The 55,595-nt window shown below is 46.7% G+C and overlaps 1 protein-coding gene across 3 annotated transcripts; it reads right to left on the reverse strand.

Annotated features, from left to right (window-relative positions):
- Positions 1-10,546: 10,546 nt before the first annotated feature.
- Positions 10,547-41,376, reverse strand: SPINT1 (serine peptidase inhibitor, Kunitz type 1). Of its 3 annotated transcripts, XM_007055781.4 has the most exons (11): positions 40,673-41,376; positions 40,007-40,473; positions 24,881-25,032; positions 23,238-23,373; positions 21,682-21,852; positions 20,965-20,991; positions 18,311-18,436; positions 17,327-17,377; positions 15,324-15,494; positions 14,293-14,349; positions 10,547-13,065 (listed from the first exon to the last, which is right to left on the reverse strand). In XM_007055781.4, exons 2-11 carry the CDS (start codon positions 40,428-40,430, stop codon positions 12,869-12,871), a joined length of 1,512 nt encoding a protein of 503 aa, XP_007055843.2. In that variant the 5' UTR covers positions 40,431-40,473; positions 40,673-41,376; the 3' UTR covers positions 10,547-12,868. The 3 variants fall into 3 exon arrangements, with proteins under 3 accessions (XP_007055843.2, XP_027673948.2, XP_027673949.1); XM_027818147.3 differs by lacking the exon at positions 17,327-17,377 and having other exon boundaries at positions 40,673-41,133; XM_027818148.3 differs by lacking the exon at positions 18,311-18,436 and having other exon boundaries at positions 40,673-41,131.
- Positions 41,377-55,595: the final 14,219 nt, after the last annotated feature.

The raw sequence follows: 55,595 nt of genomic DNA on the forward strand, positions 1-55,595 counted from the left end.
TCCATTTAGAAGGAGGGGTAGGAACCCAGAGAGGGACAAAGGATTCCTGCCTTGTGCAAAAGATATATCAGGGGGTGGAACAGAACAAAGAGGGCTGCAGTCATGAGAAATCCCCTACCTACGACCTGAGCTGGAACAAGGACTGTACCAAGGGAAAGGATTGTGCCCAGACTAGGAAGGCGTCCAGTCTGTGATAGAAGCTTCTTGAAACATCTCTGAGGGTGAGATTTTATCTGTATTCAGTTTTCTTACTGTACTAGGCTTAAACTTGCCTGTTTTATTTTATTTTGCTTGGTAATTCACTTTGTTCTGTCTGTTATTACTTGGAACCACTTAAATCCTACTTTTTGCAATGGATCTTGGAAGGCTCCAATCCACATAAGAAGTGTTCCTGGAGACATTCAGGATAGCATGTGGGCAATGGCTGCTGCCTGTAAAAACTGAGTCATTCATGGACATGTGTCTTGCCCATGTGACTCCAAAACTCCATCTTGGAGCTGGACTTTGCATAGGAGAGAACAGGGGGTCTCCACCCACAAGAGAAAGTCTATTTAAGCCCATGGGAGACCCCTCCATTTTGTCTTCAGCTGGCTCAAGAGATAGCAGCTCCACCCCAAACGATACCTGACAGAAACTGGGACAAAGGACAGTAACTACAGGGGGTGTGAGTGACTGCTGGACCCAGACTAGAGGAAGACTAGTCTGTAAAAGGAAGCTTACTGTAACACCTCTGAGGGTGAGATTTTATCTGTATTCAGTTTTCTTACTGTATTAGGCTTAGACTTGAGTGTTTTACTTTATTTTGCTCGGTAATTCACTTTGTTCTGTCTGTTACTACTTGGAACCACTTAAATCCTCCTTTCAGTATTTAATAAAATCATTTTTTACATATTATTTAACCCAGAGTATGTATTAATACGGGGGGTAAACAGCTGTGCATATCTTTCTATCAATGTTATAGAGGGTGAACAATTTATGAGTTTACCCTGTGTAAGCTTTATACAGGGTAAAATGGATTTATTTGGGGTTTGAACCCCAAACTGGGAGTTGGGTATCTGAGTGCTGGAGACAGGAACACTTCTTAAGCTGTTTTCAGTTAAGCCAGCAGCTTATGAGGGACATGCTTCAGACCTGTGTCTATGTTTGTAGCAGGCTAGCGTGTCTGGCACAACCAGGCAGGGTTCTGAAGTCCCAAGCTGGCAGGGAAAACGGGCTCAGAGGTAGTCTCAGCACATCAGTTGGCAGTTCCCAAGGGGAGTTCTGTGATCCAACCCATCACAAAATTGTTAAACAATCCGTTTATGAGCACCTGGAGGACAATAGGTGATACGGAGAGCCCCATGTTTTTTGCAAATCTGAAATAACACAAAATAAAATGGAAAAACAACATATAAAATGAAAAACTCCCCCCTCAGTGGCAGTTCCCACCCCCGCAAGGCTAGGCCTGGCTGGCTTCCTGCTCTGGGCGTTGTGACCTGGTGTACAGAGTCACAGAACCACTCAGGTTGGCACAGCTGCCTCTGTATCATGAATATAGAGGGACAGCTTGGTCAAGGATGAGTGACATTGACACCCTGAGTGCCAGGACACGATGCCTGGAGTGGGAAGCTGGGCCCAGCCCTGCAGGACAGGAGTTATCACTATGTGGTGAGCACAGGGAGGGATCATTCTGCAACCCCCCCACCCTGAGAGCATCCCACCTCTGTGGGGGCAGGACTTGACACACATACACCCTCCCCCAGCCTGGATAAAATGAAATAACACAAAATTCCCCAAAAATAAAATGGAAAATTAAAAAAGAATTTCACAGGGCTCTAGTGATAAATAGTCAACTTGGCTTCGGCAAGAACAAATCATGTAAAACCAACCTAATTTCCTTTTTTGACAGGAAGAAAAGGAGTACTTGTGGCACCTTAGAGACTAAGGTGCCACAAGTACTCCTTTTCTTTTTGCGAATACAGACTAACATGGCTGTTACTCTGAAACCTTTTTTGACAGGGTTACTGGCCTTGTGCATGAGGAGAAACAGTAGATGTGATATATCTCAGTTTTTGTAAGGCTTTTGACATACTCCCATGTGAGATCTCATAAGCAAAGTGGGGCAGCGTGGTCTAGATGAAATTACCATTGAGCACTGGTGCATCTCAATGTCTCCTGTTCTCTGCCTGTGGCACATAACAGTCTAGTCTCCTGTAGGTCTCATTTCTGTTGTTGGGTTTACTGGGCGGGTACTGGGTGATGTTGGTGGCCTGTGATATACAGGGGTCTGACTAGAATGAACTAGTGATCCCTTCTGGCCTTAAATTTTATGACTTAGTTTGTGCCTCAGTTCCCATTAGTAAGATGGGATAATAGCACTTCCCTACATCACGGTGGTGTTGTGAGGATAAATACATGAAATAGGGTGATGTGCTCAAATACTATTGTGAGGGGGGCCATATAAGCACCTTGGGTACATAGAAGGATGCAATAAGGGGGGTGGGATGGAATGAGAGGCTGTTGCTCCTTGAGCCTGAAGAGAGAAAAGGCTCTAGCATGTTAATTTCAGTACAGTACTGATCTTCATTAAGCCAGAAGTCGCTGGGTGGGGAAGTGAGTTTCCATAGGGGTAGAATTGGTGTAATGAATGGTTGGCTGTAAATGTGTACACACACAAATGACAGAACAACTTACTGTAAAGAGCAGAATTTCTGGTTTGGGGAGTTCAGAAAGCTCCAATTCTCAGGCTAACAGAATAAAAGTTTGTCTTCAAAAGTGTTTGCAGGCATTTTTCAACAGACCAGAGCGTCTGGTCACTCCTTGGGCGTGTCAGAGCTGAGAACAAAGACGCAGACACCTTGTCTACATAGAGATTTGTGAAAATATCCCTATCATATGTGGCTTCACCAGCAATGGGGGGATGAGGAGGGGAGGGAAAGAAAGAGCACCAGTGTCCAATATTTGCTGGCATTTTAAATATCATTTTGTCTAGACTTGCTGTGAGCAACTTAAGCAAAACGGTAGTAAAACTGCCAGTGGCTACTCAACACCAACACTCCCAGTCTCACTAGCATCAGTGCTCCAGCAACAAGGGGAGGTTTTTCATGAAAACCACATCGTGGATACAGACAGAAATGGGCAAAGGCATTTCTGAGTGCCAATCAGTGACAGAGGCTCACAGGGACTCCAGTCACACCTAGGCTGGCTTATGAACAAGGAAACCCAGAGTCATATTGCACCAAGTCATACCCATAGTCAACCAACTCCTTCCTTGTAAAAAGATACTCCAATACCTTATATGGGCCACATTACAATAGTGATACTGTACTGCAGAATACTGTAACTTCTTTTTAATAAGGCTCTAATACCCACAGGGAAAACCCACCCTATATTATATCTATGTAATGACACTCAGATCTATTCCTGATGAACAGGGGTCAGTATAAGGCTTGTCTTCATAGGGAAATTGACCAGAATAGCCCCATCTTGACACTTTTTCTGGAATAAGGGTGTCCACACAAGAAGCTATTCCAGAATAGCTCTAGCATTTTAAATTCACACCATACCTTATTCTGGAATAACTTCCGCATGTAGACAAGCCCTAAAACAAAGGTCCAAGAAATAAGGGGTTTAGGGTGAAAACTGTAGCATCAAACCACTCCTTGAGCATAATTAAACCCAGGTCTTAAGTCACTGACACCCAATTATTAAGCCATGCCCCATATAGTAACTTCACAGATACACCTCATTTAAACACCACAATACTGAGTTACAGAGAGGTGGAAGAGAGAAGAGCAAAGTAATGGGAGGGGGTCTGCCAGATGAGCACCACACCCTGAAGAGGACTTGTCCAAATAACTGAGTCCTCTACCTTTTGCCCAGACTCATGAGTGTGCATTCTACATCTTACCACAGCTGAGACTCAAACAGGATCCTGATGATTCATAGCTGGACATATTGGCAAGTGAAAGCACACCAGTGTCCTCTAGTGGTTGGAATCAGAAATACATAAATGTGGCATAGGCCCTATACTGCTTACCAGTAACAAAGATTCTTCTTTAGTTACAGTGATGGATGCCTGTGCTTTTGAAATACATTATTGGGGAGTTCCAAGTGTTCATGGAATTGATACAATAAGGAGTGAATTTAAGAGGTGAGCCAAAAAGAAGCCTCTCCTTGGCTAAGCCAGCAATAGCTGGGCCAAACTGGAAGTTGTTTTGCTTTCCTTAGAAAAGAGTGCAGAGAAAACTAATAGAGAGCTACCTTCATTACAGTGCCCAAGAAGTTAGCTCCCCATCCCACACTGGGTATATCTACACTGCAGTGCAAGCCCAGGGTTCAAACTCAGGTTCAAGCCTAACCCCTCTTCCATTTACACACAAATCTTGAAAACCCAAGGCTTAAACACAGAGTCCCAGGACCTCATGGGGGCGGAAGGTCTGAGCTTGAGTCAAGCTGGAAACCAGGGTTCATTGTTTTGCCATGTAGACGCAGCCCCACTGAACGCATGCTCTGGGAGTCTGTCAAAAGTATTCCACAGTCCCACCGGCTGACTTTCATTGTCCTCTGGACAGTCACATTTGATAGACATTCATTTTTTCCCACACTGAACCATGGAAAGGGCGAGAGTAGCCACCTTTGGGAGGGTGCCAGGAAGCCTGGAATATGGGTGGTTGGACTCAGGCCCATATAATGCAGTGTAGGTGCTAGTGCCCCAGGTTTAAACAATTCCTAACCTAAGATTACAAATGAGTGTAGATGCTTAAACACTACGTTAATGACCCCAAGGTCTGCTGACTCAAGTTCTATTAACACTGGACTTACATTGCAGTGTAGACATACCCACAAACCATTTTTCAAAGCAAAATGGCCCTTTCCATCTTCTCCCACAGCATTGAGAGAAGAGGGGCTTTCTTTTGCTTTTATTTCAAGGTGACCTCAAAACAAGTGATAAACCTGGGTTTGTGCCCTTTTTTGCTTCTCTACATTGGCTAAAGAAGGCCTGAAAATGCACACCTTACAATTCAGGTCTTCTCTATTCTGTCACAAACTGACAGGATTATGACATCACACACACTCCGCTGCTTTAGTTGACACCTATTTAACTGCAACACTGTGACAGATTTAACACCTATTTCCCTTCAGCCAAGGGCTAAAAATTTTCTCAGCTCAGATCTGAGTCATCCAAGGAGTCCTTCATCAGGAACAGGCAAAATGGGCTTTTGCATTCTTAAAATTCCTAAAGGTAAAAACACGAGCAGAGTTTACACACACACAACTTTCAGGCCTTCTACAAAGAGCCAAAATGGGCAAAAATCTATTCCCCCCCCCCCCCCCCCGCCCCATACTGGTCAGCTTACAGTCTCACTAAACTGGCATCCAACTTGAAATGACTTTTCATTTAAACAATGAGATGGCTGAAAACCTAGTGTTACCATTACTTTAAAGTACCACATCAGACTAGCTCTTTGCCCACAGAGATAATAGTCCATCTATTGAAGTGTTGTTATGGCCATGTTGTTCCCAAGATACTAGAGAGACAAGCTGGGCGAGGCAGTATCTTTTATCTTTCAAAAGCTTGTCTCTGTCACCAACAGACCTTGGTCCAATAAAAGACATTACCTCACCTACCTGGTCTCTCTCATATCCCACCTTGTCAAGGTGGAGCCATCCCATTGTCATGAGATGGCTTGCTGGTTTATTTATTTACATAACATAGTCATTGTGCCATAGGGAACCCAGTCAGACCTGATGTCATGTAAGTGTGAGCTAATGCTTCCTGGCTTAGGCACTGGGCCTTGTGCAGAGAACATGTGTTCCTCCTCAAGCAAATTGTGACTTAACACACCCTCCCCAAGTGGGAGTGGGACTTCACTGTCGCTCCCAGCAGGGTGGCCCCTGCAGGGCAGAGTTAGACTGCTTTGGTGGAGCAGTGTAAGCAAGGAGTTTCAATTCCTCTCATTCCATGAAGGCAGGATGCTGCTAGGAAAGGGTTGAAGTCCATTAATGGAGCAGGGTGGAGAAGTCCAGGGTTGACCGAACAAACAATTTTTCCTCACCCCAGCAGGGTGGTGAGATCATATTTATAAAACCCTGTTACATAAAAGACACATTTCAGAGTAACAGCCATGTTAGTCTGTATTCGCAAAAAGAAAAGGAGTACTTGTGGCACCTTAGAGACTAACCAATTTATTTGAGCGTAAGCTTTCGTGAGCTACAGCTCACTTCATCGGACGCATACTAAAAAGATCTTCTACACTTTCCACAGTATGCATCCGATGAAGTGAGCTGTAGCTCATGAAAGCTTATGCTCTAATAAATTGGTTAGTCTCTAAGGTGCCACAAGTACTCCTTTTCTTTTATAAAGGACACAATGGTTTCTTTAAGACCAACTGGTGCCCTGACCCTGCCTAGGGCAATGGTGACAATCTCAACCCACAATACATACAGGCCTTCATTAGCCAGCAAGGACAGAAGGCCAAGGACGTGCTCTACCACCCCCTCCAGAACCATAGTAAGCATCACAGGCTGCAACTCAGCAGAGAGGATTCCTTAAGACACTGTTCTCTTTCCACAGCAGTATTAACACAGCTCAGGCTGAATAGGAGCAAATCTGTCTAAAAAGTAACATGAGAGAGACAAGGTGGGTGAGGTAGTATCTTTTATTGGACTAACTTCTGTTGGTGAGAGAATCAGGGCCTGCAGTGGAACCAGTCTCCAGGCAACCTAGTAAGTGCAGCTGGCCTGCAATATGGGAAGAGTCAGCAGACCGGCTCTCAAGCCCAGCAGCAGCAGGCAGTTCAAGTGGCTGCTTCTCAAAACATCTGCCCAATGTCCATGGCTGCAATAACTCCTGCCCCTGCTTGTTCCCAACCCCTGCCCCGTCTCACTCCTGGTAACCCAGTTCCGACTCTTGGTTCTGACACTGGCCTCTGACACCAGCTCTGCCCAGTAGGGATGACCGCCCACATTCCAGTCACTGACAGACGCTTCCTATGTTGACGGAAGGGGTTTTCCATGGATGTAGATAATCCACCTCCCCAAGCAGCAGTAATGAGGTGAACACCGGGGTTAGGTTGGCTTAACTAGGGTGCATGGGTGCCAGGTTTGTATAATTTTTGGTGGTGCCCAGAACAGGTCTAAGCAGAGATAGGCACCACCTCTGAATGGGCGGCTCTGAAAATATAAGCCCAAACATTGGTGGAGCCAGGTCCGCCTTCCTGAATATAGGTGGAGCATAGGCCTATATAACTCGCTGCCTATGGGGGTGCTCAGGGATGTGAATTTTCCACACATCTGAGCAACGTAGCTAGATCAGGGGTTCTCAAACTGTGGGTCAGGACCCCAAAGTGGGTTGTGACCCCACCAAGGCTGGTGTTGGCCCTGGGCCTCAGCAAGTCTGAAGCCCAAGCCCAAACCCCACCGCTCAGGGCTAAGATTATATGCCCCCTGCCCAGGGCAGAAGCCTGGGGTGGTGGGGCTCGGGCAGGCTCTGTCTTCAGTGCCCCCTCCTGGGGTCATGTAGTAGTTTTTGTTGTCAGAAGGGGGTCACGATGCAACGAAGTTTGAGAACCGCTGAGCTACATTAATCTATGCTTAAAATTTAGACCAAGACTCAGCAACTCCTGCCAAGTATTAGAAGCCAGGAAGCCTGTGTTCACAGACAGTAATTACACGAGAGCCACTGGTGACACCACATGGCCAAACTGGGAACTGCAATTTTCTGAAGTGTTTTATACCCTACAGGCACCACTCCGAGAAACCGGTGCCTGGACCAGGAACAGGGCCTGCCCCTTTCTGAATCCTCACGGAGGGGGCTGGTTTTCCCATGCTGAGCGCCCGCAGCTCCAGCTGAAATAATGGGAACTGCAGGTGCTGAGCTCTGCTCGCTCATGTAGCTTGCGTGCTCAGTGTGCCGCAATTATTTTGTGGCCCTTCCCCCTCCCACAATATGCCCCCACTCTCACCTCCTAGCTGCTGGGAGGAAAGGGAAAGGATGTCCAGGAGAAAGCACTTTTATGAGTGCGTGAGGGTCTGCCTTAACTTGCAGCCTCCGCGAAGGCCACCTCAGGGGCCCCCAGACAGGCAGATTTGTTTTAATTGAAAGAAGCCTGTTAAATCTAGGCATCCTTTGCTTTAGGAAGAGCCCCCAGGAGAAGCTGCTTTGCTTGCCTATAATGCAGGTTCTCACAGTGGATTAGCTGCTTGCTAGTCTGACTAGCAACTCTGATGTACTGCAAGAGCTCAAATGGTTTGCGAGCAAACCAGCTTCTCCTGAGAGGTCTTCATAAAGCAAAGGCTGCCTAGATTTACCACAAAAGGACATTATGCGCCCAAGAGCAGGACATGGCAAAGCCAGAGGCAGCGTTAGCATTGGGGGGTAGGCCTGCAAATCACTTTTGGCTGCTGCCACCTACCCCTTTCCCACAAAACCAACTGCTTACCACCGGAGTGCACAATTTCCCACCTCCATGCCCAGGTCCGACCTGAGCCTTTGGAGAAGGGTTAGCGAGACTATTTGGAGGGCTCCTCCCAGAGTGATCCATTTTATAAAGGCAGTGTAGATGTAGCTGTGTGAGTCCCAGGGTATGAGAGACACAAGGTGGGTGAGGTAATATATTTTATTGGACCAACTTCTGTTGATGAGAGAGACACGTTTCCAGCCACACAGAGCTCTTCTTTCTGCTGAAGAGCTCTGTGGAGCTTGAAAGTTTCGTCTCTCTCACCAACAGTTATGCGACCCCCGAGCATGCTCAAATAAATTGGTTAGTGTCTAAGGTGCCACAAGTACTCCTTTTCTTTTTGCAAATACAGACTAACACGGCTGCTACTCTGAAACCAAACATTAACTAGGAACCACAATGTGGCTGGTACATTTTGTTATCCCCACTCTACACGCTGGGGGAGGGAATAATCCCAGCACTGAGATTGACTGCCCCTGTCGCCTAGGTCAGCATTCACTCATGACAAATTTCTGCCCCCCCCATCCAAAGCCAGCAACTAGGGCTCCGTGGGATTGCCAGTAATCACAAGGACTCCCCAGCATAGGTGGATGGTTTTGGTTTGCCATGCTTTTTTTTATGCTACTGCATCTCTTATTAAAACATGAATCTCAAGGGAGGGAGAGAAATGAAAAGGATCAGTTTCTCCTAGAGGAAAGGAATTGAAGGAGGGTAACAGTGCACTTGGCTGGGCTGCCTTCCAGCTTCCTCCTGGCACGGCTCTGCTTCCCAAATGACAAAGGAAGGAAGAAGACAGGAGCACAGCTGTCCTGGGAGGCAGAACCCAGCCATTGACCTGTGAGGAGCAAGCCCTACTGAGAAAGCCAGCGCTTTGACCGGTGACTATTACTGTTCCCCAAGCTGCAGGTGTGAGTGAGGTAGGTACAGGCGCAATGTATTGGCAAAGTATAGGCCCCACCAAAAAGAGGAGTTGTTTAGGGTGGTCTGGGGCGGGCGGGGCGGGGGGGAGATGAACAGTAGGAAAAATAGGTTGAAACTGAACAAAGAAGAATTGGAGAGACAAGGTGGATGAGGTAATAAAGGGACTGAGAGACTTTTTCCATTGGACCATATTAACTGGAACCATAAACTCGCTGAACATTAAATCTCATCAAATGAGGGTAAATCCATCCTCTTCATCCACACTCATTATATTCCACACCTGAACATAGCCATTATATGAGCAACATACCCTCATATCTCAATGTCTGTACTTTGACCAGTTAACCTTTTACCCCCAGTTGGGGATATTGAAGATTATGTACTCCTTACGGCATCCGATCCTAAACCGAACGTTGCACCCCTTGATAATCTGTACGTTATTCCCTGATAACAAGACACTTCTATGCTTTAACTCTGTACCGTTTTCTTTTTATTTTATCATCTTAATAAAATTCTTAAATCTGTTGGCAAGAGAGAGAAGTTTCAGCTTACACAGAGCTCTTAGAAGTGGAGCAGACTAGCAGGAAACATTTGGTAATTAGTGCAGTCTACTGAACTGCGCCATGCAAAACACATTTCCTGGCTGTGGAGTTACTTAACCTTTAGAGCCTAAGGAGATCAGTGTGTGAGGAGGTGGGGGAGGGTTATCCTGGTTTTCACACACATCCATCAGGGATATAAGCAAAATTTCCATGACAGTGGCTGACTGATCAGCAGCCCCAAGGTAGAGAAAGAACTACACATGGGAAAAGAAGAGCTTGTTTGTGTTTGGTTTCAAAGACCCAAAACCAGTCTGACTAGCTGAAAGCCCAGTTTCAGGCTACGCCCTTCCCTTCCTCCCTGTGTGTTAATGGGAAGTGATCTCATTCCCAGAATGCCTCAGACTTAGTCATTATCTATGTAATCAAGCATTTCTGCTGCATTCATCACTATAGTATTTTGTGCTTAACAACTCCCCCCACCCCAACAGTGTGGGCTCATTCCCTCTCCCTGAGGCAGATACCACAGAGCCACTTCAGCCCTATCCCCCAAGCCACTACAACCTGAGCGGGGATGCTGGTGCTGAGGGAAGACTCCTCACTGACAGGAGGACAACATTCCTCAGACACTTCTCTCAAGCCAGATAAAGACGAACAACATTTTATTAAAATCTGCATTTACAGAGGGAGCAAAATCATGAGTTAAGGATTCTTACACAGGCCTGGGGGGTTGTAGAAAAGCACAGGAGGCTGGGTGTGGAGGAGATGATGCAAGGCAGACCAGAAAAACATGAGAGCCTGGCAATGGGCAGGTGCTCAGGCAGGTGTCTACATGCCCTTTGCTATCCCTTCAGGGGGCAATTGTGAGTATCAAGCCTGCAATTGGAGCACCAGCAGCTTGGGGGCAGTCATCATCCTCCCAAGAGAGAGAGAGTTCTGCTGGACTCACACCCAAGGAGTCTGAGCGTCACTCCATTCAAGAAGAGATTATAATCACTTCATAACCTTCCCCAGGACGTCCACTAGTGCCAGCCCACCACAGCCACAACCCTCTGGGGACGCGTCCCACACACTTGTGTCCAAACGTTAAAAAAAAAAAAAAAAAAAAAAAGGATCTGTACATACATTTAACATTTTAAAAAGTCATAAAAGAAAATGATCCAGGTTATCACTTCATAGTGGATATTTCCAAAGCAGCGGACATGGGGAGTCCAGGCTCTAATCCCAGTATTAACCAGTATTGCTTCAGAAGCATTTCACAGACAACTCCTCACCCAACTAGAAAGAGTTGGGTTCCATTCTAAAAGCAAGAGTAGCCCGGACTATTAGGTGCAGGGCTGGGGTGAGAGGCCCCATCACTGTCATTGAGAGAAGCAGGAGTGCAGAGTAAAGGGCTTAGTCTCTGCCTGGAGTTGGGACTTTGTACTTATCTACTCAACAAGAACGTGAGTACAGGAACTAGTGTCTGGGTAAGTTCTCAGAGCCTCACGTAGCTGGTGCTAGACTTCAATGCTAGCAGCTGGGCTCATTTTGTTCCAGTCAAAATAGGGATGGGAGAAAAAGTGGCTGAGTAAGAGAACCAGGGAGGTTCACTTTCCTCTGCACAGCCCCGAATCGGGGCTCTCTCAGGTATGTTGATCAGCAGAGGGGCACTCTGGCACTGCGTGAGATTCTCAGCCTCAAAATGTTAAATAAAGGAACATTTACAAAAAAAGTTACAAGCTAACCACATTGAGCTGCTCCAGACATCCGTCCCCAACAGCAGAGCCAGTCCATCACCTGGGCAAATCCAGAGGCCTGTGAGCAGTTTCACCAGAGCTGGGGCTATTACACTCTGTGGTTTGGGGCATGAGAAAATGGACCAACATGCTTGCTCACCCTCCCTCCCTCAATTTCACCTCTATCCATCTTTGGAGCATGGGTGAGAAGCTGCTCATTTTTCCATACATGTCCTCTTCCTCCAAAAAGGAAACCAGGGTCCTTTTGCCAGGATACTACCTTGTTCCCACGCTGTGCTGATTGGCCCCTTCCCTGTGGCAGAACTTACCATGAGCAACCAACAGGTGGCGCTAGTTCAGCACAGCTGAAGCAAGGGTACTGGCTGAACCTGCAAGGGTGGAGAGGCCACTCTTTCCATCTCCCCCTAAGACTAGCTAGAAAATTAGGGACATATCCTTCCATTCACTTTGAGTAAGAATATGCACATTTGCAAAGAGTGTTTAGAGACCAGACTGTCATCCTGAAAAACAGACATGTGGAAGGGGAAGACAAAGAAGGGTGCATGTAAAACTCTTACTGCAATGTGTTTGGGGAGATAGTAGTTGCACATTTCTGTAATATCTGTTCAAAACTCAAACAGCAATCAAAATGTAGACAACCCTGTCTTTCCTGTCATAGAAGAGAGATCATTTGAAAGACTGGCACATAGTTCACAGCACTGACTGAGACAGTCACATGAAGCATGCAAGCCCAGACAAATTCTCACGGAGATCCCCAAGTTTGAGGTTGGGACAGAACTACCTAGGGAAGGTGGTTTGGGGACCGGTGAATATGAGGAGGTGGTTGGATAGACCCAAAGTGGGCAGATTTACATGTCACAGAAAAAAAAAAAATAGCTGGCTCTGGTGGGCCTGCAGAAAAATTAATGCCACATAAAAGTCAAACCACAGCCCCTTCAGCAGATCCTTCTGCCACTCTCGCTTAGAGTGGCAGGCACAGAACCATTCAGAGCTGTGACTGGATTGCTCAAAATGGGGAAGGGGAAAAAGTCAAGAGGTGAACTAAAATCCTTCCCCATACTTTCAGCTTCAAGAGCAACCACAAGCACTTGGGACATGGCTAGTATCTACTGCCACGCTACAAACATCTTCTAATAGAAAAGGAGGTGAAGAGTCCTTCAGGCATAGGCTATTGTTTCTAACACAAACAGTACATGGAACTGTGCCCGATCAGAGGGAAGTGCTTGGATCAGATGGGTTTGGTTGTACTGTTGTAAACCAGGTGCTCAGTATCCTCTGTGGTGGAGAGGGTTGAGTTGGTAGCAGTGGTAGGCTGGCGTCGCCGGCTGTTCCTCTTTCTATTCTTCAGGAAGAAGTAGCCAATGATGACCAGGACTACCATTATACAGATACAAAGGAGAACTGTAATAGCCACCTCAAAAGCACCTGTAAGGGGGACACACACAGTTACAAGGGCTGCTCCGCTACTTCTGTAGTGGCATTAACAGGCAGGAAAGAGCAAGAGGTACACAGCTGGGTCACCACCTGGTGCTGGTAAAGGACATGGTATCAGCAGTCAACAAGGACTAGTGACTGGACAGCTAGATGTTTAGCTCAGCGGTGGGTGGAGATGAAGAAAGACCATGACTGGATGGCTCAAGGGGTTGGTAAGGATATACAGAGCCTTTCACTTCCAGGTCATGGTTCAAGTTCCACTCGAGTCAGTTCTCAATAGGGTGATCAGACGTCCCAATAAAATCGGGACCGTCCCGATTTTTAGTTCTTTGTCCCACGCCCCAACCAATGCACAGTCAGGACGCCATTTATCCTGATATTGCAGCTTTGGCCGCTGTGTGTGTGTGTGTGTGCGCGCACGCGTGCTTCCCCTGTGTGTCCCGATATTTTGTCCGTTTCATCTGGTCAACTTAGTTCTCAAAGTTGTTATCATCTGAAGGCTGTTCAGCTACTTGGAGGTTGGACATCCGTATTAAACACACAACCTTATCCCCAGCACCAGTGATGTTAATCAGGCGCCTGTCACCAGCACTGAAGTCATATAAGTGTGGTGCGTTTGAGGACCGGGGCAAATCTGAGAGGAAGGTTGAGTCTCTGAGACATTGGGAATGGAGAAGAATCATCTCAGGAGCGGTTTGCTCTGGGAGAAACTCTCAACACAGGTTTGGGATGAATGGGCAACTCACGTTAAAATGTGAGCGTTGTATGTTTAAGATCATTAACTTCAGGCCCATTGCAATTGTAGGTAGGAGCTTTACAACCCTGCTCCCATGTCAACCAACATTATTCAAATACCGACCTGTATCAAGCCTATCCTCAGCTATCCAGGTCAGTGGGGGACATGCCAGACTGGCTATGAGAGGAGAGAGTCTTCCCGCTGTTCTTTGATGCCTACAGATTATAGGGCTCAATTCTCTTCTCGCTTATATTAGGGTGAATTAGGAGTAACTACAGAGGTCAACCGAGTCACACAGGAGTGAGAGAGGAGAAGGAGTCCCACAGATCCATTTCCCTTGTCCCATGAAGACCACATTACTTCCTGAAGTTAGATGTGATGTTCCCTCCCCGCCCCCCCCGATAATGAAGTGCAATACATTCCATGAGAGAGGGAAGGAGAGATCATGACAAACATGTCACTTGAGTAGAATTCTTACTTACTCAAGCCAGCTTGCTGGGTCCCATATGCTCCCCATCTCTGGCCAATCACATCTGCCTCTGCGCAGGGAAAAAACAAAAACACAGTCTCGTGAGAGAGCTGGGAACAATGGGATGAGGCACCAGCCTCCCAGGACACTTTCATGCTGGAGTCAAACTGCATACCTGGAATCAACCACCAGAGTATTCCCTTCCAGCACACCCTCAACTCAGCCAGGGCATTATTGTCCATTTCTTTAATTCTGGCTTCTCTCTTTCTCTACAAATACAGGAATCTGGGGAGGGGAGAGTCTCCCTTCTGACAGCCCCAGTGGGGGAAAATATGCTCTTGGGGCAGGCCAGTGAAGGATGGTATTGATCCACGCAACACTTCAGAGAAAGCATCAGAGCAGGAGTCTCTCCACTTCCTTACATACACAGCTTAGTGGAATCCCTTCTTTGGGACCCCCTCCCCTCCCACTCAGACAAGACACAATCTGCACTAGATGTAAAACTGGTTTCTAGATGCATGTTTTAGCACATCTGAGTCAACAGTCCCTACAGAGAGGACCTACAGGTTTGGGGGCATGTGTCTCCCCACCACCAAATATCCAGTTTTGCCTCCTCCATCGTTGTATCAATGTGATGACCCTGAAGAGGGCAAAACAGATACCCGCAGCCCCTAAACTGGGCCATTTCACTCCAGTGTGAAGAACTACTGGAATTCTCTGTGGCTGGACAGCCAAGAGCCAATGCCTTGCACATCAATACCCAAAATGCTCCTCCAATTCACAGCAGTAACGGAGCTCAAGAAACTCCCAAGAAAAGTAGGGTGGCCTGTGGGGAGGTTGTACTGCAGAGTGTTATTTTCTGGGTGCTCTGCACGAGCAATCAGACAGAATGAGGAGCTTTGTGGAGAGAGGCCAGGGTTAGAAAGCAATGCTCCATCTCATGCTCTGCAGAGCTCCAGCCTATTTGGAGCCAGGGAATTTAGCTTGGAGGGTTTCACTGTGGTAGAGATGCTGGCCCCCTCACCCCACAGCCCTGTTGCTTACTTGTGATGCCTGCACATGATTTCAGACACTCTTCTTCCTCCTCAAAGTTATTTCGGTTGCCTTCACAGCCCCCATAGGTGAAGCGGTCACATTTCTCGGTGAATGGGTTATAGTACCAGCGGGGGATGCTCTCTTGGCACAGCCCAGTGTCTGGTAAATCCACACAGTGACCTGGCAAAGCAAGAGAGGTGTTCGGGCTTGTGACGAAGGGGGACAGTTCTTAATATTTCCTCTGAATACTGTAGGGGTGCCTCAGTTTCCTCTATGCATTTCTTAAGTCTCTAGGTGGTGAGATAAGGGGTGTAATTGTTGCAGAGCAAAGGGCCAGTGTACATAAATGGCCGACACTCCCATCTCCTGGCAACTGATGGCCTGGGCCCTTCCCCCCCCCGCAAGGTAATAGCTAAAGGGTTGGAGAACAAAGGAATCAGGTGACCTCCTGGCCCAGGAAAGGGACAAAGCCCAGAGGAGGAGGGTCTGGAGGGTGAGTCAGTTTGGGCTGGCTGGGGATGTGGAGTGAAGTGCAGACGCAGACTTGGTTGTCTCGCTCCCCAAAATGGACCCGGCTGAGGGGTCCTGTTCTCTGTACCTACAAGCTCTGCTTTAGGCCGTGTTCCTGTCATCTAATAAACCTCTGTTTTACTGGCTGGCTATGAGTCACGTCTGACTGTGAAGTTGGGCTGCAGGACCCTCTGGCTTCCCTGGGACCCAACCTGGGCGGACTTGCTGTGGGAAGCGCACGGAAGGGCAGAGGATGCTGAATGCTCCGAGGTCAGACCTAGGAAGGTGGAAGTCGTGTGAGCTTTTTGCCTAGAGACAGTCTGCTCACACAGAGGAGACTTCACCAGACTGGCTTCATAGGGAGCAGTTGCAGAGCATTGCCTGGGGACTCCGTGACAGGGCTCAACCAGCACATTTACAGTGTCCACGCTTCATAACTCCTCTAGTGCCCCGTGTGCCACTGTTCAGTCTCCAAGCCACTTTGTGGCACCTATTTCCTAGAGTTAGCAAAGACTATCAACATCCGATTGATATAACTGCCAACCAATTGCAGGCACACTGGCAACAATCACCCTCACAGCCCCAAGAGTGCATGGGGTGGGGGGGGGATGTAGCCAATTAGGGCGTTTTAGCAGAGGCTGGAAGAGGATAATGCTGTTCCCATCAGAAGAGAGATCAGCGTCCCCCCAGTAAGGGCTTGTCTACAAGAGGAACCGACTGCAATAGCTACTCCACCGAATAACTCTAGCATGTTAAATTCACACCCTACCTTATTCGGAGATCACTTCCCTATGTAGACAAGCCCTAAGCATGGAGGCTTAAAAGAAGGGAAAGTCTCCCCTCCCCACAGAGCAGGGAGATCACTCCAGCAATCACTGCAATGAGTGAGAGCTAATGAGGCCAACAGCTGTCATTGGTAGGTTAAAACAAACAGAGAGAGGGTGGCGTAGAGTCCAGAGTTAATCCTGAGGTTCTCATCCATCTAATATTACACCAGTACCTGACTGCCCAAGTGTTCAAAGTTCACTTAATAAACAGGACACTGCCAAGCAGAACTGCCATCTGTCCATAAATCTCCCCAGAAGGCATTGGAGTGTGGTCTAGGCATCAGGTATGGCATTAGAACCACACTCAAATCCTTGCAACGTTGACTGGAGCAATTCATCCTCCCAAGTTTAGACAGACTGATGCAGTGAGTGTCATGCAACTTACTGCATGGGGGGATGGGCGTGGGAGGAGCTCCCTGGAGGAGCACGGCGCTACTTACCGTGGTGAAGAGGTTTTACTCTGGTTATGCCTCCTCTATACTATTCAGGCAAACAAACAGTGCTGAAATCGATTCAGGAAATGCTTTTAGACCCAGTGTCAATGGGATCAGTCAGGCACTGACTGGCTTATGCTAGGCAAGAGTCCTTTTCTGGGATAGGCAATTTCCCACTATGCACTGGGAAAATATATGGAAGAAGGCTAAAGTAGCCTTTCAGGATTTGTAACACACATACCCTGCTCGGTCGTAACATTGATTTTCCGTAGTTTATTGAACGCAAGTGCATCTGCAAAAAGAAACAGCTCATAGGATAGAAACGTACAGTCCCCAGCTCAGTATGAAACTCCTCCACCCATCCCAAGGTATGTGAAGAGAGAGGTCTTTGTGGGTCACTTCCTAAATACTTTCTTCTCCCTTCTGCTAGTATCATACATAAGGCAGGGAAAGAAGCTATAAATCCAGGTCCACAAATATTTTTAAAAAATCAAAGTGGAAAAGGAATTAGGTATGGAAGTGTGACTAATAATAATGGGATGAAATCAAGGAAGGGAAAGTTTAGGCTCCTTATCAGGAAATACTCCCTGACAGCAAGATGTATTTGATTGTGGAATAACCTCCCAAGAGAAGTGGAGGGAAAAAAGTCATGTCACTCTAGACTTTTAAAATTAATACTGGTTTGTGATGCTCAAGAGAGAGGGGAATCACAGAATATATACATGCTGTAGGATGAGAAAACAGAAAGGATCCCAGGAATTCTGTCATGACACAGAAGCGAGAGGGAGGTTAAGGAGTTCAGTGTTTTGCCATGTCAGGTGCAAGCTGTTAGCAGGACATTCTTGTAATGTTTAAGAGACTGGAAGACGTCGGGGTGGCAAAAAGTATTTGGAGGTGGTACATGAAACCATGAGACCAGCTAAGGTCACTCAGGGATAAGATACAGGGGGAGAAAAGGACAGAACCCTGTGGGTCACAGACAGAAGGGTAGACTCCAGAGGGGACAGAGAGTGGAGGAAGAATCCAGGAAGTAAGGGAGAGTCAAGAACAACGTGATCAGCAGTGTTGGGACTTTCAAATGCTAGTGACAGGGCAGTGCTCTGAAGATGCTTACGTGTGAGGGATACAACTGGGTTAGGAGACCAGAGTACTATGCTACAGTAAGATGTATCCATCTTCAGACACTAAAGTTGGAAAGTTTTGGACCCAGACTCCAAGTACTTACACGTCTCACAAAACGCCTCATCTGATCCATCTGCACAATCTGAAGTTTCATCACATTCCAGGAAACCATCAATGCAGCAGCCATCTCTGCATTTGAAGTGAAAGGACTCACAGTTCCCATTGCACACTGTAATAGAAAGAAGCTGGACTTCAGAAAAAGCAGACTTTGACTCTCTCAGGGAACTGATGGGCAGGAGCCCCTGGGAGAACAACATGAGGGGGAAAAGGAGTCCAGGAGAGCTGGCTGTATTTTAAAGAATCCTTATTGAGGTTACAGGGACAAACCATCCCGATGTGTAGAAGGAATAGTAAATATGGCAGGCGACCAGCTTGGCTTAACAGTGAAAACCTTGCTGATCTTAAACACAAAAACGAAGCTTACAAGAAGTGGAAGATTGGACAAATGACCAGGGAAGAGTATAAAAATATTGCTCGAGCATACAGGAGTGAAATCAGGAAGGCCAAATCACACCTGGAGTTGCAGCTAGCAAGAGATGTTAAGAGTAACAAGAAGGGTTTCTTCAGGTATGTTAGCAACAAGAAGAAATTCAAGGAAAGTGTGGGCCCCTTAGTGAATGAGGGAGGCAACCTAGTGACAGAGGATGTGGAAAAAGCTAATGTATTCAATGCTTTTTTTGCCTCTGTCTTCATGAACAAGGTCAGCTCCCAGACTACTGCACTGGGCAGCACAGCATGGGGAGGAGGTGACCAGCCCTCTGTGGAGAAAGAAGTGGTTCGGGACTATTTAGAAAAGCTGGACGAGCACAAGTCCATGGGGCCGGATGCGCTGCATCTGAGAGTGCTAAAGGAGTTGGCGGATGTGATTGCAGAGCCATTGGCCATTATCTTTGAAAACTCATGGCATTCGGGGGAGGTCCCGGATGACTGGAAAAAGGCTAATGTAGTGCCAATCTTTAAAAAAGGGAAGGAGGAGGATCCTGGGAACTACAGGCCAGTCAGCCTCACCTCAGTCCCTGGAAAAATCATGGAGCAGGTCCTCAAGGAATCAATTCTGAAGCACTTAGAGGAGAGGAAAAAGTGATCAGGAACAGTCAGCATGGATTCACCAAGGGCAAGTCATGCCTGACTAATCTAATTGCCTTCTATGACGAGATAACTGGCTCTGTGGATGAGGGGAAAGCGGTGGACGTGTTGTTCCTTGACTTTAGCAAAGCTTTCGACACGGTCTCCCACAGTATTCTTGCCAGCAAGTTAAAGAAGTATGGACTGGATGAATGGACTATAAGGTGAATAGAAAGCTGGCTAGATTGTGGGCTCAACAGGTCGTGATCAATGGCTCCATGTCTAGTTGGCAGCCGGTATCAAGTGGAGTGCCCCAAGGGTCGGTCCTCGGGCCGGTTTTGTTCAATATCTTCATAAATGATCTGGAGGATGGTGTGGCTTGCACCCTCAGCAAGTCTGCAGATGATACTAAACTGGAGGGTAGGGATAGGATACAGAGGGACCTAGACAAATTAGAGGATTGGGCCAAAAGAAATCTGATGAGGTTCAACAAGGACAAGTGCAGAGTCCTGCACTTAGGACGGAAGAATCCCATGCACCGCTACAGACTAGGGACCGAATGGCTAGGCAGCAGTTCTGCAGAAAAGGACCTAGGGGTTACAGTGGACAAGAAGCTGGAGAGGAGTCAACAGTGTGCCCTTGTTGCCAAGAAGGCTAATGGCATTTTGGGATATATATGTAGGGGCATTGCCAGCAGATCAAGGGACATGATCGTTCCCCTCTATTTGACATTGGTGAGGCCTCATCTGGAGTACTGTGTCCAGTTTTGGGCCCCACACTACAAGAAGGATGTGGAAAAATTGGAAAGAGTCCAGCGGAGGGCAACAAAAATGATTAGGGGACTGGAACACATGACTTATGAGGAGAAACTGCGGGAACTGGGATTGTTTAGTCTGCGGAAGAGAAGAATGAGGGGGTATTTGATAGCTGCTTTCAACTACCTGAAAGGGGGTTCCAAAGAGGATGGATCTAGACTGTTCTCAGTGGTAGCTGATGACAGAACAAGGAGTAATGGTCTCAAGTTGCAGTGGGGGAGGTTTAGGTTGGATATTAGGAAAAACTTTTTCACTAGGAGGGTGGTGAAACACTGGAATGCATTACCTAGGGAGGTGGTGGAATCTCCTTCCTTAGATATTTTTAAGGTCAGGCTTGACAAAGCCCTGGCTGGGATGATTTAGTTGGGGATTGGCCCTGCTTTGAGCAGGGGGTTGGACTACATGACCTCCTGAGGTCCCTTCCAACCCTGATATTCTATGAAAGATTATGGGTTTTTTGGGGTGGTGGTGGGGGGGAAAACAGTGTTCACCAGAAAACCCCCACCTCCTGGCACCCAGATATGTCGTGAAGGGCTTGTGCCTCCCTGTGAGCTTCCTAGGGCATGGGAAGCCTGGACAGTACTCACTTCAGAGTCCATCAGTGCCATTCCGAACTTGGTCCAAGGAAGTCAGTGGGGAATGAAGCAAAGTGCCTCCTTTCCCCAGGGAGCGAATAAGCTTCCTCTTTCATGACTTGGAAGTGCAGAGTGCTAGCTATAAAGCTACAGAACTTAGATTTTAGCCTCAACACCCACCTTTCTCATTCACACTTACTGGAACACACTGCACATTAGACAGAGAGGTATGAGAAGCCTACCTGGCTTGGCCCGCGTTCCAAAAGAGCCTGCAGAAAAGACATAAAAAAGCTACATTATTTTGGTGAATCAGAGTCTGTTCTATACGGTCTCTATGCCTCTCACAATAACCAAGGCTACCCTAGCACAACAGCTACCTATGACAAACATTTTGATTGTTTACCAGAATCCAATATTGCATTTTCCAGGAGAGCTATATCCTGCGTGGGGAAGGGAGGTGGGAAAGGTACTGACTGCTCTGAAGTCCCTCCCACCTTACCCCTCCTAAGCCAGTCAAGCTATTCCAAATTGTCTTTCTTGTCTCCGTTCCTGTGCCCTCACCTTAAGGCTCAATATGAAACACAGTGGCCTGACAGAGGCCCCATGAATTCGTCACATCGCAGACTTTGCTGATTGGCTCTTAACAAAGGCTCAGCTGTGCTACGGCTAAAGGGTATAAGGAGAAAGCTGAATTTCATGGGAAAGAGAGGAACTTCTGGCACCTCCATGGCAAGACACCTTGTTCTGTGGCTACATTTATAGGTAGCACGAAAAGGATTTTGAAAGCAAGTCTGTGGCCACAGAAGTGTAGTAAACACCAGGCCTTGAATGAACTTCTTTCATGCCATGGTGAGGAAAGCTGAGTAGACAGAAACTTCAAACTAAATACCAAGTATATGCCAATCAATGGAACCATGAGACCACACTGACCCAGGGGTTTCTGCTCTAGATGGACTCACCTTGAACATTCTTGCAGGCAAGTTTACACTCTTCCTCCCGTACATAGTTATTCTTGTTGGCCTTGCAGCCTCCAAAGGTGAATCTCTCACATTGCTGAGACGCTGGATTGTAGAACCAGCGGGGAAAGGACCCACGGCACCGACCCACCTTACTAGGAGCCAAGCAGAACTCTGGAATGTAAGAAAGGTACTCCAATGCAAAAAGTCTGCATGCAAGGCCAGAGCTCGTTTTACTTCAACTCCACAGCTGGAGTATGGATGCTTGGCCTTGCTGAAATATCAGGAGGTGAGCTGGATTAGCAGCAATGACTGCAGCGTACTGCAAGGGCAGGATCAAGCACTAGCTAATCTGACACCAATTGTCCCATCTTTGTAGGCACAAAGGGAGGGCAGGAGCAGGCACCGGTGGCTTGTGGGAGGGCGGGGGGGAGGAGGGGGAAGAGTTTTCCCAAAGGCTACACATATCTTGAGCTCAGTCCGAGGAGGTTCCTTCTAAAAAAATATTTTCTTGTCTGCATTCTAGGCAAGTCTATTTACCGTGGTACTGGGATGGAGGGAGGACACCTCTGCTTAAGGCATTGCTGCCAAATGGCCACCAAGAACTCACACTGCCTCGTTGATGCAGAACTCTGAACATCTTGATTACCAGGCACAAGTCCTTTGTAGCAAGTTTAATAATCAAATCCGTGGCCATTTAGGACTTCACAGTGACAGCTGTCGCTATGCTGCACACTAGGATTATTTGGCACTTCACAGTGTAAGCAAGGAATTAAACACACACACACACCCCCCTCAGGTACTCCTCCAAAAGCACAAGCTCTTACCTGAGCTAAAGGACAATCATTGTTAGCAGTATAAGGCCTATAATATAGAGCTGAGCAGTTTTGGTCCCATCCAATAAAGAGCAGAGTCTCACACACACGGTCAGTTCATTACCATGCGTTAGTTTTGCATGGGGATTGGAGAAACCGAGAAAGGCCGTGGTGGATGGCGAGATCTTATACCAGCGTTTCCCAAACCTGGGACGCCACTTGTTCAGGGAAAGCCCCTGGCGGGCCAGGCCGGTTTGTTTACCTGCTGCGTCCGCAGGTTCGGCCAATCGCGGCTCCCACTGGCTGCTGTTCGCCGCTCCAGACAATGGGGGCTGCGGGAAGCGTCGCGGGCCGAGGGACGTACCGGCTGCCGCTTCCCGCAGCCCCCACTGGCCTGCAGCAGCAAACTGCGGCCAGTGGGAGCCGTGATCGACCGAACTTGCGGACGCGGCAGGTAAACAAACCGTCCCGGCCCGCCAGGGGCTTTCCCTGCACAAGCGGTGTCCCAAGTTTCAGAAACACTGCCTTATACTAATAAAGTTTAGGCGTGGTAGGTTAAATTTTCATCAGGAGAAACTTCATACAGATCCCTGCCTCCAGTCCCCCCAACATACAGTATTCCCATGCACCATCTCCCACAAGAGTGCTGGTAACATACTTAGCTTGCTGATAACCTATTAGAGCAGCAATATTAGGTGGGACCCCTGGAGATTCTAGTTCAAAGGTCTATCTGGGTAGACTCACCTTCAGTCTGTTCAGCTGTCAGGACCATAATCGTGATGTTGCTGGAGTCCTGCTGGCCAGCACTGTCTGTAACAGTGAGCTGGAAGACATACTGCCCCTCCTGCAGGTTGGAGATCTCAGCTTGATCTTCCCCTTTCTTCGAGAAAGCAAAACAAACAAAGTCAGAGAAGGAGCTGACATACCAAACAGTGGGGGGAGAGGGGAGTATGCGCACATGTGTGTTGCATTAGGAGGAGAGCAGCTGAGCTACACCTGGAATAGGCTTCCACCCACTGTCATCTTGTAAAGCACTCTGGGATTCTTTACAACTATGGGCTAGATTCTGACTGCGCATGCCCAAGTGGGCTAAGGGAGGTAGATAACACCACATACTCAGCACCCTAGCATGACCAATCTAGATACTGGTGGTCTTTAGGGCACTACACTTTGGACTAGCCAATAAGCCCAGTAGTGCCATAGGCTCTGAAGATATTACAGCCAGATAGGAGTCAAGAGGCATGGGTTCTATTCCTTACTCTGCCACTGATTTGTTGTGCAGTTTTGAGAAAGTCACTTAGCAGCTTTGTGCCTCAGTTTCCCCATCTGTAACATGATGATAAAACCTTATGTAAAGAACGCCTCAGTGACAGGCATTCTAACTGTGTTGTTGTTGCTTATTAGTCTCTGGGTACACCATGCCATCCGACAGCAGGCATCAATGGGTTTTAAGTCTTGGCTTTAATTAGCTCACGTAGCCTTTCAGGCACATAAGGATTGCAGAATTTGAACAGGGAGAAGCACCTATCCAAGACAGTGATGAAATCAGAGAACAGCCCAATGAGAATAGGAGCAGAACTCTAGGGACAGGCCACAGGGATACGAGCTAGCCCATTTGAGGAGGAGAAGGCTAGCAATCAGAGCATAGTAGAATCAGAGTATGGGTCAGACACCTCGCTCAAAGACATGCACTAAGAAGCAAAGACGGTTATAGCACTTTAGATACTGTTTTCTCTCTCTCTCTCGCAACATTCCAGTGGTGAAGCACTGGAATGGGTTACCTAGGGAAGCGGTGGAATCTCCTTCTTTATTGGTTTTTAAGGTCAGGCTTGACAAAGCCCTGGCTGGGATGATTTAGTTGGGGATTGGTCCTGCTTTGAGCAGGGGGTTGGACTAGATGACCTCCAGAGGTCCCTTCCAACCCTGATATTCTATGATTCTCTCTCCTCCCCGCCACCCCCCAAAATAGAACAGACCAAATGCACAGGGGATGAGGATCCAGGAGCACTTGCTGGATTCTTGACTTCCTGTGCTGCAAGAGTTTCCTGATGGAGAGGAGAAAGGTTAGCTCACTAAGCAATGACAGCACCATCGAGTGACAACAGCAGGGAAGTATAAAGTATGGAAGATGCATGGGAGAGAGCAGAAGAGACAGAAAACGGTAGGATATTGATAGGAAACTCTGCCATTGTGGCCCAGCTTCTTCCCTCAACTCCTCTGCCCTTAACTCACTTTAAAGAGGGGCGAGATAGAGAGCAGACACTTGGCTGCAACAACATGAAGAGGGAAGGACAAGGTGACCCATAAGATATTGATCACTTGCAACATATTTCGTGTATACAGCATGAGCCTTTGGGAGAGAAAAGCAGCACTCGCTCCGCTCCTACCTCCACCACCACAGAGGTGTCACCAAGCAGAAGTTTCCAATCATAACTGACAATCCCATGGTCATCTGAGCTCTCTGTGCCTCTCAGTAACACTGGCTCCTGAGGCTGCACCTTCATGTCCATCCCAGCACGGGCTATGGGAGGCTTATCATCTGGAGAAGAAAGGCAACAAAAGGCTTAAGTAAGAAGAAGGACTGGGGTCTTGTCTCAACCAGGAAAAGGGTGGGATTCCCCAAGACTGAATACATGTGGGTTCCAGTCACTGAAATAGGAAGACATTTGATCATTCTATGTTAGTAAGCAAGTCGCTCTGAGACAGAGAAGTGGGGCACATGAGGAATGCCGGGTCAGTTTCAAGGGTCTGGAGCAGAATTATTCCTCTTACCTAACCCATCTTCTCCATTATTAAATGTGACTGGTCAGTAATCCATACTGCAGCCAGTCTCTTTGAGCCAATTGCAACTACTTAGAGATTTTACCTATAGGAAGAAGTATAGGTGACAAGGGAACATCTTGTTCCTACAGCTGTGGACTCCTAACACTCACAAATTTTACATAACTCCCCCCGCCCCCCCCCCCCCCCACACCATTTAATGTTGGCGTTAGACAAGGAATCAGTTCAACATTTTCTACCAATTAATTCCCTCCAATACCCAACTTCAGGAGACACTTTTGTGGGGGAAGTGGGAAGTGATATAATTCACTTATTCCATGTTTCTATTCAAAACTCATATTGTCTCTGGAGAATAGCCCCCCCTTGAAAAAAAATCTTGCACAACCTTCAAATGCCATCCCATGGACCACACCCCTCCCTTCACACCACTAACATAATCTGGATCAAAAGGTCACTCTGGAAAATGTAAGACGCAAAAGTAAATCCTCATCGTGGGAACAGGCCAGTAAAAACAGAATGCAGGCCATAAAACTTCACCCAATAATTTCTGCATCAAGCCCAATAATTTATACTCAAATTCAACCACATCTTTTAAGAAGTCATTCATAGCTGGATTATAAATCAAGAATGGAAGCCTTATACTGTGCTATGAATGGTTACTATAGAGGGAGGATCAGAATACACCAAATCTCTTGGTAAACTATTCCAATGGTTTATTTATTCAAGTGACACCATCAAAGGACCTAACCACATTAGCCATGCCATCAGGGGCTCGTTCACCTGCACATCTACCAATGTAATATATGCCTTCATGTGCCAGCAATACCCCTCTGCCATGTACATTGGCCAAACAGAACAGTCTCTACGCAAAAGAATAAATGGACACAAATCTGACATCAGGAATCATAACATTCAAAAACCGGTAGGAGAACACTTCAACCTCTCTGGCCACTCAGTAAAAGATTTAAGGGTGGCAATTTTGCAACAGAAAAGCTTCAGAAACAGACTCCAACAAGAAACTGCTGAGCTTGAATTAATATGCAAACTAGATACCATTAACTTGGGTTTGAATAGAGACTGGGAGTGGCTGGGCATTACACATATTGAATCTATTTCCTTAAGTTAGTATCCTCACACCTTCTTGTCAACTGTCTAAATGGGCCATCTTGATTATCACTACAAAAGTTTTTTTCTCCTGCTGATAATAGTCATCTTAACTAATTAACCTCTCACAGTTTGTATGGTAACTTCCACCTTATCTGTATGTGTATCTCTCTTACTATATGTTCCATTCTATGTATCCAATGCAGTGGGCTGTAGCCCACGAAAGCTTATGCTCAAATAAATTCGTTAGTCTCTAAGGTGCCACAAGTACTCCTGTTCTTTTTGCGGATACAGACTAACACGGCAGCTATTCTGAAACCTGTCAAATATCCCAACGGTTAATTACCTTCACTATTAAAAATTTACACCTTATTTTCAATTTGAGTTTTTCTAGATTCGAGTTCCAGCCATTGGATCTTGCTGTGCCTTTTGCCTACTAGATTAAATAGCCCTTTGGCGTTAGGCATCTTCTTCCTGAGTGAATACTTCTAAGCCATGATCAACTCACCTCTTGGCCCTCTCTTCAATAAACCAAATAGAATCAATCTCCTTAAGTCTCTCATAGTGAGATGCATTTTCCAGACCACAATTCTTTGCAGCTCTTCTCCGAGCTGCCTCCTATTTCCCCCTCCCAAAATCCTTTAGAGTGTTGACACAAAAACTGGACAAAGTATTCTAGTAGCTTTGTGAGACCCTACTACTACTCTATAACACCTCCCCACTAAACAATTCTGTTTATACAGCCAAGCATCACATGAACCCTTTAGCCAGAGAATTACAGTGGATACTCAAGTTCTTTCCATGGCAACTGCTTGCCAAACCTCACATCCTGTAATTATGGCTTACATTCTATGTTCCTAGACGTAAGACCTCACATTTGGCTGTATGAAAACGTTTGATAGAAAACTGGGTACAAAAGCCATCCAGAGCACTCTGTATAAGTGACACATCCCTGTAATCAAATTTACCACTCCAGTCTTTGGGTCACCTGCAATCTTCATCAGCAATGATTTTACATTTTATTCCACAGAATTTTTGATAAAAATAATTCCTAAAAATGTAGGGCTGGAAGGCACCTCAAGAGGTCAGCTAGTGTCATCCCCCTATGCTGAAGCAGGATCAAGTGTACCTTGGGCACCCCATCCGACAGGTGTTTTGAATCCCCATCTTTGGGGGGTTTTTTAAAACAGTTTATGCAAAGCCTCCCTTTGAAGCCTATTCCACTACTTAACTATCCTTATAGTTGGAATGTTTTTCCTAATATGTAACTTAAATCTCCCTTGCTGCAGATTAAGCCCATTACTTTTTGTCCTATCTTCAGTGGACACAAAGAACAACTGATCTCCACCCTCTTTATTACAGCCTGTAACATATTTGAAGACTTATCAGGTCCCCCCTCAATCTTCTTTTCTCAAGACTAAACATGACCAGTTTTTTAACCTTTCCTCATAGATCATGTTTTCTAAACCTTTCATCATTTTTGTTGCTCTCCTTTGGACTCTCTCCAATTTGTCCACATGTTTCTGAAAGTGTGACACCCAAAACTGGACACAGTACTCCAGCTGAGGCCTCACCAGTGCCAAGTACAGAAGAACAACTACCTCCCTTGTATTACATAGGACATTCTCATTAATACACCCCAGAATATTAGCCTTTTTCACAACTGCATCATCTTGTTGGCTTATATTCCATTTGTGATTCACTCTAACTTGTAAATCCTTTTCAGCAGTACTACTACCTACTCAGTTATTCCCCATTTTGTAGCTGTGCATTTGATTTTTCCTTCCTAAGTATACTACATTGTGCTTGTCTTTACTGAATTTCATCTTGCTCATTTCAGACCAATTCTCCAATTTGGCAAGGTCCTTTTGAATTCTAATCCTTGCCTCCAACATGCTTGTGAACCCTCCCAGCTTAGTGTCATCCAGAAATTTTAGAAGCATATTTTGCCCTCCATTATCCAAGTCAGTAAAGAAACTATTGACTAGTACCAGACTCAGGATAGACCTCGGGTGGACCCCACAAATACACCGTCCTAGTATGACAGTGAACCACTGGTAAGTACCCTTTGAGCACGGTCTTGCAACCAGTTGTAAACCCAGTGCCCCCTTGGGGACCAACTAGCGTGACTCACAAGCGCTCAGGCAGGCAGCCGTTGAGGGGTCATGGCGTGCACCTCTCCCACTGCTACCAGCCCTCTTCTCCTCGCGCTTCTCCTGTGGCTGGACTCAAGCTGCGGCGCATGCCCTGTGGCAAACCGCAGTCTGTCACCCCATTGCTGGCACCCAGGAGTTCGAGGAATGTATCCCTGTCTCCGAGTGCTGGGAATGGGACTGCTAGAGAGGAGGGGAGGAGAACGAGACTGCCCCACTCAGGGTTCTGTCGCCTGCTGGGACTCCTGTGCTGCCTCCCCTATAGGGTCCTGAGAAAGAGTATGAAAAAGTGTCTCTGTGTAGGCAAGTGTGTGCATGCATGTACTGTATGTGTGTGTGTAAGAGACTGTCTTTGTGTAGGGAGGGGCATGTATTGCTGTGTGAATGAAATCTGCAGCCAAACTGACTTTTATTCCTTCTGCTGGCTTGCACACACACACAAAAAAATGACGACATAAAATGTGTGTATTCAATTCATAACAAGTTTTTAAAAAAGAAGGAACTCTAAAAGAAATTATTATTTCTTTTAACAAGTGAATGTTGTTGACTAGTAGTTGCAAAGAGCCAATGTATCAGACATGTCTCCCCACCTTTGTCTAGCTACATTATACTCTCTTTTTACCTGTATGTCCAGCACCTACCACCCTGGAGCCTTGATCTTAGTTGGGGCCTGTAGGCACTAAACAACAATTGTAATACTAAATAATGTGGAAGTATATTTGTTAGTGCATGTTAGAGGTGTGGATCTGCATGTAGGTGTGGGAGTCAATTCCTACAGATTTAATTATATAGAGCCCACACCCCCACACACCCCAAACCTGTGCCCTGAGCCCCCTCCTGCACCCCAAGCCCCTCGTCCCCAGCCTCACCAGAGAGCCCTCACCACCCAACTGGAGCCTGCACCCCCTCCCACATTCCAAGCCCCTTGGCCCCAACTCAGAGACCCCTCCTGCCCCTCACACACCTCATCCTCAGCCCCACCCCAGAGCCTGTAATCCCAGCTGGAGCCCTCACCCCCCAGCAAACCCAATACCCTGCCCCAACCCAGAGCCCTCTTCTGCATCCTGAAACCCTCATTTCTGGCCTCATCTGGAGCCCACACCCCAAGCCCAGAGCCCATACCCCCTCACACACCCCAACCCCCTGCCCCAGCCCAGAGCCCTCTCCTGAACCCCAAACCCCTTATCCCTGGCCTAACCCCAGAGCCCGCACCCCCAGCCGGAGCCCTTACCCCCTCCCAAACCCAAACCCCTTGCCCCAGCCTGGTGAAAGTGATTAAGGGTGGGGGAGAGCAAGCGACAGAGGGAGGGGGGATGGAACAAGCAGGGATGGGGCCTCAGGGAAGGGGCGGGGCAGGGGTGTTTGGTTTTGTGCGATTAGAAAGTTGGCAAGCCTAAGGTCAGCAGGAGGTGACATACCTCCAAAATGTTCCTTTCAGGCAGAACGCAACAAAGACTTAGCTTCCTGCCTGGCCATCTGTGTATCCTATGCCTCACTATGTAGGCCTATTTGCATACAGAGCCACAGGAGAAGAAATCTACAGGACTAAACAAACAGTTTATCACTACAGACAAAGGATTGTTCTGGTCTATTGGAGTGCAAAGCGACACACTGGGTCCTTCACCAAGGAGTAGGGTGGCCAACTTTCTAATTTGTGAAAAACGGACACTGAGCGCTGGAACCTCCCTGGCCCATCCTGCCTCTTCCCCTTCCCGCCCCCTCCCACCCCCGGCCCTCAGGCCCTCTCCCTGTTCTGCCTCTCCCCTCCATCACCCACTGCTCTCTCCGCCTCCCTCCCTCCGCCAGCTGAGCAGGGCTCTAGGGGTGGAGGGGTGACCAGGACAGAACGTTCAAGGGGAGAGCCACGTTCTAGGGTGTGTGACTGGGGCAGGAAGAGTCACAATTGGGGGTGGGGAGGGAGGCGCAACTGGGGCAGGATGGGGGCAGCACTCCAGGGACAAGGCACAAAGGAGGCTGAGAGAGGGGCCTGGGCAGTGAGCTTCAGGATCCCTCCCCCCAGGCGCTGGCCGCCAGTACCTCTCTCCGCTGGAGCCAGGCAGTTCCTGAGAGCTCCTCCAGCTCCCGCAGCAGCTACTCTTCCCACTCTCCCGGCGGTAGAGCAGAAGCTGACTGCGGACAGTTACTCAGGTAACCGGACTATTGGTGTCTGGTCAGTAGTACTGACCAGACACTGTCAGGTTCCCCTTTTCAACCAAACTTTCAGGTCAAAAACAAGACACCTGGCAACCTGACCACAGAGGCCAGATGACAGCATGCTTGTCTCATGAAAGAAGGGACATAGCCAGCCTGGCTGTAAAGTGCTGCAAGCATTTTGGGTGAGCAATATTTGGTTTGTTACACTTGATTTCACTGTAAACATATCCAAGTGCTGTGTATCCAGCAGAGCGGTGCTCTGAAGTGGAACTGGTAAACTGGGGTGCACCGTGTCTTTGGAAGCAGTGAATCTGTGAATGGTAGGAGGGTCCAGTGGACCAGGGACTGAATGTGCTAATTGCTAACCTGTCTAGTGACAGCAGGGCCTGGGAGACCTAGTGGGGAGTGCTTGTATTGCCTGTGGAGATGGGGCGCTGACCCACAGCAGGCAAAGACAAGGCTTCCTCACGGTAAAGGCAGGTGGTATCAAGGTGCCACACAAGGCTGCATACCCCTGGGAAGTGTCTCACCCACACTGTAGCAATTTCATCTAGAGCACATTTCCCTAGTTTGCTTATGAGAGCATCATCATGTGGGACTGTGTCAAAAGCCTTCCTTAAAAAGAAAAAGAAAAAAAAATTCAAGATATAGCACAACTACTGTATTGTGTCCAGTTCTGGGTGCCACATTTCAGGAAAGATATGGACAAATTGGAGAAAGTCCAGAGGAGAGCAACAAAAATTATTAAAAGTCTAGATAACATGACCTATGAGGGAAGATTGAAAAAAACTGGGTTTGTTCAGTTTGGAGAAGAGAAGACTGAGAGGGGACATGATAATAGCTTTCAAGTACATAAAAGGGTGTTACAAGGAGGAGGGAGAAAAAAAAATGTTTCTTAACCTCTGAGGATAGGACAAGAAGCAATGGGCTTAAATTGCAGCAAGGGTGGTTTAGGTTGGACATTACGAAAAACTTCCTGTCAGAGTGGTTAAGCACTGGAATAAATTGCCTAGGGAGGCTGTGGAATCTCCATCATTGGGGATTTTTAGGAGCAGGTTGGACAAACACCTGTCAGGGATGGTCTAGATAATACTTAGTCCTGCCATGAGTGCAGGGGACTGGACTAGATGACTCTCGAGGTCCCTTCGAGTCCCTTCCTGCACACAGCAATCAAAGCTACTGAATAAGAGGCATGTCACTGCCAGCCCTCCCATGTACACCGCATTAATGGGACACACTTATTTTGAAGACTATTTCCCACCACCTCCCCTGTCAACATAAAGGTCTTTACATGACACACCTATCAGTAACTATTAGGATGAGACCAGTCCGACTGGACTATATCCACGGCAACGGGCTATGAACTTTCAACACGTCAAGGTATTTTCAGCTGACATTTCGACATGTCTCCACAATTAATGAGAGCCTTAAATGACCTCCGGAAAAGCATGTGCTGGTACTTATAAAACAGACAGGTTAAAGGCACTCAGTGTTGTGCCCAGACACCCAGAGTGTAACACTCAGGCCAGGTACTGAACTCCCACCATATGAACAGAAGCCCTAAACACTGTGGCAATGCTGTGGGGCCATTTCACAGGCTGAGGCAGGCAGGGGGCTGCACGAGGAGATCTCCCCTTGGAAGGAGAGGCACATTGGCATGGCAAAGGCACTGCAGGGAGATCTGCCACTCTGTGGATCAAAGGCCTGAGTAGGGATAGACAGGAGGCTCCAGCTGCTATTTGATGAGTTGTCAGAGTTTGGTTTGCTGGCAGGGCAGGGAAGAGGAAGGATTCATTTTACCTGCACAGCCATTTGGGCTTTGCATTTGCCAGGGACAGCATGGCTTCCAAGAAATCTAATGAAGGCCATTCACATGCCAAATATTTCACTGCAGATCAGTTTAGCACTTACATCCAGCTCCCCCAGGATTCTGGGTAGAGCAGCAGCACTTTCTCCTCTTTGAGTCACCCTGACTAACAGGTCAGTTCAGTTCTAGATTCCATCTCTATGATTCAGCCAGTCCCCTCCATCACCATCTCGTCATCCCCATTAAAAAAAAAAAAAAAAAAAAAAAAAAAAGGCCAATCACTTGCACACAAGCAAAATCTCTAACAAGGAGAGAAGGCGTTTTACCAGACATTCAGGGTCTGGTTTTCAGAGTGCTGAGAATCCTCTTCTTTCCTCCATGGATCTCAACTGGACTTGTGACTACTCAACACCTTCAGGAAAAAAAAACCAAAAAAACAAAAAACGGGTTTTTTTATTTATTTAGAGAGAACCCTTACTGTCAGCCCAGGTCATTCAAGTAGGTACTGGCTCTAACTGGCACTTGCACAAGCTGTAACATTCTTCACCTGCACCTGGGTGAAATTCTCTCTTACCTCTAGAATTTGAGTTTGCTTTGAAATCATTTTACAGCTAATCTTTACAACCAAATGCTCCCTGAACAGGGACAATCATCAGCAACAGGAAGTGTCTTTTGGAAGGTAATTTTCCTATGTGAACCCATCAGCAAACAGAACTCCACAAAGTTAAGAGAATTTGGTACTTACTTGTACTTTGGTACTTCGAAAAGTCTCCATTAAAAAGGAAAACTGCTGGAATTTTTAGTGCTTTTGAGTATAGAAAGTTTCAGAAAAATGTACATAAACAAGTGATTAAAGCTGTTGTTAACTTTCATGATTTTATCATGAGTCTCGTGATACCTGATGTTTTTCCAAAAGGCCCAGCCCCCTGGAGTCATGCAGTTATGTGAGAATCTCAGCTTTCATGAAAATAATATTAAAAAGTTTCTAGCCTTATAATTTCAGAGAAAAGCTTGAAGGGGGAAAAAAAAAAAGGCAAAAAAAGCAAAAGGAAAATAAAAATGACTCAAAATCTTTTGATTTTTTTTAATCTCATGCTTTTTAAGCCAGTCTCATGATTTCTGAAAGTGAGAGACTGGCAATACTGAGATTATAAAGCAGTATTTAGAAAGATACCTGAAAACGATTTGAAATCTGCACTGATCAGAATTAGGAAGTTTTCCCACTAGAAATCTTAAGAGTCAAATGCTACCCAAACAAACATGCTGAAAAAACAGATTAGCAAGGTAGTTTTATACACATAACCAGGCAGGGACCAACAATGAAGTTGTGTACCACTGCTAAACAAACACTCCCCATACAAAGTACACTGCTCTTTCATCACTTCCCCAAGGAAGGTATTCAGAAGCAAATAATTTCCTGAGAGTGTTTCTCTCTTCACAGTAACAAGCCAATGTCATGAATGGGAACATTGTGGTTGCCAGGTAGAAGGGAGTTGAATTTCATTAAGGAAAAAAAATGCTTCTGAAGGAGGTGGGGGAATACAAATCAAAATGAGTGGGCGAGAGGGGAAAATGCAATATTTCCTTGTTTGGAACCAATCTCTCAGGAATACCTCCTACAGACCGCAAAAAGAAAAGGAGTACTTGTGGCACCTTAGAGACTAACAAATTTATTTGAGCATAAGCTTTCGTGAGCTACAGAGTTATTACAAAAAGTACATAATTTAACAGAGAACAATCCCCGCTATAGAAGCATTATAAAAGTTGGTTTAAAAGTTCTAAAGAAAGGTTCTCATTCTGTAATAACGTATTAAGGATTTTTCCATAAGGGTTTTTAAAAGGGTGCTCACTGCAGTTCAAGCCAATCTCATTATAACCATGGGAGCAACCCAACAGGACTCCCAGTGCTTCCGCCTTGTTCACTCCAACTGAAGTAAGTAAAAAGAAAACTGAATGCATCCGATGAAGTGAGCTGTAGCTCACGAAAGCTTATGCTCAAATAAATTGGTTAGTCTCTAAGGTGCCACAAGTACTCCTTTTCTTTTTGCGAATACAGACTAACACGGCTGTTATTCTGAATCCAACTGAAGTGTTTCTCAAGGGTCACTGCTTTAGAATAAAGCAGCTTGCCACACCGCTCAGGGTTTGTGAGAGGCAAACATTATTTCCTTGAAGCATAGACGGGATTCCCAGGGGAAGGTTCTTCTGATGATCTTTGTTTTTGCTGGTTTCATTAATTTGGGATCAATTTGCTAGCATGGTTTGAGTCTTAAAACACGCAGCACCAAGTTTTACCCTCAGTCAGATACATGCTCACTGCTCCCAGCATGGTCAATCAATAGTGACCAAGCAAGTGTGTGTAGAGGTCAAGCATCTGTGTACTGCACCTTTAATTATAGAGCAGCCGCCCCACCTGATGCAGGGGCTCTTTCAGCTGAAAAAAAACAACAAAAAATGCCTTAGGCAACAGGCTTAATGAGCAGTCTGGCTTGTAGAAGCCAGTAGACTCCATTACGGGAGCATGATGTATCTCACATCGGGTTATTCACTAAAGGCAGGAGAGAGGGCCCTGTTCGAGAGGCATAGCTGTGCTACATTTATTACAAAATGGAAGCTAGTCCAGAGCATTTGGGCTGGGTGTCAGCTCAGAGAAGTAGCCTACAGTTTGGCTACATAGCTGAACCTTGAATCTGCAAATCTGGGTTGGAAATTTGGTGAGAACATGCATTTCCAGAGTCCTGCAGGTTAACAGTCATGAGCCACAAACTAGAGGCAAATCAAGTGTAACCAAGTATTTCACAATATTAACAAAAGATTCAGTTCTAGAAATGGGTAAAGGTTAAGGGAAGTTATTTTCCACTCCCAAACTGGTTTGCCTAGATCCAGAATAATCCTCCGTAGTCTTAAACTTTGCACGCTATTATTGCTAGTAAAAATCACAGTGAGCCCTGCCTTGAGAGCCAGAGAGAAGCCTTAGAACAAAGTTTGTGCTTGAAATGGCAGAGGAACACATGCTGTGCCTTCAAGGATAATAATATGACCAGAGACTCAGGAGAGCAGTTAGCCTGTGTGTCGGAGGGAGCAGATGATGATTGTTGCCTTGATAGGGGACCGAGTTAAATCAGAGCATCCCCCTAGCACAGTGAACACACTCTTAGAGGAGACCCCAAAGTTATATTTTAGACTCAGTGTTCCCCAATCTTGCAATTTTATCCTGAGTTTCGGGAGTTGGGTATTTTTTCTAAAAGCCCCCGCTGCTTGAATCACAAGATGGCAGGAGAAATGCAGCTTTCATTTTGAAAAGTTTCTAGCCTTCATTATTGCAGGGGGGAAAAAAAATGACTAGGAAAACACAACCCAAGTGTTTAGTAAAGGCTCAGAATCCAGAAGCCAGAGAGAACCCCAAATATATTTTTAAAATCTCATGATTTTTACATCAGTCTCCTGATTTTATTAGGGCCTAACTCATGATTTTAAATGCTTGGGGGTTGGCAATAGCGCGTAGGCCAGAGGTGGGCAAACTACGGCCCGCGGGACTGTCCTGCCCGGCCCCTGAGATCCCGGCCGGGGAGGCTAGCCCCTGGCCCCTCCCCTGCTGTTCCCTCTCCCCAGCAGCCTCAGCTGGCGGGGCTGTGAGCTCCTGCCGGGCGGCGCAGCTGCCAGTCCTGCTGCTCTGAGCAGCATGGTAAGGGCACGGGGCATTGGATAAGGGGCAGGAGGTCCTGGGGGGCAGTCAGGGGACAGGGAGCAGGGGGCGGTTGGATGGGGTGGAGGTTTGGGGGGGGGGAGGGGAGACATGGTCAGGGGATGGGGGTGTGGATAGGGGTCAGAGCAGTCAGGGGACAAGGATCGGGGGGGTTGGATAGGGGGTGGAGTCCGGGGGGGGGGTTGGGGCGGGGGGTCCTGGGAGGGGGCAGTCAGGGGACAAGGAGCAGGGGGGGTTGGACAGGTTGGGAGTTCTGAGGGGGGCAGTCAGGGGGCAGGAAGTGGGAGGGGGCAGATAGGGGGGAGGGGCCAGGCTGTTTGAGGAAGCACAGCCTTCCCTACCCGGCCCTCCATACAGATTTGGAACCCCAATGTGGCCCTTGGGCCAAAAAGTTTGCCCACCCCGGTGTAGTCTCAAACAGTGCTGCATCCTGGAGCTCTAGCATAACAACTGTAGTACAACTTGTGAAGACTGTACGGTCTGTCTAGACTCTACTGCAAGACTAAACCACGGAATGTCAGTATTATTTAGGATTGCCAACTTTCTAATAGCACAAAACTGAACAGCCCCACCCCTTCTCTGAGGCCCCACCCCCACTCACTCCATTCCCTCTCTCCCCGCTGCTGGCTCTCCCAAATCCTCACTCAGTTTCACTGGGCTGGGACAGGGGCTTGCGGTGTGGGATGGGGTGAGGGCTCTGGCTGGGGGGTGCAGGCTCCGGGGTGGGGCCAGTGATAAGGGGCTTGGGGTGCAGGAGGGTGCTCTGGGCTGGTGCCGAGGGGTTGGATGCGGGAGGGGGTGCAGGTTCCGGGATGGGGCTCAGGGCTGGGGTGCAGGCTCTGGGAGGCAGTTAAGGTGCGGGAGGGGGCCCAGGGCTGGGGCAGGGGAGTCAAGATGAGGGAGGGAGTGCAGGCTCTGGAAGGGAGTTAGGGTGCAGGAGGGAGATCGGACCGCAGTCTCCAGCCGGGCAGCACTTACCTCCGCAGCTCCCGGTCAGCGGCACAGCTGGGCTAAGGCAGGCTCTCTGCCTGCCCTGGCTCTGTGCAGCTCTCGAAAGCAGCTGGCATGTCCCTGCGGCCCCCAGGTGGAGGGGCCAGGGTGCTCTGTGCACTGCCCGTTCCCACAAACACCAGCCAATGGGAGCTGCAGAGCCAGCCCTGAGGGGTGGGGGGGATGCAGTGCGCAGAGCTTCCCTGATCACCCCTGCACCTAGGAGCCGGACATGCCATATGCTGCCGGGAGCTGCACAGAGCCAGGGCAGGCAGGGAGGCAGCCTGCCTTAGCCCTGCTGTGCCACCGACCAGACTTTTAACAGCCCGAAGACAGCAGGGTGCATTTTCGACCAGGGGTCCTGTCGAAAACCTGGCCACCCTAAAATTATATAAGTAGTAATACTATGATAGCTCCTCGAAAAGGTCTTAAAAGGAAACATTACTAATTCCCTTTTCAGCACCAGCTAGGTGCAGCCATTGACTAGAGGCAATCTGCTGTCCTGGAAATACACCCTTGCAATCTTGCTCCACTCGCCCATGCAGCAGAAGTGATGCACTCACCTCTCCTGCTAAAACAAGACCTTTATTCTATGCTGAATTCCTCTTCTGAGGACCTAGTTATGTCATCATACTGGTTAGTATTTTTTGGCTCTGAACCAAAAGTTCTAGAATGTCTAAACAATCCTACTGTAAACTAGGGACAATCTAATATAGTTTGATTGGTCATCCTTTATTTTTCACCCCTCTTCTCAGGCTTGGAATGTTTGTCAGTAATCATCCTGTGTCTCTTCTCAGCAACCCTTCTGTTTCACCTAAGTTAAACTGCAAAGATTTTGCTGCCAGTTAAAACTTGTTTAAGAGTAGGAAAACATGCTTTCCTCCCCCAAGAGTGTCATCAGCATTGTAGTTTAACAAAGTTGTCTCACTAGGATGCTGAGAAAATAGGGACTGCAAACTTCCTGGTTTCTGTGCTATGGTTATGTTGTCACAAGTACTGTACAAGTAGGAAATTAAGACAGGGGAAGTTGGATGGAATGAAGTCTTTCCAGCATCCACGTGGTGTAAAATCCAGCATGAGAGAGGAGCTGAACGCCCTATTAAGCAGGTTTTGGGTGGCATTCCCAACAGAACTTTTCAACGTTTTTCTCCCCTCTCATAAGTTTCTTTCCAGTGCCACAGGAAGTACTAGAGATCCCAGAATGCATTGTTCTGTGATTTCTGAACTACCATAGAGGGAGGCTTCTGGCATTGCTTATTTTGGGATAAATTTGTTGAACCAACAAGACTTAAGTGCAGAGGGAAAAGGGAAGAACATAACATTTACAAGTTAGTTAAGATTAATGTCTGTGCCCCACACCTTGGTTTGTAGGATATTGGCTACAGAGTAACAGGTTTAACTCATCTTTGTTTTTGAGAAGGAAGGACCTCAGCCTACAATCAAGGCATAGGAGAGATCAAGCAGAGATGAACAAGAGACATATTACAATGAGAGGAGATACACATCCTAGCAGTGGTGTGAGAGAAGCGGTGAGAGGCAGTAACATTCAAGACTCAGCAGGGGAGGATTACTAGGAGTTGTTTGGGTAGCCACACCCTCTTGAATTCCCTCCTCTGTGTTGTCTTCTATAGATAGCAGAACTAATCAATTCCACTTTTCCCTGCTCTTGAACTTATGTTTCCAGCACACATGGGGTCTTTTTGGTATTCTTGCAACTTCCAGTAGAAATCATGGCATCAGAGACCTCTCAACTCACCTGGGAGAGCCTATGACTACCTGCCCATACACCTGCCACACTGGTGTCCTTAGAAGCTGGTACTCTTAACTGAGCCACCTGCTCCAACCCACAGCTGTTTTGGGAGGGGAGAAAAGGAAGATCAGCATATTCAAATAACCTCAGAACAGCCTCTTGTAACCTACCAACTTGTTGGGTCCGAACCCCATAGATTCAAAAAGCCAGTACATGACCAGAGATCTGATCCAACTACGAAACAGGCTCCAGTACTGTAAGACATTTGGGGGGTGAGGAGGAGAAAAAGAGGTGCCAGACCCATAGCTATATATCTTAATACTTTGCATGTCTATAGTACCTTTCAGCTGAAGACTTCAAAATGCTTTATAAGAGGTTAATTACAGGTGATTTTACTTTATGAAAGTGCTTCCCATCCAGTGCCCTATACAGAGATGCAACCTTTATAAAATTTTCACTTAAACAGTTAGGATCCAAAAATCCAAATAAAAGACTCCCTGAAATCCATTCAAAAAACTCAACCCATCCAAATACTAATTCACTCCTGCCCACCAAAAGCCTAGCAAAACAGAAAGGCCTTGCCACCCAAGCGGATCCAGACTTTAGCACTCCAAGAGGGGAAATAGATTCCATACCGGAGAACCCCCTCACTGCCTCCAGCCCCTTCACAATTCAGCGATTAGTGAACCACGGCTAAAAACATTACAATATTTAGATTTAATGTGATTTCAAGTTTCTATTCTAAACTCCTTGTGGGAAGGACCACATCTTACTCTATTTTTGTACCACATCAAGACCATGTTTGGCACTCAGTTATTGAGCCCCTTCAGAGAAGTACTGTATTACCCCATCTCTCCTCCCTGGGTAAACTGAGGCACAGAGTTTAAGGCATCTGATTGACGTTGTGGAGCGAACCAGCGGCAAAGTCTTAACTCTCAGACCCTTACTCCGACTATTTGACAACGCAGCCACCCCGTTTACAATGGAAGGAGGAGAGGAGGCCCCAGACAGATTTAAATGAACACACCCAGCCGCAAATTCAATCACAGGCTCGTTGTGTCTGCTCACCACCAGATCCTTGATCCCGCACGTCCACGTAGGCATCGTACACTTCCCTCCTGACGTAGTTGAGGAAGCCCACCTTCCTGGCAAACTTGCAGACGAAAGCTTGCTCGTAGAGGCAGTCCAGGAGGAAGCAGGCTTGGATGCGGTCTTCCTCCCCGTGTGGGGCCTGCTGCACCAGGGCCAGGTTGCAAGCAGGCTGCTTACAGCAGGCCCGCACGCAGTCCTTGCCCCGATGAACCCGGGGGGAGGACAGGAAGGTGGCCCCGTTCTTCACCGAGGCATCGCTGTCCAGCACGAACTCAGGCATCCCTGCAGTGAAATCGGCCAGGCAGGTTTCTCCAAAGGACGCTCCCTCCTGCCCCAGAACGGCAGCCCTCAGCAGCTGGATCAGGAGGCCAGCCTGGAGCAGGGCTCTGCCGCTGGCCATCTTAACGCGGGTCTTTTCTCTCCGTCTCCAAGCTCTGCTCTTCCTGGGTGGGGCGGGAGGAGAGGAGGTGAGAGAAGACAAGTTAAAAGGCTGACAAAGTAACCGTTTCTCTGCCGGGCTCTTTAGGACACACTCGGAGGAGAGGGGTCATATTTCAGCGCTCCCTCCCCCCCCCCTTCAGTTTTCTGTTCCTTGTGGCCCCATTTAACTTATTAACGAAGCATCATTAATATAAAACCTACCTTCCCAAGCGCCACGGACCCGGATGTTCTGCTCCGACACTAGGTTCTAGGTGGAGGTGTGACGCCTCCGGATTCTTCTTTGTTGAATACAGCCCAGTCCTCTGCCTGCTTAGTAGCCGAGGTGAGGCCTCCAGCCCAGGTTCCTACAGCTTTGTCTGACTTTCCCCTCTCCCTACGGCATGGGTCCCGCTTCCCTTTCCCCCCCCCTCTAGTAGCTACTCCGTGTGCCTGTTCTCTGTTTTTCTCTTCACCACCACCTGTAGAGTTTCAGGTGAAACTGACTCAGAGCCTAGCAGCGTAGGGTGTTTCCCTTTCCTCTGAGCACATCCACCTTTAACCCCTTCTCTGCCTGCACCTTAGGTGTGCCCTTCAGGAGCAGACAGGCAGGAAAAGACAAAGGAGGAGATCCGGGTGCAGGAAGTGAAACCCAACTCCCTGAGAGGGGAAAAAAAAAAAAAAATCAAGTCACTCCCCTCTATACCTGACTAACTAGACAAGAGGGAGGAGAAGAGGCTGCTAAGGGTCTTTCACTTCTTCAAAGGAGGAGGGATCTGCTGAGCAAAAAGCAACAGACCGCACACTCCAACTGAGAGACCTGCATGGTGGGGAGACTTCCAAGCAGCCTGCACTGCTCTCCTCCTGATTCCTGCAGGGGTAGACCACCTTGAGATGGGGGAGAAGGCAGTAGTGCTGCAGTTCTGTTTCCCTCCCCAGGGACAACGATTATCATTTGCCACTTGCTGTAACGCACTTGTGTGCGTGGGTGTGTTATTTCCATGCGTGCTTGAAGTCTCTATTAGATTGTAAACTCAACTGTCTTTATGTACGTGTTGTACAGCAGTGGTTCTCACCCTTTCCAGACTACTGTACCCCTTTCAAGAGTCTGATTTGTCTTGCATAACCCCAAGTTTCGCCTCAGTTAAAAACTACTTGCTTACAAAATCAGACATAAAAATACAAAAGTGTCACAGCACATTACTGAAAAATTGCTTACTCTCTCAATTTTACCATATACTTCTAAAATAAATCATTGGAATATAAATATTGTACTTACATTTCAGTTTATAATATATAGACCAATATAAACAAGTTGTTGTCTGTATAAAATTTTAGTTTGTACTGACTTTGCTAGTGTTTTTTATGTAGCCTGTTGTAAAACTAGGCAACTATCTAGATGAGTTGAGGTATCCCCTGGAAGACCTCTGTATTCCCAGGGGTATGTGTGTACTCCTGGTTGAGAACCACTGTTGTACAGTGTCAGCAATTAGCCATTAGAATATTATTATTAATAATAATTATGTTGTTTTGGTCAGTTTGTATTTTATAAGCAAAATATTGACTAGTTTCCCTCTGTTCCTCCCAAAAGCTCTCTCCACCAGGTGTACTTCAATGGAGTTAAAAGGTGTGCATCAGTTCTTTTCCCCAAATGTCTCTAATAGCTTTCAGGTGTTGTCAGGTATGTAATCACTGCTGTCCTTTAAAATACAGTATAGTTCAGTCTCAGATACATCCGTGGTGTCTGTTTCCTCTTTACGCAAATGTGCTGGAACCTTCGGGGTGTGAGAACTGCATACTGCAGCTTGACAGATATAATCTGATATATTTTCTGTACTTCTGCTTGTGTTTGTGGATCCAAGCTTAATTCTTCTTCTTCCTACGGCAGGGGTTGCAAAACTTTGTGGAGGGCCGGGTAGGGAAGGCTGTGCTTCCCCAAACAGCCTGGCCCCCAACCCCTCCCACTTCCTGCCCCCGACTGCCCCCTTAGAACCACTGACCCATCCAACCCCCACCTTGTCCCCTGACCGCCCCCTCCTGAGGCCCCCCCAACCCTAACCTCTGCCCCGGGACCCCACCCCCATCCAACCCTCCCTGTCCCCTGAGTGCTCCAACCCCTATCCACGCACCTTCCCCCTGACTGGCCGCACAGGACCCCACCCCCTATCCAACCCTCCCTGTCCCCTGACTGCCCCGCCCCGACAGCCCCCCGGGACTCCCACGCTTATCCAACCCACCCCCGTTCCCCGTCCCCTGACCGTCCCCCCAGAACATCCGCCCCATCCAACCGCCCCGTCCCCTGACTACCCCCAGGGACCCCCTGCCCCTTATCCAAACCCCCGGTCCCCTTATCGTGCCGCTCAGAGCAGTATGTCTGGCACCCGCGCCGCTTGGCTGGAGCCAGACATGCTGCCGCCCTGCCCTGCAGGAGCTCACAGCCCTGCTGCCCAGAGTGCTGGCGGTGCAGCGGCGTATCTGCGAGGGAGGGGAGACAGCAGGGGAGGGGCTGGGGGCTAGCCTCCCCGGCTGGGAGCTCAAGGGCCAGGCAGGACGGTCCCGCGGACCGGATGTGGCCCTCAGGCCATAGTTTGCCCACGTACAGGCTGGTAACTGGAGTCTCTGTACAGTGTTTTACAGGCTGGGCACCATCGCATCCTGTAGAACGTGCCTAAAACCCCTCACCTGCTGTTAGTCCTCTGCCCTTATCCCTGCGTTGTTCATAAGAGCATAAGTATGGCCATACTGGGTCAGACCAATGGGCCATCGAGCTCAGTATCCTATCTTCTGACAGTGGCTAAATCCAGATGGTTCTGAGGGAATGAACAGAACAGGGCAGCTATCAAGCGATCCATCCCCTGTCATCCAGTCCCTGCTTCTGGCAGTTGGAGGTTTAGGGACACCCAGAGCTTGGGGTTGCGTCCCTGACCATCTTGGCTAACAGCCACTGATGGACTTATCCTGTGTGAAGTTATCTAATTCTTTTTTGAACCCAGTTATATTTTTGGCCTTCACAACATTCATTCTCTGGCAATGAGTTACACAGGTTGACTGTGTGTTGTGTGAAGAAGTACTTCCTTCTATTTGTTTTAATGCTGTTGCCTATTAATTTCATTGGGTGACCCCTGGTTCTTGTATTATGTAAAGGGTAAATAACACTTCCCTATTCACTTTTTCCACATCATTCATGGTTTTATAGACCTCGATCATATCCCCCCTTAGTCATCTCTTTTCTAAACTAAACAGTCCCAGTCTTTTTAATCTCTCCTCAAGCTGTTCCATACCCCTCATCATTTTCCCCCCAACTGTACTTTTTCCAATTCTAATACATCTTTTTTTGAGATGAAGTGACCAAAACTGTACGCAGTATACAAGGTATGTGGGTGTACCATGGATTTATATAGCGGCATGATGTTGTGTTCTGTCTTATTGTCTGTCCTTTTCCTAATCGTTCCTAATATTCTGTTCACTTTTTTGGCTGCTGCTGTACATTGAGCAGATGTTTTCGGAGAACTATCCATGATGACTCCAAGATCTTTCTTGAGTGGTAACAGCTAATTTAGACCCATCGTTTTGTATATATAGTTGGGATTATGTTTTCCAGTGTGCATTACTTTGCCTCTATCAATATTGAATTTCATCTGCCATTTTGTTCCCACTCATCCACTTTTGTGAGATCTCTTTGTAACTCTCTGCAGTCAGCTTTGGACTTAACTATCTTGAGTAATTTTGTATCATATGCAAATTTTGCCACCTCATTGTTCACCCCCTTTTCTAGATCATTTATGAATATGTTGAACAGCACAGGCCCCAATACAGCTCCTTGGGGACCCCTGCTATTTGCCTCTCTCCATTGTGAAAACTTACCATGTATTCCTACCCTTTGTTTCTTATCTTTTAACCAGTTACTGATCCATAAGAGGACCTTCCCTCTTATCCCATGACTGCTTAGTTTGCTTAAGAGCCTTTGGTGTGGGACATTGTCAAAGGATACTGTATCCACTGGAGCACCCTTGTCGATCATGTTGACTCCTTCCAAGAATTTAATAGATTGGTGAGGTATGATTCCCTTTATGAAAGCTGTGTTGTCTCTTCTCCAACATATCACATTCATCTATGTGTCTGATAATTCTATTCTTTACTATAGTTTCAACCAATTTGCCTGGTACTGAAGTTAGGCTTACTGGCCTGTAATGGCCAGGATCGCCTCCAGATTATTAAAAATCAGCGTTCTCTTTATGAGAACACAGAGCACTTGTAATTAACGCATGTTATATTTATGGAAATATTACATAACTAAACACAGCCTAGTGCTGACTGCCCCTCCTTCCAGAATGGAGGATGACCTTTGGCCTCTGCTGTCGAACCTTACACACTGCAGCTACTCCACACAATCCCTGGGATCTTTTTGTGCTTCAGCTCCCAATGATTGTCACTGTGGAGAGGGTAGATACTGTACCTGTGATCTGCTATTACCAACTTGTGTCATCTTACTGTGAGTCTTGTGCGATTTGTGTTTGTTTGTTTTTTCTTATCAGGCTTCCAGTTCCTGGAAGCAAGTGATCATGTGAGAATCTCAGCTTTCATTTATAAAAGAGAGTGGAGAGTAAGTTTATAGTCCTTATGATTACAGAGAAAAGCTTGAATATGTGAACTGAGTGAGCCCTAAAGGCTCAAAACCAGAAGGCAAATAATAACCCAGTTTTAAAAAAATCTCATGATTTGTAAGCCAAGCTCAAGATTTGGAGTGCTCACAGTTGACGATCGTGCTGAACTGTGTCTACAAAAGAAAAGTCCTTTAACCTAACTCCTTTGCCATGCCCAGCAAAGATCTGAGCAGCAAGTACAGCCTGTAACCAAGAATGAATCCACACTTGGTCAACAGAAGAAGGAGGGAGAGAGAGAGAGAGAAGATTGAAATGTACACATCTCCAGAACAGAGAGAAATAATTATGCTTCCATCCCTAGGTAGAAAGAATCTTCCCTAAAAACAGCATGAACCTCTTCTATTGAAAGTTCAGATCCTGTTCTGATGTAACTCTCTCTTTTTGATCTTGGAATATTTTTCTTTGGCACTGGATTGAAGAATTTAAAGGAGTTAGAGAGCTGACCTTATAATTCTGGAGCAGGAGTTATAACATGGGATCTTTGAAATAAAAACAATGACACACTAAGAGTGAAAAGTGCCTCTTCACTGAATATTTTCCAGGCTTTCAAGAATTCTTCCAAATTTCAGTGAGAGTTAAAGATTTTAGCAGTTAGTCTACAAATGGAGATGATCTCTTCCTTTTTCTGCCCCACCCAGCTCAGCTACCATACAATAAGGCATCCTGGGGGTGCAAGATGCCCTTTCTGGGGATGCGAGACATGCCAGATTTTTTTTAGAAGGTACATCATTGAAAACACAAATTAAGCACAGGCACGTAAGTACAACTACTTTGTTTCATCAAACCTATGTATTTATTAACATTATACATTTTTTAATGATTACTGTAACATACAAACAAAAAATACATCTAGGTTTAAAGAACTGACCTACTTCAACGATTTTTGATAAGGGGTGCGAGAACATATTTTGAGAACCAAAGGGGTGCAGGCTGCAGTAAAGATTAAGAATCACTGCAATAAGGAAAGAATTTGTATTTCATTATTATTTTGGGAGGGTGGGGGAGCAACAACCTGATCTACTAGGTAGGTTTTAAGACAACAGCTCTCCCAGGCAGGCAGCAACAGAATCCATTCTGGATAAGTACAGTTTGGGATTTACCTTTGGCTGTCCCAGGATAACAAATTCCACTCATTATCACATAGGCTGCAGGCAGAGGATTCCCTCAGTCTGTTGATTCCTTAGAAATAACATAGCTCTGACAAAACCAACATTTGGACCTGAAAACCAGCCAGTGGGTTCCAGGTACTTAAAGACAAGGCCAGTCCAGACAAAGCTACTGTCACAGTTCAGGGCAACTGCACCTGTATTTTCCCTCAGTAGTCCAGCAAGGGCACCGGCTCTCAGGCTGCTGGCTCCCCTGACTCTCACCTCTCTTAGCTGGAGACCCAAGTCTCTCTACCTTCTGAGATCTGTTATCTCCAGGTTGAACAGTTCCCTCCCTTCACTGTGTTATTCCCAGGAGAGATAGGTTGCCCAACCACTCCTGCTTGCTTTCTCTTCTGAGACAATTAACAGTGTGACTGCCCAGAGTAGCAAGTTACCACACAGGTCTTTCTAAGCAGCCTATTTTATTCTTAAAGGTAAAAAGCACTTTGGAGCAAACATATGGAAAACAAAAACCGACACGCAGACAAATAAGCTTACCAGAGATAACCCAACCCTAACGTGGGCTGCTTTGGCAGGAGCAGTCCTTCCATAACCCATCCAAGGGGTTTCCTTGTGATTTCAAGTACCTCACAGCTTCAGCTCAGAACAAGCACACAGTCTTGTGGGGATGCAGGAGGCCCAGTCTTTCCAACCCTTTCCTCAGAGCTGGAGCCCTCTGTGTGGACCAGGATCCTGTCCGTTTGCTGGATCAGGAAGAAGACCCTAAGCCTGTTTTAAACCAGGCTATTTATCCAAAAATCCTTTCTTTGTCTGTTGGTCCCCGGAGAATCCAGTCTGAATAAATATATGCGTACCTCTCTAGAAGGGTGACTTCAAAGGGCTAAGTGGAGGAATTACATTAGCATCCCGCTCTCTATTAGAGACTGTACGTACAATGCCACAATAACAGATACACAGTTGCATTTTAAATACAAAGGACCCCAAAGATATTAACCCTAATACAGTAAGGTTTAATTTAATTCAATAAAGTTTATCTTAATTCCATAAGATTTGTCCAGGATATTGCAAGATAGTGTGAGTCTGACACAGCTACCAAACTTACAGCTGCAGGAGTCCCCAACCATGCTGCTTTCCGCTCATGTTTCCATACTGCATGGTGAAAGCTCAGTGGTAACAATAGTCCCCTGGAGAATTAGGGTGTCTCCTCTTTTTCATAGCACTGGCTGAGATACAGGTTGCCCCCTCTTCCTGTTTAACTAAATCCACTATTCCCTGACCTCGCACCACAAACCCATGAAGCATTTCTGGACACATGGTTATCTTCTTCCTTCTTAGCTCAGGGAGACTCAAAACTTCTGCAGTTTGCCTGGAACAGGAGTTTGCCACCCACTGTGGCATTTGCCATCTCTCGCCTTAGAAAGCTTTGGCTACATTTGGGCTCCCCATGTGGCAAGCTAAAATGAAGTCAATACAAAGCTGTACATGGACTCTCTAAACAGTCAAGACTGCTCTGTTTCCGTATCTGGCTGGTGAATTGTGGCTTTTAATATATCAGGCTTATCAGACTGCCAATTGTGCTTACTTATCTAAAGCAAACTGATTTGTGCATTCCCGCACTCTCTTCTTGTTTGCTCCATGGAGAGAGACAAACTCTAATCAAAATAAAAATTGTGCCCATTACATATCCTGGCCTTCTATGGAGCTGTGGAATGGAGGCACTGCATCTTTCACCCAACTCTACATCCACTCATCAAGGATAGTGTAGTCTAATGGCTATTAGGGATGGGGTCTAAGAGATCCAGCTCTGCCACTGACTTGCTCTGTGAGTTTGGATAACTGGCTTAACCCCTTGCTGCCTCAATTTTCCCATCTGTGAAATGAGGATACTACTTGTCTACAGCACCAAGATGGTCACAAGGCTTAGTTAACCAATGCATGCAAAGTGCTATGAGATCATCAAATGAATGGTAGTATATAAATGCAACATATGTATTATAAGGTATCCTGCACTGGTTTTAGAGGAAGATCTGGCTGTAGCTTTGGAATTATTGGCTCTGATCCTGCAGATTGGTCTGCACAGGTGCATGCTTGCTTCTGGGAACTTCTGGTGCTCAGCCTTTTGAAAAACAGGCCACATCCTGCAAGTGGTCCTAGCTAATATTTCAATGACAATGCTCTATATGGTGTGGAGGGGAGTTAGTTCCTGACTCCTACAGACTAGTGATTATCTTATGCCCTGAAGGCTGAGGTTTGATTGCTCTCAATGTAAGACACAAAATGACAAATATTATTAATGGTGATAACTTTATACCGCCCTTTTGAAAGCCATCAGACACAGTGCTTGATGAGATGTAATTGATTATCTTATATCAGCTTGCATAACTAGAGATGTTATAAGTGATCACGGCATTACCGAAGTGTAAGAATGTTTTAGCTCAGCGGGGCTATATTTTCCAAATGTGTCTTACTATTTCTCACATGGAATGATAACAATTTTAGTGCTTCCTCACAAGCTAGCTCTGCTAGACTTTCCTTACTTCCTACCCTATGTACAAATTATCCCATCGTTTTAAAAGAATGTACATACTGTATCAGTTTAAATTTATAAAGTGTTTTGGGATCCTTTGAGATGAAAGGTGTTATATAATCGTTAAATCCTCATTTAATATCGAACCTAATTTACTTGGTTTACTGAAAGACAGTGTGGTCTAGAGGAGGAGTCATGGGTGTGGGAGTCAGATGATATGGGTTTTAGTCCCAGCTCTGGCACTTCATATAGGGCATTGCATTAAGCAAGTTACTTAATTTATCTGTGCCTCAGTTTCCCCATCTGTATAATGAGAACAACAACACCTACCTGAGTACTAGAATTCTCTTTCCATCTCTCATTGAGTGGATCCATATGAATTCAAAGGTCCTGATTTTTCTCTCACTTGTACCAGTTTTATGCTGGTGTACCTCAATTGTCTTTAACTGAGTGACACATGATTTATACTCCTGTGAGATAAGAATAAGGCTTATAGTTTTATATCTTGATAGTTTCCGGAGGAGCCCAAGTCTATGAATCACGAGCCACCTTTGACTCATGGATTTATAAACTTTAAGGCCAGAAGGGATAATCATGATCATCTAGTCCAACTTCCTGGGCGTCACAGGCCACAGAACCTCACCCACTCACTCTGGCAACAGGACCATAACCTTTGGCTGAGTTACTGAAGTCCCCAAATCTTGATTTAAAGACCCCAAGTTACAGAGAATCCACCATTTACACTAGTTCAAACCAGCAAGTGACTCATGCCTCATGCTGCAGAGGAAGATAAAAAAACCCCAGGGTCTCTGCCAATCTGAGCTGGGATGAAATTCCTTCCCAACCCCAAATATGGCAATCAGTTAGACCCTGAGCATGTGGGCAAGACCCGCTTGGGAAAGAATTCTTTGTAGTAATTCACATCCCTCTCCATATAGTGTCCCATCTCTGGCTGGTGGAGATATTTGCCAACAGCAAATGTGAATGGGCCACCTGCCATCATAGGCAAACTCCTCTTATCATCCCTTCCATAAACTCATCAAGCTCAGTCTTGAAGCCAATTAGGTTTTTTTGCCCCCACTGCTCCTCTTGGAAAGCTGTTCTAGAACTTCATTCCTTGGATGGTTAGAAATCCTCATCTAATTTCAGGCCTAAACTTGTTGATGGCCAGTTTATATTCATGTGTTCTTGTGCCAACATTGTCCCTTAATTTAAATAACTCCTTTCCCTCCCTGGTCTTTATCCTTCTGATATATTTGTAGAGAGCGATCATATCTCCAGTCAACCTTTGTCCACAATGGGATGAGGAGTATCAGTATTACAGTGCTAACTGCATTCAGCAGTTTACACAGATGTATGGTAGTTTAATATTTACCTAACAAAATAACTCTTAAAGATATATTGCCTGTAACAAACAGAACCCAGGTGTTGCTGGCCAATCTGTCTGAGTCACTTATCTTGTTATTGTGGTTGTTATAGGAAAATTAGTACCTTGATCAGCAGGTTGATGTAGTTTCCAGAAAGAAGTGACCTAGTGGCCCTGTTGCAAAGAATGAGACAGAAAGACGGAAGGTTTGGCCCATTCCTTCTCTTTAAACTGTCCTATAACACAGCCAAGTGGCACCTTCCCCCTTCATCTGCTCTGACTGCTTCCTGTCACTTATCTGTCACGCCACCACCCATGCAATACAAAATCCATTCAGCCTTGTTTTATCGCAGCACTGCTTTGTCTTTAAGTGATAGCTGGGTTGGGGAGATTGATTTGCTTCCCCTCCCCCACACCCCCATCCAGATTAGTTCTGCTGAGATGGTAGTGTTGAAAGGTAAGGGGAGGGACCTGGAGATACCTGACGACACAAAGAGGTGCAAAGGAAGGAGAGAGGGAGGGATCTTAACTGATAGTGACTAAAGTTGTATTGTGAAATGGGCCAAGGGAAAGGATGAAAGGGTGCTGAGTCCTCAGCATGAAGTGTCATTAGACTGTTTCTTCACTGCCCACAAGAGGTGTGTGGCTATATCGAGTTAGCCTTCTCAGCATAAAATCCTAGTGGAGACAAGGCACTGTGATTTGTACCTCGGGGTGGCTAGGTGAGGTTACCCCAGATGTATGTGTATGGGAGGGGTATAGTGTTGACCTCAACTAGCTAAACTGAGGTAAAGCCTCCTGTGCTTTGTCTCTGCTAGGCTCTGAGAGTGAGATCACTAACAATGGAAAAACACACCAGAGGCACTGACACCCTGAGTTCCTGGGGAGTGCTCGATCCCTGCTCCATCCTGGGCGCTGCCCTCACTCCACCCCTTCCCCAAGCGCCCATCCCCACCCCATTCCACCTCTTCCCACCCTATTCCGCCCACTCCCCCACCTCTTCCTGCCCCTGCTCCTCCCCTTCTTCCCCAGTGCCTCCTGTATGCTGCTGAACAGCTGACCATCATGGGCGGGAGGCACTGGGAGGGAGATGGAGGCACTGATTGGCAGGGCCTGCCAACAGGCGGGAAAACTGAGAGGGGAGAGGGAGGAGCTGATCAGTGGGGCTGCCAGGGGGTGCTGATCACTCACTATTTTTTTCCTGTGGGTGCTCCAGCCCCAGAGCACCCACGGAGTGAGCGCCTATGCAACACACTGTTTTTGACAGTGAAGACAGCCTTTGATTTGATTTGCCTTTAGCAGCCCTCCTGCATTATTCCTTATAGTAGATCCTGCTAAGAGAGACTGGGACTAGAATGGCTGAGTGCTCTCATGGGGTCAGCTTTCCTTTGCCATTCCTCATAGTGCTGCCTGCTAGGAGAGGCTAGGATGAGAGTAGCTGAGAGTTCCCACATCACCCATGCTCCAGTCCTACATCATTCCCTACATACTGAGCTCCCCACAGGCAGAACTCCCATGCCATTCCCTACAGCAGTGGTTCTCAACCCTTTTGGGCTCAGGACCCATTTATAAATGTTTATGGCCTGTCACAATCCAGTAAATAATCTGGGGGTGGAGGCCCTGGATGGTGTCCATTGTATCCTGCCCCTCCCGCCCCCGGGAGTTGAATCCTGTCCAACACTCACCCCACAGTGGCGGCTCCTGCAGCTTCTGTGCTGTAGGGCTGGCTGGGCTTGGCTCTCCACTCCGGGCATTGCAACCTCTGGGGTTGCAGCGCCACTCAGGTTTAGCCTCACCACCCTGACTGGACCAAATTTGAGTGAGTGGAATTGTGACCTGGCTCATGGGGTTGCAGTGCCACTCACTCAAATTTGGCCTACCCGCACTGTCATCATGACGGCTGGGCCAAAGCTGAGTGGTGCTGGGACCCCAGAGGTTGCAGTGCCTGGAATAGGGAGGTGTGAGCCCAGATAGCCCTGTGGGACAGGAGCCATAGAAGCTGCCATGGGACCCTTTGAAACATTCTGGCAACCAATTTTGGGTCCTGACCCCCGGCTTGAGAAACCCTGCCCTAGAATGACTCCTTCCTACTGGGACAAAAGTAGCTCTGGGCACTCCCACAGCCTGCAGTCCTTCATCTTTCCCTCCAGGGAACCTTGTTGGGAAAGGCTGGGAGTATATAAAGGTCTTCCCACATGCAACATTCTGTGCCATTCCTCACAGTGACTCCTATTGAGGGCTGCTCTGCATACAGAGTTTTGTAAATGACATCTCATAATTCTAGGGGAATCTGCTAGATCAATACTGATACAAAGGTGCTTGTATAACTGCATCCACACTAGGGGGTTGGACTTTAACTATACCAGTTCCTAAACTGACCTAGTTATAGCAGTACAAAATCTGTGTGTAGACCAGCCCTGAGACAGAAGTCCTGAGACCATTACAAGAAGCATGAGAGAAGACCTACACCCGTATGCTGCTCATAAGTGGAATTTGGCGGGGGGGAATGCAAGGGCGTTGCCCCCCCAAAAAAGACACCAAGCCTCAGGCAGGCACCCTGAGTGTGCAGTGCAATGAGTTCTGCAGAGGAGACAAGCGAGTGCTGCTCCCAGCTTGCACCCCTGAGGCAGGGAGTCAGAATTTTGTTTATAAACAGATTGAATAATAGGTGATTAAGATAAGAAAGAACTAGGAGTCCAGTGGCACCTTAAAGACTAACAGATTTATTTGGGCATAAGCTTTCGTGGGTAAAAAACCCACTTCTTCAAATGCATGGAGTGAAAATTACATATACAGGCATAAATATACTGGCACATGAAGAGAAGGGAGTTACCTTACAAGTGGAGAACCAGTGTTGACAAGGCCAATTCAGTCAGGGTGGATGTGGGGGATGCGGGAAGGAGGCCCTTGAAGACCTCCACCTGGATTTCAACAATTTCCACCCCACCATCAACCTCAGCCTAGACCAGTCCACACAAGAGATCCACTTCCTGGACACTACAGTGCAAATAAGTGATGGTCACATAAACACAACCCTATACTGTAAACCTATTGACGGCTATACTTACCTACCAGCTTCCATCCAGGACACATCACATGATCCATTGTCTACACCCAAGCCCTAAGATACAACTGCATTTGCTCCAAACCCTCAGACAGAGACAAACACCTACAAGATCTTTATCAGGCATTCTTAAAACTATAATACCCACCTGGGGAAGTGAGAAAATAGATTGACAGAGGAAGATGGGTACCCAGAAGTCACCTACTACAGGACAGGCCCAACAAGGAAAATAACAGAACACCACTAACCATCACGTACAGCCCCCAGCTAAAACCTTTCCAGCACATCATGAGCGATCTACAGCCTATCCTGGAAAACAATCCCTCACTCTCAGAGACCTTGGGAGACAGGCCAGTCCTCGCTTACAGACAGCCCCCCAACCTGAAGCAAATACTCACCAGCAACTACACACCACACCACAGAAACACTAACCCAGGAACCAATCCCTGTAACAAACCTCATTGCCTACTCTGTCCCCACACCTACTCTAGTGACACCATCATAGGACCCAACCACATCAGCCACACCATCAGGGGCTCATTCACCTGCACATCTACTAATGTGATATACGCCATCATATTACCAGCAATGCCTCTCTGCCATGTACGTTGGCCAAACAGGACAGTCTCTACATAAAAGGATAAATGGACACAAATCAGACATCAGGAACGGTAACATACAAAAGCCAGTAGGAGAACACTTCAATCTCCCTTGACATTCAATAACAGATTTTAAAGAAGCAATCCTTCAACAAAAACCTTCAAAAACAGACTTCAAAGAGAAAATGCAGAGCTACAATTCATTTGCAAAGTTAACACCATTAATTTGGGCTTGAATGGGGACTGGCAGTGGCTGGCTCACTACAAAAGCAATTTTCCCTCTCTTGGTATTGACACCTCCTCATCAATTATTGGGAGTGGACCACATCCACTCTGACTGAATTGGCCTTGTCCACACTGGTTTTCCACTTGTAAGGTAGATAACTCCCTTCTATTCATGTGCCAGTATATTTATGCCTCTATCTGTAATTTTCACTCCATGCATCTGAAGAAGTGAGGTTTTTACCCATGAAAGCCTATGCCCAAATAAATCTGTTAGTCTTTAGGTGCCACCAGACTCCTTGTTGCTTTTGTAGATACAGACAAACACAGCTACCCCTCTGAAGATAAGAAAGGGCTGTTAAGATGTTTCCTAAAGTTAAATGATCTATTCCATGCTTGGTGAACTGCAAAAAGTAGCCTAAATGATAGAGAGTAATTGTAGATTTTTCTACAATTGTTTCAATTGTTGTATTCAAGAGGTAGTAACAAAGTTACTAATATCTTTCTTTGCAAAGAGAATTGATTTTTTAGACAAAGGAAATGCAGTAGATCTAATCTATCTGAATGTCAGTGAGGCATCTGATACAGTTCCACATGAGAAATTATTAGTTAAATTGGAGAAGATGGGGATTAATATGAGAACTGAAAGGTAGATAAGGAACCGGTTAAAGAGGAGACTACAACAGGTCATACTGAAAGGTGAACTCTCAGGATAGATTTCAGAGTAGCAGCCGTGTTAGTCTGTACCCGCAAAAAGAAAAGGAGTACTTATGGCACCTTAGAGACTAACACATTTATTAGAGCATAAGCTTTCGTGAGCTACAGCTCACTTCATCGGATGCATACTCAAATAAATGTGTTAGTCTGTAAGGTGCCACAAGTCCTCCTTTTCTATTTTGTCAGGATAGAGCGAGGTTACTAGTGGAGTTCCTCAGGGATCAGTCTTGGGACCAATCTTATTTAACATTTTTATTACTGACCTTTGCACAAAAAGTGGGAGTGTGCTAATAAAATTTGCAAATGGCACAAAGTTGGGAGGTATTGCCAATACAAAAGGAGAACCGGAATATCATACAAGAATATCTGGATGACTTGTAAACTGAAGTAATAGAAATGAGATGATATTTAATAGTGCACAGTGCAAGGTCATGCATTGAGGGACTAACAACAAGAATTTTTGCTATAAGCTGGGGCTTATCAGTTGGAAGTGACAGTGGAGGAGAAAGACCTGGGTGTATTGGTTGATCACAGGATGACTATGAGTCGTCAATGTGATGTAGCTGTGAAAAAGGTTAATGCAGTCACAGGATGTATCAGGCAAGGTATTTGCAGTAGAGACAGGGAAGTGTTACTACCATTATACAAGGCATTGGTGATACCTTGTCTGGAAGACTGTGGGCAATTCTGGTCTACCATGTTTAAGAAAGATTAATTCAAACTGGAACAGGTTCAGAGAAGGGCTACTAGGATTATCTGAGGAATGGAAAACCTATCTTATGAGAAGTGACTCAAAGAGCTTGGTTAGTTTAGTCTAACCAAACAAAGGCTGAGGGGAGATATGATCCCTCTGTATAAATACATCAGAGGGATAACCACC

Source organism: Chelonia mydas, chromosome 6, assembly GCF_015237465.2.
Source record: "Chelonia mydas isolate rCheMyd1 chromosome 6, rCheMyd1.pri.v2, whole genome shotgun sequence".
In the NCBI taxonomy this organism is placed as follows: Eukaryota; Metazoa; Chordata; order Testudines; family Cheloniidae; genus Chelonia; species Chelonia mydas.

Coding starts and splice junctions, on each gene's coding strand:
- SPINT1 (XM_007055781.4), bottom strand. CDS start 40,430: ATGGCCAGCGGCAGAGCCCTGCTCCAGGCTGGCCTCCTGATCCAGCTG. Junction 25,033..40,006: donor GCGGGATCAAGGATCTGGTG/GTGAGCAGACAC, acceptor TTTCTTCTCCAG/ATGATAAGCCTCCCATAGCC. Junction 23,374..24,880: donor ACACCTCTGTGGTGGTGGAG/GTAGGAGCGGAG, acceptor GCTTTCTCGAAG/AAAGGGGAAGATCAAGCTGA.